Raw genomic sequence first — 70,728 nt, forward strand, 5'->3', positions numbered from 1 at the left:
CTGTCCTGCAGTGAGATGAAGTAGCCTGCTGTATTCAATTGCACTTGTAATATAATAAACAATGTCACTGTTGCACTCATTATCATCATCATTACGGGTTAATTACAGTCAGTCATCAGGGACGTGAAATTTCCATGCTTGAAAATGTAAATTAAGGATTTGTTTAGTGAATCTGACTAAATTAATTAAATCTATCAGATAACAAAAGCTTTCTAAAACCCCTCTGAGGTTTTTAGGAATCCAGCGGAGAGTTGAGGGGTTTTGTTTGTTGATTATTAACAACCATCTTGTACCTGTTTACCAATTTGGCATCAAAGTGCAGTAAAGAATGTAAATTGCATCATTTTGCACCCAGTTATGAGTCACTCTCACCAATTTCACACCATGACTTGAGAATCAGTTTTTCGCACCCAACAACACAACAGGAGCGTTAGAGATCTACAGTAGGCTACGCAATACAATAAACATTTTAAATGAACCTCTTATGTTGCTTTTTTAATCATAATTCAGTGTTACAAATATGGATGCTCATATTAGACAGGCCAAAGTTTCAAGTAGTCCCACTGAACTCAGGCAGCTCTGCTTGTCACCACAGACGCTCCACTCATCTGCCTTCGTGAGGGGCAGCCAATCAAAAGACAGTTTGCTCAAAGGGAAAGGAGCTAAACCTGTTTCAGAGAGTGGGTGATATGCAGGGCTGCTACTGAGACCCAGCAGGAGATAAATTATTTTGAACTGCAAATCCATCCATTCTCTTCCACTTATCCTTATCAGGCTCGCGAAGTGGCTGGAGCCTATCCCAGCTACCATAGAGCGAGAGGCCGGGTACACCCTAGACAGATGGCCAGTCTGTCACAGGCCTAACACAGAGAGACAGAGAATCATTCGCACTCACTTTCACACCTATGGGCAATTTAGAATCCCCAATTAATCTAACTCCATTAATTTCAAATCTTGCAAAGCTAATAAAGTCCAAAAAATAAAGTTAAGGAGCTGGAAATAAGCATAACAGGTTTAATCTGTGTTTTCTGCACATTTAGGATCTTGTCATGTAATTCTTGGCAAGAAATAGAATAAGTTTATCATCCTTATTAACCGGCTCTTACCATCCTCTCTGATAGTGCTGATTAGCCGTTATTTTTTGAAGTTCGTTTATTAATTATTAGTTGAGATGAGGATTGCTAGCAGTCCTGTTTTCAGTGTTTGTCTTATCAGTTTGGTTTTCTAATATTAGTTTAGCCCATTGTGTGGTTGGTTCATGGCCCTCTTTCTCTTTTGTTTGTTTCTGCACAGCCTCTATCTTCTTATTTGAGTTCGATTTTTGTAAGTAATTGTTTTTGCATGATTAAAACAATTTTGAACTGCAGCTGGGTTGTCCCATCTCATATTTTAGGTTCCTCTGACCCATGAAGTTACCGTAATAAAAAATATTGATTTATTTCTTTAACGTATACTCTACAGGGTAATTGCATCGAAATTAAAAATGTGATTGCACTTTTGGTTTTCTTTGTGCAGGTTTTCACATATGTGAGATCTCTGCTGTCACCCCAATGTAATGAAGTCAGTAAAAATGTGGTTATGGTCACAAAATGTGCAGAATACAGTCAAGTGTTTCCATCAGGACTTTTTGTAGAAAAGATTAAACCTTCTCACTGCAAGACCACTGTCATTTCTGTAGTAGTTTCAACCTGAATTTTATTTATATGGTGCCAAATCACAACAGCAGGCTTTATATTATAAGGTAAAGACTTTACAATTATACAGAGACATCATATGAACAACCACTTGGTGACAGTGGGAAGGAAAAACTCCTTTTAAACATTTTAACAGGAAGAAACCTCTGGCAGAACCAGGCTCAGGGAGGGGCAACCATCTGTGGTGGCCAGTTAGGTGCAAGGGGAAAGAGAAAATAACAGAGACAGACAGGACAAAAGTTACACTATGGGAGAGAACCAGAGACGAATAATACCTAATGAATAAATGCAGAGTTGTTTATAAAGCCATAGAGAGGGCAGTGCATCATGGGAAGCATGACAAACAACAACAAACCAAAAGAAAAATGTAGAAAAACTAAGAAGCCCTGTGCATCAGAGGCACATACTACCTTTAGCAGAAAATCATTCTTTTTCTTCTTGTTTTTTGTGTAATTGCCTACCAGTCTCTGATGTTGGCTTACTTAAATTTTGTATTCACTTCTTGCAAAATTCCTCCCAGTGGAGAGGTCTGGGGGATTTGTAGTGTGTGCTGCTTGTTTCAAATCCCCTCTGTAGAAATCTGAGCTTTTACCAGGTTATTTCATAACCATGTCTTCTTTTTAAACCATTCCTTGGTGGATTTGATGTGTGATTAGGATCATGATCCTTGTAAAACGTCTACACTATTTCTGGTTCTGCTTAGCTTTTAGAAAGGTGGCCTCACATTATGTTCAAGCATTTATTGATACGATGTGGAATTTGTAGCTTGGCGATGACAGCAAGCTGAAATCCCTGAGGCAGCAAAGCAACCCTAAACCATTACATTTCCAGGTCCATGCTTCACAGCAGGTTCTTCTCCCAAGGATCTTTCTTTGATCTACACTAAACATGTCTGTTACTGCGGCCAAACAGCTCTATCTCCGATTCATCTGACCAGAAAACAGTTTTCTCAAAGGATCTGCCTTTAACCAAGTGGCAAAGACAATGGTACAGTTTCTTTTTTACACATAAGTCTTATATGTGTGGCTCCATAGTGTGGTTATACATTTGCCTAAAAAATGAACCACAGCCACATGCCCCATGGCCTGGTTTTGAGTCCAGTGTGAATCCCTTAGCTGTGTGTCTTCCCCCCAAAATAATAATAATTAAAAAAAAAATAAGTCCCCCATCTGGCCAAGACCTTTCTGCGTGGAATTTACATGTTCTCCCGTGTCTGCATGGGTTCTTTCTAGGTACCCTGGCTTCTCCCACAGTCCAAAGACATGTAAGTAATGGCGTTAGGTTAATCTGTGGTTCTAAATTGCCCATAAGTATGAATGTGAGTCTAAATGGTTGTCTGTGTTAGTCCTTTGTCAGATTGGCAACCTTTCCAGGATGTACCCTATGATAGCTGGGATAGGCTTCAGTGGAAGAGATAGATGGATGGATATTGCATTGGAAAGGTCATAGTCTCATAGCATGACACTCGTGTAATGAAAAGCAGAATGCATATAAAGCATAAATATTTACTACGTTTCTGTTCACCTCCAAACTGTGATGAACTTTAATGTTCTTTACAGAAAGCAGAGGTTTTTCTTCCACTATAATTCAGGACTTTGCAACAGCTTCCTTCAGTTTCTGTGATGCGTTTTCAGGTCTCGTTTTGAATTATATCATCTTTTACTGTGTTGGAACTGATCAGACTACCAGTCCTGAACAAAGAAATCTATGGGATGTCAGACTCATATGCATTCACCTCTGTTATTTGCTATAATAAAATTGTATTGAAAAGCTAGATAAATATGGCGTACCTACTCTTTTTATGCATCATTTTTTAAAACTTTGGCTCTGTAGACCATCACAGTGAATTTTAAACCAATCAATCAATGTGTGACTGAAGTGCAGACTTTCAGCTCTAATTAAAGGGCTTTAACAGAAGTATTGTGTGACTGTTGCATTGAAATCTGCATTTAATTATGAGTCATTATTAATCTCTGGCTCTCTTCCATATGATATCTTTTATCTTTTCTCCCTTCCCACAACCCAGATGGCTGCCCCTACCTGAGCCTGGTTCTGCTGGAGGTTTCTTTTTGTTAAAAAGGAGTTTTTCTTCCCATTGTCACCAAAGTGCTTGCTCACAAGGGATTGTTTGATTGTTGGGGTTTCTCTGTATTATTGTGTCTTAACTTTACAATATTAAGCACCTTGAGGTGAATTTTGTTGTGATTTGGTGCTATATAAATAAAATTGAATTCAATTAAATAGAATTACAAAATAAATAAATAAATAAATAAAATAGAATTACAACCATTTTTATGCACATTCATCAATATTCAAAGGCTCAAAAGGAACTTAACAAACGAACATAACGTTGATTATTGACTGCTTTATGTCTAAAGCCCCTGAACATCACCAAATGCTGTGGTTCCTCCTTTGCTCTACATGTCACCTGCTACTTCTATCAGAAGTCACATCAGCAATAAACACTAGTGATGCACTTCAAGTGGGAAAAAGGCCTAACCAGACCGTGAAACTGCTTGACAGCCAATTGTCCAACTGCTTTTGAGCTTCTTAAAGTGTATAAAAATGGCTGCAAATCCTAAACAGTTACTCTGATACTTCTGGTAAAATCCTAGAATTAAAGCTGAAAGCCTTCACTTCAATCACATTTTGATTGTTGGTTTAAAATCCAGTGTGGAGTTGCCAGTTAATGCAGAGGCCTGAGCTTGAATCTGCCTGGAGGCCATTTACTACATGTCTTCCCCTTGGTCGCTCTACCAGCTTTCCTATCACAAAATTGGTATCACTGTCTAAATACTTATGGACCCAAATGAATGTACTTAATGCACATAATGTGCTTTTTGTGTTGACAACCATAGTAAACATTATACTGTACATGCTTCACTTAGAGTAGGCCACTATGGAAGCTAAATTCAATTGTAATGGTATGGAGGCACACAATTTCTGGTAATGACACTGACACATTGTAACCCAATGCCACTGGGAAACCAAGTGATGGCACATCAACCACTGCTTGCATGCTTGCCTCTGTCATATTGTCTGACATAATTTAAAGGCAGTACGTTCCCCACGCCTCTTTATTTCCCTGTGCTACTCCCTTGATTGGCATCTGATCTGCTCTAATTACCAGCTGATGTTTAGTAAATCTGTGAGGCTCTTCATTGTTAGTGTAGGGATTAGATTCATCCTGTCCCGACACACTCTTTCAGTGAACACAAATATCATTTCTCCATCTCTGTATGCTTTCTCACATACCTTCTTGCCAAAGCATTCAGTCACAGTGTCCTTTGTTTCCACTCTGCACATCTGAAAATTATAATCTAATTCTCTATAAATTTAGATTCTGCCATGTCACAAAGTAATTTTGTGCTTTCTGCTTGTAACCAACCTGTAATTTCTTGTACGTGTGAGATTTCACCTTCGTATGCAGTCTATAAACCTGCACATAAATTTCCTCTTGCATTGTCTCAGGCAATCTCTATCCCTGCATCTGTTCTCGTCTGATACATTTTTAACTCTTTGCACTCCTTCTGCTTTTTTCTTAGCACAAATTCAATAAAAACTGTACCTTCATAAATTTCTTATGAATAATGCATCACTCAATATAACCCCACGGCTACTGACTACACACACTGAACATGCTGGTGCACGAGTGTGAGAAGAAAAGATTCCCGTGGTGCAGGTATTAAAGATGTTGTGGGGACCTACATCCATTTACTCACTTTCATTACGAGGACACGTCTTCCTTATGAGGACAATTAATAATTGTCCTCATAAGGAAGACGTGTCCTCCCTAAAAATGTTACCCCAAGAATTAATGACTTATATAATTTATATAAGTCATTAATTCTTGGGGTAACATTTTTTCAAAGTTCTGGAGGCGACGGGGTTAAATGGGTGGCACTTATGCTTAAGGTTAGAGTAAGACTGTGAGCGCTTGTGTCCTGGAAGAACAGGACAGACAACCTTGACTCAGCGTTATCTCTGCAAAATGACTCAGAAGCTGAAGTAACAAAGAGGTCAAACAGTCACCATGCCAAAAGTCGCCTGATGGAGGAGAAAAAAAGGAAAAGAAAATTCAAAGGGTTACTTTATGCATGGTGTCATTACTCATGAATTTACATTTTCCTCCAGGTGCAGCCATTTCTTCCTTTTTTCCTAAACCTAATCGTGACTCAAGCTGTTTTCCTATTGTCTGTGCAGTATGCTGGTATAGGCTGGATTCAGTTGTAACTACCCCTATGTATCTTTTCAGATAAAAAAAACAAAACAAAAAAAACAAAACAAAAAAAAGAAAACGAAAACAAAACAACTGGATTGTCTGGATTGCTTTTTTCCAGCTATGTAACTGAGTGATGTCCTTGAATTCAGACCTCAGACCAGACATCTCAAAAGAGACTTTTTATGAATTATACTTACAGCATACATGTATTTTTTTCATATAGAAATGCACACACACACTTAAATATATATATATATAAAACGGACACATTAATATAAAAAAAAATCCCTCCACCGCTAAGAGAAAGCAGTTATTACATTACATAAAAAAATATATTGAGCAACAGAGCACTGTATAGCAGACAAAGGAGTTTACTGCAATCCCTAGGTGTGTCTCACCATTGAATTTCCAAAGCGAATCAATCATGCATTTCAAACCTTTTGCCTGTTTGTTTCATTTGTAAAGGATGAGACATGCTGATAGCTGCTAGGGCTTTTTTATGTCTTGCCAACAGAGAGAAATCACGCATCTTGCACGTGTAATATGCACAAGTTGATCATTTTCTTTTCTTTGTTTCTCAGCACACACTGCCCTCTGGGTACAAATAAAATACACAATGAGTAACTGTGTTTAAGATCATCTGACAGGTACATTTTGAATCTTTTTTTTACAGAAAGAAGGGTTTATTTTTCTTCCTAGATTTTATTTGCATTTCTTTATTTTTCAGTTTAAATATAATTAGTGGCCTTATAGTGTTGTGGTTTACAAATGACAATTAAATTTTATTTACACAATGCTAAATGATTTATATCAAATATGTAAAAATTTTAAATAACATAGTGCTAAATCATAACAACCATAGTCAACAGCGATGGTGGCACAGATGAAGACATTAGGAGCCGGATCAACAAAGCAAGGCCGCATTCAACACCCTGCGACCCATCTGGAACTCCAAAGCCTTATCTCGGCGCAGCAAGATCTGCATCTTCAACAGCAATGTGAAAGCAGTCCTCCTGTATGGGTCCGAGACGTGACGGGTGACCAACACCACTACCAGCAAGATACAGATTTTCATAAACAAGTGCTTGCGACACATCCTCAACATCAGATGGCCTGAGAAGATCTCAAACACAGACCTGTGGAAGAGAACCAGCCAGAACCCAGTCGGTCAAGACATCAAGAAGAGAAAATGGGACTGGATAGGCCACACACTTCGAAAACCACTCGACAACATCACAAGGCAAGCACTGGACTGGAACCCACAAGGGAAAAGGAAAGTGGGGAGACCCAAACAGACGTGGAGAAGATCTGTCGAGAGCGAAGTGAAGGCCGCCGGAATGACGTGGACCCAGATGAAGAGAACGGCCCAGAACAGAGTCCGTTGGCGTGGTGTTGTTGCGGACCTATGCTCCACCAGGGCCCTATTTCAGGAAGCCGGTTTAGAAAACTCAGAGTGAAAAACGATACTCAGGGTTGAGTAACCCCGAACTGTCCAACTCGGAATATTCGGTTTCAGAAAGCCTGATAACAATTAGTTCAATCAACGCGGAGTTGCTTTAACCCCAAGTTAAGCGCGCGCACGAGGATACATAAAGCCCTGATTAGTGGAGCACAGATTAAGCGAGTCACCATGGAGACGGAGGGAAAGAAGGCGCGGTCAATGTATTTTACAGCGCTTGAGGCCGAAATTCTGATGGCAGCATATGCCGATAACATGCAAATTTTGCGGAAAAAAAGTAACACAGCCTCAGCTGCAAAAGAAAGGGAGCATGCATGGCAAAACATAGCCGACAGAGTCAATGCGTGAGTGTTAATTTAAACATTGATCTAGGGATTTCCACCCATTTAACACGTTATTTTATTATATTTTATTTTTTATTTTATACATTTTATTTTGTGATGTGATGTGAGCGCAGGTGCAACTCAACAGGCCCCAAACGTTCCTGGCAGCAAGTAAAAATGAAATATAAAAATATAGTCCAAACAGGTAAGGTGTAATTGTATTATGAGCCATAGTGCTTGGTCTGTTTGTCCTATGTAAATCAATTGCAGTTAGAGGCTACATTAATTTTCTTCCTGTAAGCACTTATTGAAATTATCTGAGCACATTACAAGTACATATTTGCTTACTCTGTATGCTCAAATGTGACCCGTTATAGCCAACAGAAAAAAAGCGGAGGCCCGAAAAACAGGTGGGGGTCCTCCACCACCACCACTCACAGAGTGAGCCTTCCCTCAGTCTTGGTTGTCTTTGAGAGCATAATGACAATGAAGTGTAAGGTGATTGGTATATGTTTGTTAATTGCCATCTGGTCCCTTGTAAGTTATAAGTGACCTGTATAAACCTCATATTCTATCAGTTGATGGTGATGGTGTACTGCATCTGGTGCAGCCTCCTGTTGAGCCAGACCAACATGCAGTTGTGAGTACTCTTAATACTCCACAGATTATATGAGTTTACAGTAGAACAGCAATGTTGTTAATTTCTTTACTACAAGAAAATAATGAAGAAACATTGACAGCTGTTACAGAGGAGGAAGCAACAGAGACACTTTATGAGGTTTACATCTTACAATGGAAAATATAACAATTGAATAAAATGTGGTACTATAATAAAACCATGGACTTTCTATGTCTCTAACAGAGTGATGATGGAAATGAAGAGGAAGAGGGTCCAGCCACTTCTCCAACAAACCTTTCCTCAGTAAGATGTTCAGCACTGATTTACAACCAACCTAAGTAGGCATGTACTATGAATGTCAATGCTATTTTCTGTGTTTCAATAGCTCCCTGTAAAGCAGCTGTACAAGACCTATTTGATCAAGAAAATAAAAAAATGCGACTTGGAAATGGAACACTTCAAGCAGCAGATCCAAAAGACCAAGATTGAGATTTTACTGCTGGAACATCAGTTAAGGGTGGGTGAAGTGGTCAGAGATGGACGAATTATTTCAGTGTTTGAACAACATAATAATATACTTATTAACACTTTGTGTACAGGAAATACAGGCGACCAATAAAGCCAGTTGAACAAAAAATCTGTTTATTCTTCTTTCAACATGTTGAGGTGATGGGTCAAAGGAAATGATTGTGACATATGGTGTCGACTGACTGCTCTTCCATCTTGTATGTCCGTGGGAGGGTCAGGATGTTCATGGTTTGGATCACTGCTGATGTTTGGTTCAGAAGGACAGTGTTCTCCTCTAATTGTGGCAATGTTGTGAAGAATCACACATGCCACAATAATGTCAAATGCCCTTTCTGGGGTGACCCTGAGTCTTTGAAGGCACTGGAACCGGGCCTTAAGCATTCTGATAGTCATTTCAACTCTGGCTCTTGTCCTGCAATGAGCCAGATTATATCGCTGCTGTGGGCCCGGTTCAGGGTCAGGGTAAGGGGTAAGCAAATAGGGTAAACATGGATACCCCCTATCACCAAGCAAGTAGCCAGTGAACTCTCCTAAGACAGAAGGATACACTTCAGTTCAAATGTCCCTGTAGCAATTGGTCTTTATATATTTTAAAGTATTTTCAACTCACCATGTCCAAATTTTGTGCTCAGTGTACATTCACGAAAAATTCGTGAGTCATGAACAGAGCCTGGCCACTTGGCTTCCACATTTGTGATAATGTTGGCAGCATCACATATGATCTTCACAGTGCAGAGAACACAAATTAGCATCCATTACTATAATGAAATAATTTGTTAGTTTGAAATGCTACAGGGAACTATGTACCTGTACATTAATGCTGTGGAAAGACTTCCTGTTCACATAGTCTCCTTCATTTACTGAAGGAGCAATGATTGGAATGTGAGTGCCATCTATACAGCCAATCACGCCTGGGAACCCTGAAAATAAATGTAAAATTTAAGTAGTAGTTCAAGTATCACCACATCATGAATTAAGTTTTGTTCATCCTGATACCTGCAATTTTGTGGAATCCCTCTTTGATAAATCTTGTGGGTCTGTGACCGGGGAACACCACAAACGAGTACAGGAGACGTTTCAGTGCAACTGTAACATTCCTGACTGCCCGACAGACGGTAGCCTTGGAAACGTGCTCACCGTCACCAATATTATACAGAAAGCTCCCGTTTGCAAAAAGTGCAATACAAATAATATGTACAGAACTGAGAGAATGTCCGCGATGTGTCACATGAGCAATATTAGGCCTGAGGATGTTATTCAAATGAATTATAGATTGTGCTGAAAAACGGTAACGTTCACACAGAAAATCATCAGGAAATGATAAAATGTCCAAACGCGCTCTAATCACTCTCTCCCGGCGGAGAGCTCTGCGGAGAATTTGGGCTTCAACATCTACTGGCTCTTCAAGGAAGGGGCACGCCATGTCTGACACTTCCTACAGTCAGGTTTCCGACAAAGAGGCGGGGACAGTCAGGGTTAGTTGCAGTAAACCTGCTAGGGGGCAGGTTAGCTTCACGGAGTGTGTCGTCATGGTGACTCACTCAGGCTTCATCTGAACTCGCTTTGTGAAACCGAAGACCCAGAGTTTTCGTTCACTCAGGGTATACTTACTCAGAGTTTGCACTAAACCGGCTTCCTGAAATAGGGCTCAGGAGTCTACAGGAAAATTGAAATCATAACAACAGTCACTTCAAGGTGTTTTTTGTTACAGAGAAAACCCCAGCAATCAGACAACCCCTTTATACAAGCACTTGGTGACAGCAGGAATGAAAAACTCCCTTTTAACAGGAAGAAACCTCCAACAGAACCAGGTTCAGGGAGGGTCAGCAATCTGCATAAAAAGCTTAAAAATCTGCCAAAGCAAACATACTGAGCTATTTGACTCCTTGTGAATATGGGAGGAGCTAAAAGTAGTTCTTATAGTTATTATTATATTTTATATTATATTATATTATGTTTTTGTTTTTATTTTATTCTTTAATGCTTAATTTCAATATTTGCATTTTATTTTTGCCTCAGTGTCTTGAATGGTACTTGTCAAATGCAAAGTTTAAGAACTTCTAATTATGTATAACAACACAAACACTGTGACACACTGTGTCAAGGCAAACTTCCTACAGTCATGTTGACATTCCTATCTCAGTAAACACATGCACCAGACTAAATTGTTGAAAAAAGGAGAGATGTCCCGTATATTTTTTTTAAATATTACATTTATTGTATTGTTAGACCTGACAAAGGTTCATGTAATTTTTAGCTAAAGTGTAGTTTTCATTTTTATTTCAGTGCACGAGTCACATTTACATAGTCTTCCTTCCATAAGCTTTAAAGTAAGGGGGCTTTTTCAACATTACATTTGACACATAATTAAGCAGTGTTTGAGCTCATATTATTTAATACACCTGGGGTAACTTAAATCCTCATGATCCACTTATGATGGATAGGTTTGGTGCTCAACAGTTGAGCCCCTTGAGCATATCTCAGTCCACTCTGTGCGTGTGAGATATCTTCTTGCAAGTCGTTAGTCCATCGGCCAGCAGAGCAGCATGACTTGCAGACTGTACGTCTCCACTACCTGTGCTGCAGCGGATCATCATCAATCATAATATACCGTGGCCTTTGTGCCTGGTGGGTGTAACCCACAGACTGTAGCGTAGACTCTTGTCTGGTGAAGGGGTGTGCGGCGGTGGGGGGCGTGTGCACGTGTGGGCGGGTACGTACCGACGTCACCACTGGGTCCTTGCTGTCAACGCCAAAATAAAAACGAGTAAAAAAAACAAAAAACTTTTCAAGTAGACTCATGACAGCGGGGAATCGGGGAAAGCCTCTCTTCTCCGGGCTGTAATGGTTGTTCTGCCACGTTGTGGTGTAGCAGCGGAGGTTGTTTTTCTTCTTCCCTGAGCTCGCACGGGGAAAGCCTGCGGGCTGCCTCCGATTAGCAGACTTGCTAGCTAACGTCAAGTTGGAAGAAAGTGGAGAAGACACGGGGCGAACCGGGAGCTCATCCGCCTACACAGACGCATGCGACGGATAGCAGGTACGAGAGCTCACCCATCTCCTTCCACCACATCAGACACAGCGCAGACTAAAAGCCTTGCCGTCTTTATTTTACTCAGTTTAGGCAGTTCTCCCCCACACATACCCTAGGACTGCAACAGCTCCCGTGTCCCTCTCTCCTCCTGCCGTGGCGGCAGAAACAACAGGACACGTAGCAGTCCCCACAGTTTGAGCTTTCTTCTGGAGCAACTTTGCTCTCCTGAAATCAGTCCGCTGCGCTTTGGCGGCTTGTTACAATCCGCTCAAAACCTCCTGTCTTTGTGTTGTTTAATAAGCTGTGTTTCTCTCCCCCATTGTCAATGAGATTCCTATTTTTCGACACATTTTTTGCCATTCTCTTCAGCCGTCTGCAGTGCTTTTACGATGCATTTGCAACTATAACCCCCGCCAAACATAGTGGATTTATTTATGGGGGGTATTGCCGTTACATAGATCCATTTTTACTTTAAGCCGAACCCGCCAGTCGCCGATGAGGTGGTGCGGGCTGCACAATAGTCCAAATCAAAGAAGAGAGGGTTTGCTAAATCTGGGCATTTCTTCCAGCTTCAAACGGCAGTAGCCACCAGTCATGTATCAGTATTCGTGTCATGATCCTGCATGCTTGCTTGCGGGGTTTGGTGTGATGAAGCTGGCCGAGGACTGAGCCTCCAACTCGGAGCGAGCCAGACCCATCCCTCTGCTGTAGCAATGCGGTAGACTGGGGGGGCCGGTTTAGATTTCCAAATGAAAAAGGAAGGGGGTGGGGGAAGAGTTGAAGCTCTATTATTTATATTTGGTCGATATGTCACAGGGTCACGGTTTGCTGACAGCAGCAGGATAGTCCAGCGGACCAAGGTCGGACGAGGATGGCAGAGCACTTCTCCCGTCCGACCTGTCAGCCGCAGTGAGGAGGCTCCGTGAGCTGCTCCTTCCCATGGGGCGCTATGAACCAGCCTGCCAGGTGAAGAATGCCAATTAATTATTCAGGCACATGCTGCATATGATCAGGGTTGCCCGGGAATGTGCGTAGCTGCTTCTGGGGACAATAAGAGCCCACCCCCCCAAAAAAGAAAGAAGAATGGCCTGCCTCAGCTTCCCTGCTGAACATGCCAGATTTGAGAGAATGGGGCTTTGGAAAGCTGGAGTGGAGTTGGAGTTGCACTTCTTGCAGCGGCTTTGATTCTTGGTAAATGTGTTTATTTACTGCAGAGTGAGGTTTGTCCTACGGATGGGAGTTTGTGCAGAAGATTACTCCAGCGCTGTAATCATTGGTAGACACTGAATTGATGCAGTGTTGCTCGTGGCACTTTGGCTTGAGGTGCTTTGGGTTTTTTCAGCAGGTTGTTCTTCCTTGGCTTTCACACAGCAGTGTATATGCACAGCACTGGACATTTTAATGTAGATGAAAAATGTTGGATACACACTTAGTAATATGGGTCAAACTGCTTAGGTTGCTTTGTAAACGGCATGATTTCACAAACTGTACAGCAACTGCTGTGTCTGCCAGTCAAAAGTAGCCCTTTTCTTGCGCAATACTATTTTTCTGGAATCACGTGGCTTGCATAACATTCGTTCATCCATTTATATATTTTTAATTGAGAATGGTAAAAAGCCAGTAAATGCATGCCATGTTTCCCACTGTGTTGCAGCCCCGCTTCTCTTGTTGAGGAGGCCAGTTGCTGTAGTTTGAAAAGTGAAAGGTTTTCGCTTCGCGGTTTGATATAGGATTTTAGCCACTCTATGGGCTTCCTTATTTTTATTTTATTGTTGCAGAATAATCTGAATGAATTGACTGCAGGCAGTTAAGCACCTGTAGGAGTGTGTGCGTATCCTTGCTGAAACAAGCAAGGCTTTCCCTGACACAGACTTAATAGCAGTGTATGATGCTACAAATAAATACATAAATAAGTATTTCCACTAATCCACACTTAGTGGGTTTTAAACTTTGTGCTAATAACAAGCTGCACAGTTCCTCTCCTCTGTAGCCCTGAGGATTCTGTGTCCAGAATTTCCTAATGAATTCAAGAGTTTCCACTTTGCTTCACTCGATCCTCAATGAGGCTTGGCCCAGAGGAGGCAGCAACGCTTCTGGATCTCGTTCGAGTTTTAACTTACGTGTGTGGATGTGGTGCTGAGCTGTGTCCACTGACACAGGTTTTCAGAGTGTTTCTGAGCCCACATAGTGAGCCATTCAGTCCTGCATTACAGCCATTTAGTGCTGCCTTTCAGGCTTGTCCCTTGACTTCACAGGCTTATGTTAATCTTTTAGTAATATTGCGTAGTAAATGATCAAATCCTCCAGTTGGGGTTGGGCTGTGTCCACATGCACATGATATACACCTTTGAATTTACAAGACCAAATCTGTTTGCCTTGTCCAGGTGTATATGGAGAAACTGAGTTTCTTAAAATCCTTACATTGGAAGGATTTTTGTTTTAAAGATCAGTCACATAAAACACTGTTTATGTGTAAAGAAATGGCAAAAATACATAGAAAGGGCTACGTTTACCAAAAGACTTACTTATGTACATGTGGACAGGGCCTTAAATCCTTGAACTGATTAACCGCAAAGGCCTTCACAGAGTAGTGACGCTTTTCCGGTCTTCTGAAAAACTCAGTCCATTTGGGATGCTCTTTTTAAGCTCAGCTATCTTACTAGTTATACTAATTAGCTGTGAGATTTTCCACCAAGTCTTCTTTACATTTTTTTGCTGGCAAATATCCCAATGTTCATGAAAGAACCGCTATCTCATATTTTTATTTTTTTTAAGTACATTTGATCAGTTTTAACATTAGATATTACGTGTTTGTTGCAATTTTAAAGTCAAATATAACATTAAAAAATTCCAAATATAAACAATGTTAACTCTAAGAATTTAAACTTCTCTACTTTTTACTCAGCGTCACAGTTTTTTGGGAAACAGGGTTTTATCAGGACAGAGTCCAGATCAGTGCTGACACAGTATGTGGTGATAACTGATAACAGGTCATTATGTGAATGCACCTCAGTACCCTCTGTTCCCTGTGAACTTTGGGTCTTTTTTGACCTCCTTTTTTAAAATTGTTTGTTTAAACATGGACAATTTGGCTGTAATTGTGGTTGTGATCTGTTGAAGGGGGGAAGCTGAGAAATGCAAGTAATTTTTGCTTGCAGGAAACAAATAACAGGAACGGCAACACTCGCTGGTAAGTGTCGAGACTTGTAGTGCGAAGTCCTCTTAGAGAAGTGGAACTTCTTTAAATGCTATCTGTTTTTTCAACTTAGGGAAGTTCTCAGAAAAATGTCTGAACTTCTTGTTCTTGTTTAACGTAACAACCAATAGGACTACAGTCTGAGCTTGTATGAACTGATGAAAATCTATAAGGACTCATTAAAAAAAAAAGTCTTTTTAATTCAGTGGTTTTAGTGAGCGTGGTGCCGTTCCCTCGCTGATTACCTGCGGTTTGAAAAGACTGGTTTCTGGTGCGATGACGTGAGTCAAAGTAAATAAATCTCATAAGCTACTCAAATATAGTCTGTTCACAGTGTATGTTTACAATCGGTAGTTTGCTTAGCATTCCCTGGAACGGTTTCCTTTTAGTTCAAATTTGCTTTATCATTTTAAGATAAAGTGTCAGCAACATGGAAGTGAGGCAGAATGGCAAAGATTGAGTTAAAAAAAAGAGGTTTAAGCCTAAACAAAGCTGTAACAACAAGCATTGTTTTAAGTAAAATACCGCCTGAAATTCTTTATGCAATCCCATGAGCTGAACTTGTTGCTTCATCTTGAAAATCCTCTTTCGCTCAGGCTTTGTTTTCTTCTCAGGGATTTTTTTGTTGTGTCCTAAACAACTCTCTGTAATCCCCTTGCAAAATGTGCATAATAACACAGAGCCTTTTTTCAGTTCTAAATGCTTAGCATCACGTATTCACACCCAGTAACTTCTTTTCTGTTTCTGCCACTCTGTTATCCTTAAAAGCTTTTTACCCCACCCTTTCCCACCGTGCCCTTCTTGGCTAAAGCGCTCATGTCACTTGCATTAGACGGCTCATGTCTTCAGCTTATATTTCTTCCGTCTGTCTCTTTCCCTTTCCTCCTCTTCTTTGTGCGCCAGCTGAACCACAGTTTCCCCCCGCTCTCACTGCCACCTCAGTTTCTCTTCTGGCACTGCCCAGAATGACTGACAGACATCGATTGAACCTGTCCATGTGTATCACTCTCTGTGCATCCCCACCCCCTCCTCCCCCCTCCTCTGCTCCCCATTGTGTTTAGGTGAGTGATGGAGACGAGAGAGTTGACCGTGGTAGCTGGTAGCTTTGTGGGTTTCCAGCTTCTCTTCTCAGTGGCCAGCCCGCCGCTCTCCTCCGCCATTACCCCAGGTTATGGACGGCTGCCTCCCACCAAGCTCACTGAATGGAACTCCAGGTACGTCACAGGAAAACGCTGCTCGTCAACAGGCCTTTTCTGTACACCTGAGCTACCTTGTTTTTTTACAGCAGCGCTGTGCTGTAGTGCCATTGCTGGTAGTAATGCCGGCACATTTTAAGAGGAAAGGGAACCGATTATGTTGCATTACCAGCAGAATTGGATGTAATGCCTGTGGGAAGAAAATTATGGTGGACGATCATTGGTGAATTTTTTGCAGTGAAGACAGTAATTTCATCATTTGGGACTGTAATTTTCAGTGAATGTGAGTTAATTATTTATTTAGTTTTTTTGGTAGAAATGCATGGAATTGATTCTGGACTGAGCATCAGTACTTGGTTGGTGGAAAATGGGGTATAGCCGGGGATTTCTTTCATTTTTTCCCCCCTTTTAGGAGGTGATAAAACATTAAGAATGACCGATTAGGATAATAAATGTTGAAATATACTGTACAACAGTCCCTCCTCTCCCATTTCTTAATATTTTGAAGAAGCCAGATCTCCTAATTTTTAAAAGTAGTCTTAAGAAATACCTCTTCAGGCTTTCTGAAGGTCTCACAAATGTTTTTTAGGACATTTGTTGCTTTTTCACCATTTTCAGAGGAATGGTTTTGGTTTTTTGAGCTGCTTAACACAGACCTGTGAATCATTCAAGCATCAAAAAAGGTCATGTTGTTCCATGGCGAATCGACCCGAGTAGGTACTAATGGAAAAGGGGCTTAAGAGTCCACAGCTATCTGTAAAACACGGTGGAGGCTCTGTCATGGTTGTGGCTGCAATCAGCCAGTGAAAACTGATTTATAACTGAAGAAACACAGTATCAGATTTTGATCCACCATGCAGTATCATCTGAAAAGCTTCTGATTGGGAACAGCTTCATTTTTCAACATGAAAATGATCCCAAACACAGTGCCAATACAGGAAAAGCATATCGGGCCCGAAAAAACACACATCAGTCAGGCATGGATTGGCCCCCCAGAACCCGGATTTTAACATTATTGAAGCATGGTGGGATCATCTTGAAAGAAAACTGAAGAAAAGGCAGCCAACATCCAAAGAAGAGCTTTGAATGTCTTTTAAGAAGCCTGGAGAACCATTCCTGAAGACTATTTAAATAAATTACATGACTGCTTTCCAAGAGACTTCAGGCTGTGCTGAAAAATAAAGGTGGTCAAACCAAATATTGACGTTTAAGCTTGTTAGTCTTTTTCTACCATTTTTTTTAGCTTGTATATTGTATTTCCATGCATGTTTGTGCATATTTCAATAAATTGTAACACACACTTCCCTTATTCATAGCAAAATATAAAGTAATGATATTATTTTTATTTTTTTGTCATAAAATTGTACAAGTGAGACGCACTTCCTCAAAAAAAAAAAAATCTGTAGCTGCAAAATGTTATAAAGCCTTGACCAAGCTAACCTCTGTGCGGTTCTGTTGAGATGAACCTCGATGTGCCTCAGGCCAGCTCATTGTTCTGCACAACTACAGCTGTGATGTGAACGGCTGGTGGAGCACAGAGTGGTTTAAAGTTTCAAACTTAAACCTCAGGGGTGAGGTTCAGGGGGCAATGTTTTGTAGTTGCGTAACATCTTTCACTGTTTTTATTTTCTTCCTCCATCTGTTTTCTGTAATGTACTTCTCAGAGATTACACTTTCTTCATGCAGCTGTGGTTTACATTAGCCTGCTTCTACCTAATTGAAAGAATGGAGTGCACTGACCAAGGAATCCAAGACAAGTCAAAGGCAAAGCGCTGATGGCCCACTCTAGAGTGGTCTGCTGTTGTGTAACAGCCAGCTCTCAGTGTGTCAGTGTGCTGTTTATGTAACCACAACTTAAGTGCAGGGAGAGAAGGGAGAAAGCACTTCTAAGGAAAAGCAGTATGGTTGTGAGTAAAAAAGTGTGTCCTGTACTTTTATTTCATGTCTTTTCTGTTTTTCCTCATCTTCTTATTTATTATTGCACATCCTCAAATAGAGTGACTGCATCCAGAACTTTCTGTAACAGAAAATAACTCAGTGGCTAGTCATACTTTTAAGACTGGGCTTGTACAGCAGCCTGCCTTCGAGCCAGTTTTGGCCAAGGCTCAGGCTGGCAGCTGCAGTCTGTGGATAGAGGCTGCATGGTGACACTGGAGGAATTGTGATTGTGGTAGAGAAGAGATAAGACCCACTGGACCTCTGGAGTATCTCTTCAGTGGCCCACATAACTACTCCAAAGGTCAAAGAAAGTAACTTACTTGAACACAGTGCATAAAATAAATGCAGCTATCATAGACTAAACGTAAAACTTGGGCATAGTCATCATGAACTCACCCAGTAGGTTCTAGTCTCTGCATTTTGAAGCCAAGTGTTAAATTTGGGAAACTACCATGCTGTTTTGTTTTTTGTTTTATTTTTCAAAAATGATCATATTGGGACCAGATATTGGAAATCCAAGAGTCCGTAAACTATATGCAAACTACCCACAGATATCTCCTGATTGGTCCTAAGTAACAGACCAATGAAACAGCAGAATTTTACTTTTATTTGTTTTATTTGTTTTTTTGAGCTGTATGCACAGCAGACGATAATCAAACAATGTCAATGTTAAATATATATATATATTACGTGTTATATATAATATAAGCACCTTGAGGCAACTGTTGTTGTGTAATGTAATAAAACTGAATTGAATTAGGTGACTCTGCTCAACTGGCTGCCAGCTGGTTGTATTCCTATAAAACAGGAAGGTTGCCGAGTGCAAATGTAATGGTGAAATATGAATTTCTGTCTATGTAGACAGAAACAGATACGTGAATTTGATGATTAGCTGTATTATCAGAAACAGATTGCACGTAATTGCCAACTTGACCCCATTCACTATCAGACTGATGGCTGATTTTAGTGATAGTGTTGATATGTTTGATAATCTCATCTTTCAGCAAAAAATAACTGAAGTGAGAGAACTTTATCTTATTAATGTAACAGATACTGACAAAGTTAAACTTTGAGAACATAATTTGCAGTTTAAAAAAAGGGGATAAATCACAATATAAGTTATTGAAATTCTCAACAGAGTTCAAAATGTCATGCGTTTATACCATATCATGGAGTGTCTGGTGATTGCCACCTGTAATCGGGATTGACTCACTTTTGGAGCTAGCTCCACTTTTTTAGCTCTTTCAGCCTCATAGCTTGGTAAACCTGTACACTATGCATGTATTAACAGATGTGTAAAAAAGACTGATGATTGTTCCTGATTGTAAACCTATTAATCTGTTGTCACGTTCACTAATTTGCTCTTGTAATGTGTGTGTGTGTGTGTGTGTGTGTGTGTGTGTGTCTCCCAGGTTAGTGTCCACAGTGCACGCGTTGATTGTGGGCTTGTTCTGTTTGTACATCCTGTGGTACGATGACGCAGTCAACGCCAACCCTGTCTGGTAAGAGGAACAGAAAGGAAACACTCATGCATAAAAAAAAAAAAAAAAAAAACATCCATGAATATCATGTCACGTGCACGAAGTAAGACAAGATTTGGAGTATGCAGCCATATGCTGTCCACATACTGTGCAACCATATAAACAAAAAATACTGAAGTACTGTTAAAGCCGTGGGTGCTTTTGGGAGAAACCTGTGTTCCCATATCTGCCTTTTCAGACTGGCAGCCGGAACTTTCTCACACGGGGAAGGGTGGAAACTGATGAAGGGATGAAGAGGGAGGTGGGGGTGGGGGTGGGGGTGGTGGTGAAAAATCGTCGGGATTGGTAGTTAATACCTTTTGGCGTGACAGAGATGGCATTGCCTTCATGAGAACGAAAGAGGGAAGGCGAGAGGATGGATCTAACGTGTCAGTGGAGTCTCCAGAGAGTTGTTGATTTGGAGGATTTAGACTTTGATTTTTGTCTTCGCTGTCTTCTCTGCCTTCACTCTCCCCACCAGTGCTGACTCTGTTATTTGGATCAGTGAGTCCTGAAAAAGAGAAATGGCAATCTCTCGCTCACTCTCCCGCTCTCTCTCTCCCCCCATTTCTTTCTCCTTTCTAATATCTCAATCAGTCTTTTGAACACATCTCTCCTCAGCTTTCGCTCTCATTTTTCTCACTTACAACACCACTTCCTTCCCCTCTCTCCTCTTTTTCCTTACCTTCTGTTTCACTTCCTCTCTGTCTGTCTAGCAGACTAGAAATCCCACCAACAAGATGCCTTTTCATAGCAAACAGCAGCAGCTAATCCCCCCCCCCCAAAGAAAAAACAAAAAAAACAACAAAACAAAACCCACTCTCCCTTTCCCTCGCACCACCAGCCCTCACGATCCTCCCCCTGCCTTGGGTTGCCGATTACACATGTCTAGCTGCCATATCAATGCAATGCTCTTTTATTCTGTTTCTCTGGCTAGCATCGCTGATGGAGCAAAGAAAAAGGGGAGAAAACAGCGGTGAGTAGGGGCACGGGCAGGAGGGATGAGCTCTCCCTCCCTCCTCCTGCTGCTAGTCTTCATCTGCTCAGTGTTCAAGTGCTTAATACCTTACCAGCATTTTTGGGGGGTTGCAGGCAGGATTTTTCTTCTATCACTTCTCTGAGACACCCCCCTTGAGGAAAAGGTGACAGTCATTTCTCTGCTGAAATGGTTTCTTTGTTCCAACTTTATTTCTTCACTGCTATTGTTGAATTTCTTAAGCTTATTCCCGTCACCCACCGGCACCTAGCCGATTCCCAGAAGTATCCTAATGCCTTTTTAAAGCTCATCTCATTTCAACACCGGAGTGGAGCAAGCCTTAATTCTCCAGTCAATCTGATTGCGCTACAGCATCATTAAGGCCTGTCACACAGCAGCATTGTTCTCTCGGCGCTGTGCTAAATGGTGGCACAGCGGTCAGAGCCAAACTGTTAGAAGCCTGCTTTGTTTGCAGCTGCTGCTCAGGCTCTTTCAGGTTGTCACTCCGACTGTCAGCACAGCTTCGGCTGTTATCATAATCCTTTCGGTTAACAAGCGCCGTGTCTGCCGGCCTCGCCCCTGCTGCATTTCTTGATTGGCTTATCTGGACTTGAACTTAACATGTGCACGACAGTCTGAGGAGAATGGAGGACCGCATTTCAGTTTGTTTGAAATTTAGGACAACCTGAGATATATTTTTGACACTAAAGGAAAATAAGCAACAAAAAAAACAAGATAAGGTGAAAGTGCACTTAGTCAAATCTCATCTAATAAATAAAAAATGATATCTAGTCCTTTATAAGTCTTCAGATTAGGAGAGTATAAAGTCAGACAGACAGATTGTCTCATTGTTTGTTTAACAAAACTAAGCTAAAATGCAGATGCAGTGTGTAAGAAAATAAGTACTCCCTATGAGTCACCAACTTGTAGAACCACCCTTAGCACCAGTAACTTAAAGCAGTTGTTTTCTATAGGATTGTATCAGTCTCTCACATTGTGGTTGAAGGGTGTGCTTTCTTTTTACCATGACTCTTTGTTCTCGTGTTGCTTTTCCAGGATGTTTAGTTCAGCAAGTCTTTCTGGTGAGATTTAGAAAACTCGGGCACTAACAGTTATCAGCTTGATAAGTCAAACCAGTTTATTCACAGCGCTGTAAAAGAGGTGGTGTTGGCAGCATATGGGCAGGTCTACTGGCAGGCAGCAGACTGGCATATTGTACAAACAACAACCAAGCTATAATATTAGAAAACTGCAAAGAGGTTAATCACATAATACATGCTCCGCAGCAACACAGTTTTTGTAGCCAAAGCATCAGAGTGTGAGTGTGTATCTTCTGCTATAAAAAACTGCTATATTCATTCATTCTTTCATACATACAGTTTAAAGCACTTTAGGCCATCGGGAAGCCTGGAAAGGCATTAGTGGCTGTAAATGTAATCTTATTTGTATCACTGCTCCATTATTAAGATACAGGATTAGAAAAGGGTGTTCCATTAAACTAATGTTTTGCTTCAATGTATTCTCATGGTATCTAAATAGGTTTTAGCCTTCTTTCAGATGCTGTCCCAATGTTGTTTACACAAGTAAACACCCTTAAATAAATAAAACAAAAAAACAAACAGAATTTAGACTGTTAAACAGGCTGACTTGCGTATTTTGGAAGCAGCAAAGAAAGGTCCCTGTATTGAGAAGACAGAGGGTTTAGGTGCTGGCTAATAACTCAAATCCCTCATGTGATCTTGCAGGAATGATTATGTCATTTAACGGTGAACTGATTGGTCAGTAGGTAATTGTTATGTGCATGTTGATGTCTTATCTCATGCACAACCTGCCTGGGAACAGGTTAGGTCTGCCACAGAAGTTACAGAAGCCACAGCGATTTAAGCAGATAAGACGAGAACTGCATTTGTAACACTGAAAATCCAGAGGTAAACCTCAATTCACCGTACCTAGCAAGGCCCCAAAACCTAATTTATAACACCAGTGTCTTTCCTGAGGAGGGTCAGCATGTCATCATCAGCATCCAGCCCCATTTGTTTGCAAGTTTTATTCAAAGAAATGCAACCCTGCAGCTAAAGGATGCTGTTGCTGTTAAGAATCAATAGAGGTGATGAAAAGAGAGGTCCATCAACTGTTTTTGTCATCCACCTGTATCCCAGCAGTCCTTTCTTTTCTATGGTTTTGGTAAATTTGTGCATTTTTCTTTCTCCAAACTTCATTCAAATGTGTTTTATTGTTGCAGTTAAAATGCTTTATTCCTTAGATTTCCCTTAAGGTTTTGCATGCACAACACTAAATGCAAATATCTGAATGAAGAGTCAAACTATCGATAGAGCAAGCAAGTAGAAAGCTAATCAGATTCATATAAGATGTCAGTGTTACCAACATTATCCTCCTCATCTTCATTATAAGAGACCTGGAGTTGAGTTTGTTTGCCTCCTGGTTATCACAGGTTGAATAAAAGTCCTTGAGAATCATCAACCAATAAATTATATTTCTTTCTTTTGATCTTACTGGAATTAATATTTAAATCAAAAATTGACATTGAATGGGACTTCCAGTATCAATCTCATCAGGTGGAAATGAAAAGCGCTTTCATACATCATAGTTTCACCAATGTGCTGCTATCCGTTTCCCATTCTTGAACGTCAAAACTTTTAAAACCTGTTTCCCTGAATCTAAACCGTAACCTGTTGAAACACAGCCAGCTAGTTTGTGATTTATCTGTAGATCTAAGTTGTTGATAACTCTGGAATGACTTAATGAAGGGTTGCAGACTAAGACTAACAAAAAGTCTAAGATGCACTGAAAGTCAGACCCTTCTATTCCCATGCTGTCATTTGTCACCACAGCTCCAGATCAGCTGCTGGTGAATATAACTCATAGCCCAAGCATTTCACCACACTTCTCCCACTTAAGTCTGTGTGATTTTTGGCCATCTGAGACGAAAGTTGTCAGAGTTAAAAAGCGGAACAGTCAATGATTTAGAAGAGAGGCAGTCAAGGGTATGCAGCTGTCAGAGATAAATGATACAGAGTACAGTACAGACGCTACAGGTAATTCTATACTTTGATGTGCCAGTGAGGATGTTCTGCTGAGCAAAGACAAACTCTGAGAGAGAGTTAGGTTTTTTTCTTCAAGTTGCGTTCAGTAAGAATATAGAGAGTTTATTTAAGTTTCCTTTGCGCTTTTCTTTGAACCACATATAAGTTCAAGGTTCATTCTGATTACTACGTATCTGTAGCCCCATGGAAAAAGCCTAGCAAACTGCTAAGTGCATCTGGTGCTCTTAAATGACTTCTACTTGCCACTTAACAGCATGTCATTTGGCTTTGAGTGTCTTTTGTATAATGCCTGTTGAGTCGGCGCTATTGTAGTACTTCCTGTTTAAAATTCTACGTATCTTTCTGGGCCAAATTCCAGTCAGTTAACCATTCATGAAGAGAGAACGTGAATATACTGTAGATCTGATTAATCAAAGTTGAGTCACACGGATGAGATTACCAAGAAGTATGTGGATTTTCAGGCTCCCTGACAATCACATTATCAGGCATGTTGGGCATTAGCCAACCTGATGTTTGCACGTTGCATTTCTGTCAGAGTGTGATGAACACTTTCCAACAAAACAGGCCGAGGCCATGTTTGTTACATTCATACACGTATACTCATGGAAACAATAATGTTGGGGAAATGTTAGATTAGTAAAACGACAATGGGCTTTTTTTTTTTTTGTCTTTTCAAATAAATACAAATGTTTGAGCAGTTAAGTCTTAAACTCAAACAAATCCTCTTCTTTGACCTGACTGTTCATTTTGGACTGACATCAATGTGTCTGTGTGTTTCTATCACATACATTTCATTAGATATTAAAATGGTATGGTAAAAAGAAAATCTTATATGTAACTTGGTTATATCTCCAGATGTTCAATGCACTTAGTTAAAGTACTTATTTTAAAGTGAGGCAGTCGAAGCTTGGAGATAAAGAATACATTTTGAAAGCAGTGAGCCCAGGGTCATGTTGTTGGTGTGGGTACAGTGTATAGTAGAGCATGTGCGCTGTGCTGCGAGCTCCTGTTACACAAGCAGTCAGCCAGTCATTTGCTATGCGATACTTGTGGCTGATACAAGGATCGGATCTCTATTGAAGCAGACATACCTCCATTGTTATTTTAAACCGATGTTATTTGCAAGGACACTTTAATGGTAAGAGCAGCAGGTCACAGGTTTATGGCCCGAACTACTGATTGCTGATTGAACAGAAATGCTGTCAAACGAGAGGACAGGAACACAGAGTGCCAGCATTGTGGATATCTTTTCTGCAGAGCTATCTGTCATGTTATGGATTCACCACAAGCATTGCTCTTGTCAAGACAGTCGTCTTTATACCGCACACAACAGTATCACAGCAAATTCATCAAGGTTAGACAGTCGAACTTAAATGACCTTTCAGTTTTAATCTGCTAAGAAATGCAAGAGGTGCAGTATTGCAGAATGTCGATCAGGGAAGCAAGACAACTTAACATATTTAACTCATAAACTGAAGCTTCTTCTTCCCGTTTTTTTTTTTTTTCTTACTTTCTTTTTTTTAAATCAGGATCAGAAACTTTATTAATCCCTAAGGAAATTATGTGGTTACTGTTTCTCCAAGACACTGTAACAGACTGAGCTACATTTTAATAATACAATATATTACAAAGTTACAAAATATTAAAATGTCTCTAATATACAAGTAGTTTAATTATAAGTTATTTTGACTATACAGGATGTGCAACTATCGCACTGTGTGCTGTGCATGAGGTGGAGGAGTTGTACAGGCAGATATCCACAGCCAGCAATGATTTCGTGTGTTGTTCAGTGGTGCATTTGGGTAATCTCAGTAATCTCAGTCTCTCACTGATTGAGATTGAGCATTATGGCTTTGTGCCTTTACACTGTATCCTTTGCTTTTCCACAGGGGTGACCCCAGTCTCGTCAAACTAAATGTAGCCATAACCTGTGGTTACCTCCTATATGGTGAGGTTTTATTTTTTCTTCTGTCTTTGTTTCGTTTTTTTGCATATGTGGCTGCCATTACCCTTCATGTGTGTGTGCAAGTAGAGCTTTGTATTGTAATCAAGTTACTGTAGAGTTGGATAGTTTTAATTAAATGTATATTACATGCTATGAAGGGTACCTGTGATACATGAATGCATAGGAGCATCGAAAAAGGACAAAATATTTGACATGTCAGACTTGGAAGAAAGTCATTATTTTGTCTTATCATGTGTCCTTGAATTGGAATTTAAAACACTTCCAATGTTTCCTTCAGAATTCAAACCAGAGGGAGACACACCTACACTTTCTTTTAATAAAAAAGAAAAACCCTGTACATTAAATGAAAGAATAGTCAGGAGTCCTTCATTCCCTGGTTGGTGCACTCCAGGTCATTTGTGAACTTGCAACGTTAGTTTTTGTTCTCCTCTGCAGCCTTGGAGAGCTCAGCATTGACATTTTGTAGGTTCTTTACTTTACAATATAAAGTGCCTCGAGGCGATTGTTGTGATTTAGCGCTATATAAATAAAAATTCTAACTTGCATAGAATCTGCAGAACAGGACAAAAACTATTATGAAGTTAATAATAATAATGGTAACTTTATTTTTATAGCACTTTTTAAAATGCTTCAGTTTGAATAAAATAACACAAAAGATAAGCGCATGTCTAAAACATACAAGCGCATACTTCTATACATTCAAAGAACAAAGAACATGGGCTGAAGAAGAAGAAAAACTTCTCCTAAAGAAGGTTTAGGAGTTTTTGCCTCTGGTTTTAAAATAGATGTGGAAGTGTGAAACAGTTAGGAGACATTGATCAGTGATTGCAGGCTGAGTGCTCAAATAAGGTCTTAGCAGGTCTGCTAGAAAGGCAGAACCTGGCCATGTAGGGCTTTATGTCATTAATAAAAAATGAAGAATGAATTTGAGAATATCAGATTACAAATTCAAATATTGGTAAAATACAGTTCTTAACAGGTGACTTGATATTGCTGGATAGCTGGACAATGTAATGACTGATCTTAGAGAAGCTGTAAGAGCCAAACACAAGAACCTCAGTTTTGCCAGTATTGAGATGGCAGAAATTTAAAGACATCCAACAAATAACAGCAGTGAAGCATTCCCCGAGATAGGAGAGGCTCTTCAGGTTGTTTGACTTAACAGAAAAATGTATCATCAGCATAGCAGCGGTCGAAAATCCCTGTTAGAAGCTATTTAATAGATAACCCAGGGGTAACATATATACAGAAAACAGAACTGGACCCAGGATTGAGCTCTGTGGAACCCCTCATATGAGGGACTCTGATAAGGACATACAGTTAATATGAATTCTGGAGTATCTGTCAGATAAGTATGATGAGAGCATTTAGGAACTAGGCCTGAGATACCAACCCAGTTCTGTAATAAGAATGGGATTATCAGTGGTGTCAAAGGCTGCTATTACATACAATTCCACATTTTAGGAAACGTAACGAAGATCTGTCGTGGAAAAAACTTAGATAACAGAACTCCATGACACAACTGAGCAGGTTGATAGGAACTAGGGTTTAATTGTGACCTGATATAATTGATCTTAACAGACAACAGAAGAGGAAAAAAATGTTTTTCACATTCAGCCGAGGGCTGGGCAGGAAAACCAGACTGAGCGGGATTAAGGAGTCTGTTCGTGGTGTTAAACAAGAACCTTGGGCTGTTTTTCATGCTAATTAAGCCAAAGAAGTAGACTGGTTAGTAACTGCTTCCTTCATGAAAAGGCAGTGATTTGTATTTTTCTATCTCAGCTTTTCTGCTTCTCTGTTTATTACAAATATAATTGACACTTCGTAAGAGAGTTAAAAATGTAGCCACTGTGTTCTCATTAAAGATCCTAGGCTTGATGATTCTGATCTTTGAAAACAATACTGGCTGCAAAACTGTGGCAAAAATATTACACTTATGGTGAAACAGTAAATATGACATACAGAGAGAGTCTAAAGATGAGCCAAGAGTAAAACAACCAACCAGGATGTGCCCACCATTGTGTGCGACCATTAACATGTTACACTAAATGAAATGCCTTGTGTAAAATTCAGTTAGAGGAAGATTATGAATATGTACTTGTCAGGATCCCCTTCACACCATATGGCAGACATATCTTGTTCCCTGACATTTCCTAATGGCTCTTTCTCCTCCAGGTGGTTCTTCGAGGCATTAAAGTACCCACGCTCACACCGGTTGGTGGTATTAAATGGGGTTGCTATGGCTGTGGTGTTCTTCCTGGTGCGCATTGTTAAAGTCGCAAGTTAAAGTCGCATACCAAAATGAGCTTGTCAAATTTAACAATAGATGAAGGTTGATTGGGGAACTCATTTAGGGAAGTTGGTAGCAGATTTAGGAGGTCAGTAGATAATAATATAGCAAACTAGATTTTCACAGTCAATTTTGAACAATAGTAATTTGAATGAATGAAAAGAAGTGGGAGGAAATGGAACACAATTCAAATTACCCTTGTAAACCGCAGCGATTACCCCACCACAGCCTGAGCGCCTCAGGGCATTCAAAAATTTGTAGTTTAGTCAGCAAAATTTCCACAAGGGGGCAGTAGTCCTCTAATTTGAGCCAAGTCTCAGTGGTACAGAAGATTGTAATAAACCATTAATAATAAATGATTCATTAGTAAAAGTTCAGTCGTTTCAAAAGAGTAATAACTGCTGACTTGGGAGGCTGGGCTTTGTCAGGCACGGTAATTAGACTGTTAGGCCTGGTTGCAGAAATTTGTGATGACTAATAAATGGTTTCCATCTGCGCCTTTATAATTACAGGGATTGATAAAACTGTGGCATCAGTCGAATATGAGATTGGGTAATTAGCAGGGGAATCTGTGGAATGATGCAGCCAAATAATGGCCACATGAGTGGGTTGGTCATCGTGATGGTAGGGAAATGTCCAGAGCAAGCTCATTATCAGCGACTGAACTTTTGAAAATACTAGGAAAGGAAATTGTCCACTAGTATACCAATTTGATTGTTCTCTCAAAAGAATGAGAAATAAAAACATATTTCATGGACTAAATGCTTAAGTCTATGAAAATGCTGCATGATTGCTGTTGAAAATGGATGACCATAAATGTCTCCTTCAGTTTCTTCTGCAAATTTGTGTTCGTTGTTCTTTTGTTCTTGCTCTCCTTATCTGCAGTTGCGGTTTTATAACTTGATTATAGTTATGAATGTATTGTCAGCTCCATTGTCAGTTTTAATTCATCTGTTGATGAATTGATCACAAAGTGATTATGTCAAAGTCATTTTTAGAGTCAAAGTCCTGAGTATTCTGTGTTCGTGTTAGACTCAGTTCAGCCTGGGCTTTGTTCTTTTCTTCTAAAGTCAGCTGTGTAATGTTTTGCTAGCTTAATGACCAATGTCTCCACCTGCTCTCCAGACCTGGTGCTGCTAGCGTGTAATTGGAGCACTATGGGGGACAGCTTTTTCGTTTGCCACCACTTGGCGGCGCTCTATGCTTACGGATATGTTTTGGTGAGTGGCTCATTTTTCTGAAACCGGATTCTTGTTGTTTTTGTGTCCTTCTGCTTCCTAAATTCCTCATCATCTGTGTTGTTTGCTCTTCGCAGACCCGTGGTGTCCTTCCCTACTTTGCCAATTTCCGTCTCATTTCTGAGCTATCCACACCATTTGTGAACCAAAGGTGAGTCATCCTCACTTATGAATATGTACTTGTCAGGATCCCCTTCACACCATATGGCAGACATATCTTGTTCCCTGACATTTCCTAATGGCTCTTTCTCCTCCAGGTGGTTCTTCGAGGCATTAAAGTACCCACGCTCACACCGGCTGGTGGTATTAAATGGGGTTGCTATGGCTGTGGTGTTCTTCCTGGTGCGCATTGCAGTCATGCCATCCTACTGGGCCAGTGTATTCGCCACTTTTGGCACTCCGGAGTTTGAGCGGCTGGGCTTGGGTGCCCAGGTGGCATGGATCACCTCCTGCATTGCCCTGGATGTCTTGAACATTATTTGGATGTACAAAATCACTCGGGGCTGCTACAAGGTCCTGACTGGGAGAGGAGGGCGAAAGGTCAAGGTAGAAGCAGAGGCGTCATCTTCCTTAGATAAGAAGCACACAAACAACCATACAGACTGAGGTGGTGTAGAGCACAGGATTTGTAGACACAGACAATAAGCATGGAGGGAAGCTGGACAACCAGGAACCTCGCTCTTTTAATAAAGCCTCAGCTTCCCTCTCACCCTCAATCTCAGCCCCTGATCTTCTTGAAGTCAGCTAGTGGCCTGGGCTAAGAGTCCTCAGGTTCTCACCCTGGCACAGGACAAGCACCAGCGTTTGCAACTTTTTTCACTGACAGATTAGTATCTTGCTGGGTGATAGCTTTCAGACGACAAGGTAGAGCTCAAAAGCACACTTTTAACTCTGTCTGTTACTCCTGTCACTACCACCAATCCTCTGTCATCTCCCCCACAGCCTGCTCTCACACTCAACTTCAGCCAAAGCCCAATCCTCTGAAGTGCCTGTGGGAGGGGGCGTGAGGGGAAGGGAAAAAAACAGGAAAGCAATAACAGTAGAGGAGTATATCGCCCATTACATTACTGCTTAGCCCCCTTCAAAAACAACAAAAAAAACAATTGCACTCACTTTTGCTCCTGAACAACTCGAGGCTTCTTCATCATTCTCCGTCCACACTCGTGGCCTGCAGAGTGACTAATTCATCCGTCAGACCCGTACAGTGTTTGTGAATCTATAGGGCTCTTGTCTTAAACTCATCAAACCTCACAAAAAAAGAGACAGGAAAAAAAACACCATGAATGCCTCTTCTACAGTATCACCTGCTGTGGCCTCCTCGTAACAAGTGGCACCTACCTGTATCACCAGCCATGCCCCTCCAGCGTCGTTATCATTTGGAGTTTCTATGTAAAACACAGAATATGCATGCAGGAGAGACAGAGACTCACTCCCTTACACCTTTCGCTCCTAACAGGACAGTTTTGCCTTTTCGGTATTCTTCATGATGGCTCTTTTTTTTTTTTAATTTAACACTTTAATTTAACACTTGTCATTAGCAATCAAAGGAATATCATTTCCATTGCAACCCTCTGCCTCACTGGGTAGGGCTCCATGATTGAGCTCCAGCATTTTCGTTCTACCTCTCCCCCTGCCTTACAAAAGAGTCTGTCGATCCCGTCCTCATGAATTAATCAGCTGTTTATTTTTTTTCCCTGTTAAAAAAGGAAAAAAATGTTTTTATTTTTCAAGACTTCATCTGTGTCAACATTACTGGCTCAGAGCGACTTCTCCCTCTGTCTTCAGAGCTTATCCCAGCCAGTGCAGTGCAGCAGAGCAGCTTCACTAAACTGCTTCTAATTGTGTTGTTTATTGTCTGTTTGTTTGTTTGTTTTTGTAGTTAGACCCCCCCCCCGCTTATCCACCCTGTTTTCAGTGACTCTAATAGTGGAAAGCAGTCAGAAGACTCACCCACATTTACTTGTTCCACTTGTTTGCACATGCACTGCATAGCGTGCAATCTTGATCTGTAATCTGTATTCAGTGCCCTTTTTTTAAACACCATGGTGGTGCTTGTCCTTTTTGCAGAATCTGAGCAATAGGAATGGTAGCAATATGCCATTTTATTATTTACATTAGTTTTTTCAAAAATTGTCAGGCAGATAAGAACATGAATTTCGATGGACCGGTCTGCGACAACAGAAAGCAACGTGGCAATCTGCATGATTTACTTTACTGTATAAAATGTATCGTCACGATAGAGCATGGTACGATTGACATATTTCTGTGACGCCTTAGTGAATAGGGTAAATAGATGACTAACATCTAAATATTAAATGCATTAATCTAATGCTAAAGGGGTTGGGTGGGGCTGGGCTGGGTATCTTCCAAAATGTGTTGTCCTCTCAGAGCATACTCAAAGCATGTACTACTTGTATTTTTTGATTGTTTCCCCTCAACCTGCATGTCTGTACAGTGTATACGCATACAGTAGGTAAGTTGTGCGTACTGTATGGCTAAGATGTTACCACACTTTCCGTAGGCCAGTTGGCATTACTCAGATTTACAGACTTCAGTTCTTACAGATTCATCAGTTCTTCTGTCAGCAAATTCTTAACAGCTGATTTCATGACAGACAGAAACACAGCAGATGTTTCAGGTTTGGGATTTTTTTTTTTTTTTTTGCTATCAAATCTTGAAATAACAGGTTGCAGGTTTGTACTTTCTTCACTTGAAAGGGTTTTATTTAAACTTGAGCTGCATTCACATCCAAAAATGAATGACAGTAACTACATATCCCTAAAAATCTGCAAGAAAATCTAATTTAATAAATTTTTCCATCCTTGCACAACTTAAACTAAACATTAATTATATAGCGTTTAAATAAAACCCTTTCTCTTTTAGCCTCAGCCCCCCCCCCCTCCTCCCAACAAACGCTACCTGCACAGACACACACACACACTATGAAGTGTTAAACTGGTGGATTTCTCCTTCGAGTCTTTGTCTCGTTGGATCAATGTTTAAAATAGTCTGAGAATCTCTGCTGCTGTTTTCACTGTGGAAATATAAAGCACATTCCCCGTGGGGCTGTGACTCTCCTGTATTTCTGTCTGTCACCGCTAAGGAGGGGCTACAGTATCTTGTGCCTTTTTAGACAAACGGTGGATGTGATGCAGTCAGATTTGAATTAGCATGAACTTTCTAATGTAATATCCAGTGATTATTTCCTCTATATTCCTTATGTATACTCTGTGTATATATATTTTTATAACCTGCCTGCACAGTGATTAATCCGGCCAAGTATTATAATCCCAAAGCTGATCCCAGCAGGGGAGCCCGTTTTTTGGGCAGGGTATATATCTGAATGTTGCGAGAGGTTATTTAGTGGCATTGAAATGATCTTGCAGATGTCGAAAATGAAGTTCTTTTTGTTTTGTTTTGTTTTTTTTAAACACAAGTTCTTTAAGCTGTACACGTAGTAGACGGGAAGGCTAGTGTCTCATTTCTCCAGCCTCCTGAAATCAAAGCTGTGAATATTCAGTCTGAACTACAGAGCACAGGAGACTTTACTGAGACTCGGCCGAGCAGTGATGCTGATACGCTTCTTGTTGTAGCGTATTGCTCTTTTTGGATGAGTTTAGACTGAGACTGCTCTCTGGCACATGTCTCATGCACAATGTAAAAAGGACACAGTTGGGATGTTTGTTGTGTAGCTCTTTTGCGAACTGGACAAATAGAGTTTTTGTACCTGTCAGGGTTTTTCTACAGAATATATTTCAAGATCTCTGTCGCACACTTTGGGGCTTTTTGGAAAGAGACAGTGAGTGGAATGATATAAGGCTGTGATCTGTATTCTGTACTAATTATTTTATTTGTTTACAACAGCCAGATTGCCACTATTTGTTATGGCATTTCATAAAGAGAAATTGCTTAGCTGTATGTATATATATCAAAAAGTTAGCAAAAATCATCCTGTGATCAAACTCTGATATATTTGGAACAAAATTGCAAGTTTGGATTTGAACCTCCACCAGTTTGCTTGGAATGCGGTTAGGTTGTTCTTCCACATGCTCAACAAGCATATGTTGAAATGAAATACGCTTTGGCCTTACAGCTGAGCTTTTCTATTGGGGTCTCAAAATAGACAGAAATTTAGACAAAAAGAATGCTGATATTAAATGGGTTGCTTCTGAGCTGGTGGAAGTTGTATGCTAAACTTCAGTTTCTCTCAAGGGTATTCACGGTACAAGACGAAACATTCTTTCCTTTAGTTTTGTCGTTCTTTGTTTTCTGGTTGTACAATGAAATGTAATCGGCTGAATCTGGAAGATTTCTATAATGATAAAGTTCAGTGATGATCACGTCTTTTCTTTTTTTCCCCTTTTTCTCCTGTGAATGATTTGCCAGTGTGGCTTCTCCTTTTACATCCTCTGTCTGTTTTTGTGTTTTAATGCAATGATCTTGTTATATTTTCTGGAGATTTTAATGTGAAACAGCCTACACTACACACACACGGAGACGCACGCAGCCTTCGGGGTCCTCGTCCGAGCATTACCTTGTGACTCAGGCTGTTGTTGTCTACAATGACCACTACTAATCATCACATAATTGTAGTGCTGAAAGCTGAGACTTACTTGAAGTGGGTTTTTTTTTTCTTCAATAAAGTTGAAAACATAGAAAACCAGTATGTTGGAGTTTTATTTTGACTCTAAATTTCTATTTTCATTATGCAAACTTTTATAATATGGCGGGTGCCTACAGGTACAACTCCCCTCTAATTCAATGGCGCTTCAGTGTAATTTAATTACAATGTAATTATACTGTATATACTTAAACCTGTGTACACTAGAATAAAGTAGTAACAATCAGTTTTTTTAATTATACTTTACTTAAATTTACTTTAGTTTGTGTTTGAACAGGAAACAGAAGTAAGTTGGACTTACATTTGTATTAGTAAAATAAAAGGACAATTGAATAATAGAACACCCATCATGCACATCAGTATAATGAAGATTATTCCACTCCATAATATGACCCGCACCCAACAAATACGGTGCATTTAACATGTAAGATGGAGAAATACTGTTTGTTTTTCTGCAAAATTACCATGAAATTGCACAGTAAAACATACTTATACATTTGTTACCCCATTATTCTAGTCCACCGACTTTTCAGTATTTATAGGTAAATATAATTAGATTGTAATTTCAAATACAATACACTGAAATTCCATTTAGTTACACTTTTAGTGACAGGATGTATTATAAAGTGTTATCAAAAACACTGACGTCAGCATGACCTGTTGTTTGTGGTGTAACCTGTCCAGTCATTTGTCAGCAGTCAGTAGTATGACAGTTCTACTTAGGCAAGCCAAAACTAACTACTGGTAGCTGGCACCACTGCTCTGTGTTTTCTTTTAAAAAGTGTTTGTGAGGAAAATGATGGAGATATTCAACAAAAAAGGAAAGGTGAAGCACGGACTGAGACATTCGCTATGAGATAAAAGGGAGGAGAGCATTGCTCGAAATGGGGATGAAAGAGACCCGTGAAGGAGCACGGAAAGTGAAAAATTTGGAGGAGGGGTCTGAGCCACTGTAGAGGTCTGTGATTGAAACCATCTCCTGTGTGTGTGTGTACCAATCGGTCAAGGGGTTTGGTCAGAGTCCGTGCTTGAGAAGCTTTACCAAAAAAGGTCACATAACAGACTCAATGAACATTTCCTCTTGCTACTACAATGCACATTCACTGTTTAACTTCAGTCATGTATGGGCTGAATCTCATCACCTGTGTGTTTTGTACACAGAGAAACACACCTGCCTGTTACAAAAACACATCATCCGTCAGCGCTTTTCTTTTTTTAAACGTAGCATACATTTTGTATGGGCTCTCTGGTTTTCACAGCACAGCCGATTTCCCCGAGAAAATACCGTCTCCTATGGGTGTTTACCTTACGTCAACTGTGTGTTTGTAAGACATTTTAACTTAATGAATTCATGTCTGTAAATGCCAAGTCTCCTCTCTCCCTGTCTTTACAAGGTCCAATATCTGAGCTTGCTCCTAGTATGCAGCACAAGCCAGACACAACATTGAGCAAGTAATAGTTATGTAAAAATAAATAGATTATAGGGATATGTCTATTTCAAGAGGAATTTATTCTGAAGACCTTTCCCAGACATGGAGAAACAAAAACAGACATTTAAAAAGAAAAAAGAAAAAAGAAAAACTCAAATAAACATTCCAGACTTTGGAGGAGCTATAAACGGAGTCCACTTTTACAAGGTGCTTAAAAACCCCTGGCCTGGGCATCGTTTTATAACAAACACGCTAACAAGCAGCACCTCACTGACACCAGCAATTTTAGCCAAAGGTGTCACTGGCCTGTTCTAGCATGTGAGTGAGAGCCAAGATCTGGACATAGAGGAAAACAAGCGAAAATAAAGACAGGCTGCAAATGTTCACAACTGGAACTAAGGAGAAACCCAGATATTAGAGTGCTAGTGCAAGTGTATAGATGGAAAGGTGTCAGCTGATGTGAAAAGAATAAGTACTGACAGCAGGTGATCTGGTGCAGGTGACGCTTGGAGATCTGAAAGTGCCATTCGGAGTGTAAACACTGAAAAGAGAGATGAAAGCAGTGGACATGTAAGTGTAAGAGTAAAAGCTGAATAAAGGTGAGGGTTATAACTGAAAGCTGTTAAGAAGTAAAAGAAATTAAAGGCCAGTTGATGTAAAAAGTCAATAATGTCAGCGTTAAATCTCTATGAAGAGGGAAAGTTAAACGTACAGTCAGTTAAATGTGCTCACAAAACATACATTGATTAGTGTGTAAAATTACATGTTCCAAAGAATTAAGCATTCTCATAAAATTAGAAATAATCCATTAAATATTGATAGGAGTGGGCGCTGGTTTGTGGAAGATGTCAAGTTCATTTGTGTATAAATTCACTTGACTGCAATCTGCAATCTACTGACATCTAGTGCTTAGGGGTGAGATTTTATACTCTGCATCTTTAAAGGCCTTGGAAGAGTTGAAGGAGTTTTTTTAATCTTTTGTTGAAATGTAAAGTCCTAGAGGCTGAAAAAGCTTGAGGCAACATTGAAAGGTATTCTTACAGTCATTGTAAGAATAAGGTACATCCTCTTTCAAGGTTCTATATATATATATGTATTTAAAAAAAAAAAAAGAAAGAAAATTCCCCTCTCGCCCCTGCGGGCGGTCTATCCTTCAAATTTGGGTTCTCTACCAGAGGATTGGGAGCTTGAGATTCCTGCGCAGTAACTTAGCTGTTCCTAGGACTGCACTCTTGTGGACTGTTGTTCCTGGGATCTGCTGGAGCCACCACCTAGCTTGGGAGTCACGGTACCTAGTGCTTCGATTACCACTGGGACCACTATTACCTTCACCCTCCACATCATCTCCAGTTTTCTGTAAGCCCTTGGTGGTACTTCTCAAGCTTCTCGTGTTCCTTCTTCCTGATGTTGCTGTCATTCCGTATTGCTACATCTATCACTACGGCCATCTTCTTCTGCTTGTCTGTATACATATATATATATATATATATATATGTATATATGTATACATATGTGTGTGTGTGTATATGTATGTATATCTATACATATATATGTACACAATATTAATGTAGTACATACCAAGTCTTAAAGTATTTATTAAGTATTTATATACAACTTCAGATGAACAAATATTAGGCTGACTCATTATTTATTTAACAAAATCCAAAGTACACCTTATGAGTCAATAGAAGAACCAGTTTTAGCAGCAATAACTGAAAGTGTTGGATTTCTAGATGACTTTATAAGAGGAATCTTCGCTCGCTCTTCTTTACAACGTTGCTTCAGTTCATTGAAGTCTGTGGGCATTTGTTAATGCACAGCTCTCTTAAGGTGTAACCACTAAAAGCAGCAGCAGTAGAACTGAGCACAGTCCAGGTTCTGCACCGTAAGTGTCAGGTACACCAGCATGGAAAAAGTAAAACCAGTGGAGGTGAATTGTGTATGAAATATGGAGATTGAAGACAGCTCCATTGAAAAACTGTTCATCTTTTTAGGTGTCAGTCAGAGCCTAAGTAATGAAAGGAGCAAAAGAATCGAGTACTGTGATGATCACTGCAATACTGGCTCGTAAAAAGTGAAAGCTGTTGAAGTGGCAATAACTTTCACTGTCCAGTGCAAACATAAACAGAGTGCTGAAAGTCCCTGAGTCAGGTAAAACATTTTGTTCAACATTTTATTTTTAAAAGTACCAGAGACACGTATGCAAGAATATGACAGGACTGATTGAATAGGTCTGAGCTGACGCCTGAGGGCTTGTTGACCAAATCCAGGTATGTTTAGAGCTTCCTCTCCTACTCTAGCGACAGGTTGGAATTATGATGCCATGAACTCAGCCTTCAGAAGTCCTCAGACTTACGTAGGATCTTGAGGGCTTCTACCATAAATAGCCAGACCCAAGAGGAGTTGGGAGAGGGGTCGGTGGGTGGAGGGACAAACAGCTTCCAGCGGAAATGCCCTTCTGAGTTTCAGAAACTTCACTAATCTCCTCTTTCCCTCCCATTCTGTATTTTTGCATCTTTCTTCCTTAATAGTTTTAAGCCCCTTTAAACTCTCTGTCTGCACCTCGTCAAGTTTTGTGACTCGGGACTTTTTCTCAACCTCGCGCCTTCAGAGCATATCTCTATAATCCACCCAGATCTCTTCAACCATCCAAGACACCCCACCCCCAGCCCAAAGAAGTTTGTCCGATGATGTATCCACTGACTTTGAAATAGTTTCTCTGAACTGGGCCATGCGTGTACAGTATGTTTCAGTCACCTTGGAAATTGTAAACTAACTCACCGGGCACTTAAAATTGCTCCTTTGTCAAGAGGACTGATTGCTCAAAGTGAAAAAATGTCCAGTCACAAAATATGACTGACTAAAATACTGTAAATACAAAAGCACATTACTGCAATACTTCTCCGCTGAGTTTATGAAATTGTGACACCATTATCCCTAAACCAAGACTCTTTAGTCATCCATCCACATGACACACAATAAATGTGCCCAGAAGTAGCCTATTAGCCTAGGTGTCAGATGAACTGGAGCCAGCATAAACAGTAAAGCCCACCGTACAGTAAATATCTGACTGTATTCTGTTATTTTTAGTGTGAGGGATTCCTCTTTCACGAGGCATTACATTTCTATCCCTCTCCCAGTTAGCTCAGGCCCTTCCCTTCTCCCATCATGCCCAAATAAAGCGTCCAAATTCCATGTGTGTGCTTCTTCTTCTCCCTGTGAAATGTTTATAAGACCCTCGCTTAGTTTGTGTGTGCGTGTGCACATGAGGGAATGTGATTGTGCATAAATGAGCACATCTCCTGGCACGCAGAATTAATCCAGATTTCTATATTCTAACAGGCTGTTTATGGTAATCTACTGTGCTTTGATAATGTTTGATTTGCTTTCAGGTTAGGAGTGTCAGCTTTTACTATGTTGTGAGATTTTAAGGTTGTGCTTTAACCAGTTCATGAGGTCCATTATGATGTTTCTCTACTCTTTTAATTGGACTTTCAGTAATCTCAGCATTAAGCCTGTTACTGATGCGCTGAACTCAACAGGTAGCATTTTCATAAACTACGATATTATTGTTATATGTTCTTCTCATTGTCCCTGTACTTTATTACATTTAGCATTTTACATTTTTACACTTCTACAGCATAATTCTGGTGGATAACAACTTGCATTAAAAGTGTAGAGCTAAAGACATTAATCTAATATTTAATCTAAAGTGTTTCTTTAATCACAGCTTTGGAGCTGATGCTTCACTTCCCATCACTGTTACCCTACCAACTACATCAGCTGATTGCAATTCACACATTCATTCAAGGTTTCACCTCGATTCATCTTATAATTCAAGTGCTTTTATCTCTTACTCATAAGTGCTGTAAGCAACCAAACTGTCAGGTTAGGACACTCTGAGAGAGCAAGCAGCATCCGCAGTGCCCCGTGGCTGCATTTATGTAGTGCTTTTACCCAAAGTGCTTTACAATTTGCCTATTTTTCACCTGTTCTCTCCATCTCTCACACACACACATACACTTAAAACAGATGGCAGCGAGCTACAACACTGAGTGCTACTTGTGACCTCTGGGACAAAATTGGGGGTTTAGTGCTTTGCAGAGGAATTCTTCCAGAGGAGGCTGAATAGCCATCCCTGCAACTGGATGCTATATTTTGCCTTTTGGCAGCATCTAATTGCTTTAGCTGGCATTTTAGCAAATTAGCTGACACCTTAACAAACTTTTTAACAAATAATTTAAAGCCTTCTCCAAGTTTGTATTTCTTCCACAAATGAGTCTGCTCCAAAAAAGACATGCATTCTAAGAAACAAACAAACAAACAAAAGTCTTTCTTAAATTACAACGTGGACATTGAGTCTTTAACTCACCTACAGGTACTGAAATGTTTGCAGCCTCACTGCGAGCTACAGCCTTATTAAATTTCCCTTTACTCTCTCAGTTTGCATTGATTTTGCCACAAAATTCCAAACTTTCTTTTTCAATAGAACAAGGCCAAAATGCAACTGTTACACGATTCATTACAGAATATGCTTTATATAGTAAGTATGGGCAGCAGCAGTACTGGGTGACACACCTCTATCGCTGAATTCAGTAATGGTATTCGGTTGTTTTTCCAGAGTTGGTTTGAGCCCCTAGTTCCAGTGAAGGGAAATCTTAATGCTTTAGATATTGTGTGAGTTTTTAAGGAAGGCACTTTTCTGTTAATGGCAATGTATTGTTGGATAAGTTTTATTTGTAAGAACTTTATAGGACTACACTGATCTCTGACATCAACCCTATAAAGTACCTTTGGGACAAACTAGAATGAAGACTGTGAGTCAGGCTCTCTCGTCTAACATCAAAGTCTGACCTTCAGGATGAATGGGCAGAAGATTCCCACAGGAACACTCCAAAATCCAGTAGGAAAACTTCCCAAAAGAGTGGAAGCTGTTATAGCCACAAAGAGGAACCAATTCACAATGAATGTCATAAAAGTTCCTGTAGGTGTACTGTGTAGGTTCTCCTTCCGTCCTTATAGTGTATAAAACAAGTGCTATTTGAATTCAATTTCAGTCAACATACTGTTAAGATTCCTCCATCAGCTGACCCAGAGGTCATCCAAATGAGCATGGCTAACCATGGTCATTGTCCATGGTTAATGCTATGGACAATGACCACCTTCTGCACATGAAGCTAAATGCTTTCAAGCTACTGAGATGTCATTGGAGCAACTTTGAGTTCATGGAACTCAAAACATAATGTCCCAGAGGTGTTCTGTTGGATTTAAGTCAGGCAAGTGTGGGGACTAGTCCATGGTATCAATTCCTTCATCTTACAGTGAAATGCCTCTATGCTCTTCCCACAGGAAGCTGAGGATTGTCATGCACTAGTAGGAACCCAGGAACCACTGCACCTGTGTAGTGTTTGACACTGGATCCAAAGAATTTCATCTTGACACAGTTAGGGTGCCATAGCCTAACCTGTAGAGGTCAGGCTACGGCACCCTATGTGTGTCCCTCCATGGATATGCCTGCCTAGACCATTGCTGACCCATCACCAAACTGGTCACACGAACCGATGTTACAGGTAGTACAAGGTTCTCCTCAACTTCTCGAGACCTTTTCACATCTGTCACATGTGCTCAGGGTGAACCTGCTCACATCTGTGAAAAGCAAAGGGCATCAGAGGTTGACCTGCCAATTCTGGTATTCTACAGCAAGCCAATCAGGCTCCACTGAGCACCGACTGTTTGGACTCCTCCATCAGCTGAATTATGAAAAACAACCACATGGCTCCTTTACCACATTCTTAATGATTCCTTTAAGCTAATGGAATTCAAACCTTGTCCAAGAATAACAGAAACAGTTATGCCTTCCTGTATATAATCATCATTATATGGAGGGAAAATTTTGCCATTAGACCCACTATTTTCCCTTGATCAATACTGGTCCGTCTGGGTGGATATCAATTGGGTTCTAAACTCCTGAAACTGAGAAGGAACTTTTAGGTCCTGTGATGTGTATTTTCAGTCTTTGGATTACCATGACAGATTGTAGCTATGGCATGCTAGACTGTGAACATCCCAATCCCATTGTGGTCTCCAAAAGTCTCTCATGCAGACCAGTGCTCTGCACTAATTAATTTCAGCTGGGTCTGTATAAATCTGCCACTGTCTGACTTGAAGCCCTTGCATTGCTACAGTGTAACAGTGTATATCCAATAGTTATTTGCACTCTTTTATTGGGTATCCCAACCACCACAGCCACACATCCTGCTCTCTGTTCCTCTCTTTTTCATCCATCTCTGGCTTTTCCAGAACGTTCCTCTCTGAGTCTGGCATGCCAGCAATAATCTTAACGTTCAAATGCACTCAAAAGAGAGAAGAGGGAATGAATCATTCTACTTGGGAGTCGCTTTCCCTGTCCTCCCTGGCTCCCTGTTACAGGGACCCCCCTGAATCTGCTGCATTCCTTTCCTTGTCGTCTGCCCGCCTATGGGGGAAAGAAGAGTTAACGCTCTGGAGTAAAACAGGAAAACCACCTCATTGTTCCCAGGGTGACGTCAGGCACACTACAGTAGCTTTTACGCACAGTCAAACACATGTCAAGCACGCGGAAAAAAAAGTCCCACAGCAGTGTACGGGCATGAGCACTCTATTCTCTGACATAACAAAGTATTTTGATAACTTCTCATCCATGTTTGGGGTTTGGGGCGACCGTGATTCAGGGGGTTGGGAAGCTCATCTTGTAACCCGAAGGTTGCCGGTTCAATCCCCAGCTCTGTCTGTCCTGGTCATTAGATCCTTGGGCAAGACACTACCGCCTACTGGTGTTGGCCAGAGGGGCCGATCGCACGATATGGCAGCCTCGCTTCTGTCAGTCTGCCCCAGGGCAGCTGTGGCTACAACTGTAGCTTGCCTCCACCAGTGTGTGAATGTGAGAGTGAATGAATAGAGGAATTGTAAAGCGCTTTGAGTGTCTAGAAAAACGCTATATAAATGCAATCCATTATTATTATGTTGGCTTGAAAACTAACATGGAAACACTCATTGGATCCTGTCAAACATTCCAGATCTGTTCTGGAATGTTGTCTTCAAAATCAATAGCAAAACTTTAAATTTCAGCCAGAACCAGTCCTTTAAGTGTTCTGATTACTTCAGTCAGCTGAGGATGATTGTGTCGATTAAGAAACTACAAACCTCATGGTTAGGTCGCTTTGCCACATTTAAATTCACACAACTTGGCGGGATTGTAAACTACATTGAACAAAATACTTAATTCTACAGATGGTAGATTGACTGGTGCTGTTCTACTCTACCTGAACACTCATTAGTACTTTCTGCCATAAGCCTCATTCACCGGTTCACACTTTTATTCAAGCAGTGCTTTGATTCTGTGACTTGTCTAACATCCACACTCTTCAACCCTGGAGAACACATGGGGTCAGAGCCGACCCCATTGGTTTTCTAGGGAAACCATGGGGTCAAATTTGACCCCATGGGTTCTCCAGGGTTAAGGACACTTAAACATGCAGACTGGAGGAGTCAGGAATCAAACCACCAGCCATCAGATTGGTAGATATCCCGCTCTGTCGCCTGAGCCAAGGCCAATGTCATCTACAGCCTACTAAGTTACTGGCTTTTTTTAAAAAAAAAATTATTTTCTTGGCATTTCTTGGATAGCAACAGTGATGATAGACAGGAAAGCTGAGAGAGAGAGAGGGTAAGACACGCATCAAGGACTTCTATAAACTCTTTACGCTAATGGAGCTAATTCAATCAAACCTATGATAGCACTAGGTTTATACTGATTTTGGTCTATGTTTCGCCATGTAAAAGAGAAAATACACCTTTTAAACTGTAATAAATATAATAAACATTATCTGATCTTTAACAGGTTCTAAAGTGATTTAAAAACAACCTGACACGAACAACATCACCATGCATTACACACGGTTACAAAAACTGAGACAAAATGCATAAGCCATGTGTGAAAACTACACACAACCCTCGATTCATCACCTTGTAGAGACACCTGATTCTTTTCTTTTTTTCAGTTATTCTGTTGTACATTTGCTCTTGTGCTTGGGATCATTGTCCTGTTGCATGACCTAATTTCATCCAAGCTTTAGCTGTCAGACAAATGGCCTTACATTTGACTGTGAAATACTTCGGTATACAGAGGAGCTGATGGCCAACTCAACAACAAACAGTTGGTATGAGAGGTTTGTATTAATATGCTATGTTTAGTTTTCTTCAAACATAGAGCTCCACATTTTGGCCAAACATCTCCACTTAGGTGTTTTTGTCCAAAGGACGTTGTTCCACAAGATTTGTTCAGATGAAACTTTGCAAACCAAAAACGTGCTGCCATTTTCTTTTTAGACTGAATAGGCTTTCTCTTGCCAACTCTTCGAAACAAGCCGTTTTTGTTCAGTCTTTTTCTAACTGAACTTTCACATTTAACATGCTAACAGAAGCCAGTAGAGTCTGAGACGTAGCTCTTTTATTTTCTGTATTGCACAATCTGACTTCGGGCTGAATTTGCTGGGATTTCCACTCCTAGAAAGATTGGCGATGGTGTTGCATGTTTTGAATAATCTTCTTCAGAGTAGATGGACTTCAAATTGTTTGGATTTGGCCTTAAAACCCTTCCTAGACTGACAGATATCAACAGTTGCTTTTCTAAGATAATTGCCGATGTCTTTCCTCCTAGACATCGTGTAAACACACACCTGAACACTCCAGACCAGTAAGCAAACTGACACAACTGATGATGCTCACACATGTTGATGATAAATTGATTAAGTCCTTGATCAGTGCCTGACTGCTGTAGGGGAAGCTACTTGGGAGCACTTTTTCACATACTGTGTCTGCATTTTAGCTTAGCATTTGTTGAATAAAAAAATCAGTGTAATATATAATGTTTTACTGTTCATCTGAGGATCTGATGGGGTCACTGGAGGGTAGTGGTAAAATCCTTTCCCTCTCACACTCACCAACCTCCATTTTGCATTGTGTTGGGTACTAATTAGCAAATGCTAACATGCTAATTTAAGATACAGAACAGAGCAAACAGTACCTGCAAAACATGTTAGTATTTTCATTGTGAGTATGTTAGTGTGCTGATTGTTAGCATTAATCTCAAAGGTTTGCTTAGCTGTAGGCTCGTACAGCTCTTTTTCACCAACTATGGCAGCTGTGACTACTTTTTGACACTAGCACTGGTCATTTCATGACTGAGATGCAGTAAAGAAATGATTAGGGACCTGAACCTTTTCAGTAGAAAACCGCTACTAGCATTGTCGCTTATCATTGCTTGGTATATTACATACACAATATGGCCAAAAGTAGTCGTAGTCGTCGTTTCTTCAAGAACCACTTTTTTGAAGTCAGACACTAACTGATATTGGACAAGAAGGCCTGGCTCACCACCTCCACTCTAATTCATCCCAAAGGTGTTCTGTCAGGTTGGGGTCAGGACTCTTTGCAGGCCAAATAAGTTCTTCTACACCAAATTCACTCATCCATGTCTTTATGGGTCTTGCTTTGTGCACTGGTGCATACTTATATTAGAATGTGCACACTTATATTAGGGCCCATCCCCAAACTGTTCCTACTAAGTTGGGGGTATGAAATTGGCCAAAATGTTTTGGTATGCTGACGCATTAAGAGTTCCTTTTGTTGGAACAAAGGGGCCGAGCCGGAATCCTGAAAAACAGCCCCGCACCACAATCCCCCTCCACCAAACTTTACACTTGGCACAATGACGATGTTAGACAAGTGCTGTTCTCCTGACAACTGCCAAACCCAAACTCATCTATCGGAATACCAGACTGAGAAGCACAATTCATCACTCATGCTTTACACCACTGCAAACAACACTTAGTGTTGTGCTTTGCAATATGCAGCTTGGATGCAGCTGCTCGGCCATGGAAACCAATTCCATGAAGCTCTCTATGCACTGTTCTTGAGCTAAACTGATGGCCACATGAAATTTGGAGGTCCATGGAATATTTAATACAGAAGAAATTTCACAACTGGATATATAACACAGGTGGTATCCTATCACAGTTCCACACTGGAATTCAGTTAGCTCCTGAGAGCGATCCATGTTTGAAAAAGCACTCTGCATGCCTAGGTGCTTGATTTATTACATCTGTGGCCATGAAAGTGATTGGAACACCTGAATTCAATGATGGGTGATTAATCAATTTTGGTAATAATGTGTTTTAGTAGTTCTATTAACATAGTAGACCAGTTTTAGACATATATTAGTATTTTTATATATCTAAGCGTGTATTTTTAAGATGTTTTAAGACTTCCTTTTCTAATATGTTACTGTAAGATTTTATTGCAGTTATCTAGGCTATAGATCTCCTTAATATTTAATTATTCATATTACTGAATTAAATGTTACTGCTACGTGAATTTCCTTTTAAGACCTTGAGTGAAAACAGAAATTGATCTGAACATGGCAATGACATAACTCCTTCAAACTGCATATTAACACACGTGTAAATTATCCCGGACCGGTATGAAGGTGGAAAAAGTGACACTGATTAAATCCAATACCCGAGCGGTGACATCACTCCCCTCCGTGATGGGGCTGCGTCCGGATTGGACGGAGTTCGCGGCCAATCAGAGAGCACACACATGGGAAGAGTTTTAAAAAGATTCGGAAAAGTGTTGGAAAGTTGTCCAAAAGCCTCCACCAGCAGGTCCGAGCACGACTGGTTCGAATAATAATATTATTAATAAAAAGAAAAGAGAAGGGGGGGAAAGATACCCGCGGATTTGTTGGGGACTTTCTCTGCGTGCTTTCCCTGCCTTGTTTGGACAGAGAGCTCTAACCTGCTTCTCCATTTTTAAAGCTCTCCCGTAGCTCCACTGTAAATAGCCAAAAAAAAAGAAAAGAAAAGAAAAAAGAAAACCCAACAGAATGACAACACATTTCAGGAGCGGCCCAGCCTTCGGACTCTCCGCCGAGGTCAAGAGTAAGGTATGTTTTCTTTCTTTTTTTTAATATTAGTTATCCAGAGTGTGTTTGGACGCTGTAGGTGAAGCATGGGCTCCTCTGGTGGGGGTCAGAGGTCCACAAAGGGTCAGTAACAGGTTGATCTACCCAGTATAATAGCAAAGTAAACAACAAGCTCTCTATGCTTGCTGTAAATAGGCAGTTTTTCCAACGAAACTAGAAGAGAGGGTTTGTGGTGGCTGCTTTTATAGTCCAGCATGTTGAAACAACTCGCAGCAAAAGACGTAGAGATAAATACACCTGCTGTTGGCCTGGGGCTCTGCATCAAACAGTTGGAAAGGAACTCCTATATGTATCTTAACGTTACACCGAGAGGGTGGGGAAAAAAAGATATCATCGGTGATGTGATCTCATTCCAGTTTAATTTCAGGTTGTGTGCTTGGGAAAACCGCTGCGGTGACACACTTCTGTCTTTTGGTAAGAGATCACACAGTGAAGGAGGTGATTGTTTTGGAGCAGAAAACAGGCTTTAGTGGCCAAATGATTCGTGCGATTATGCAGGGTCGGGGCTTTATAGTGTGCAGGAGTGAAGCACATGATGGAGGACGTGCTCTGTTATTGTTGTTTGGCTGATCTCCCCTCAGAGAAATCAAAAAGTGACTGAAACATGGAAGAAGGTGTGATCTTACAAAGGCTGAGCTTGAAGCTGCACTGTGCAGTGAGAAAGGGGATTGAACAGAGAAATTAGATGCAAACTACACACATGCCAACATTAAAAACTTAGTGTATCATTAGTGAGTGTGCACCCCTCACTAATTATACTACATTAAAATTCACATCCTCCACATTTTATGAACCTTTTCCTAGACTTAAATGGATGTGCATGTGAGAGAGCAAACTGGAAAGCAGTTCCATATACATAATTACATATGACACAAGTTTAACAGGAAGTATTACATTCAGTAAGCTTTGAAAGATTGTAATGATTAGGTCAGTGAGCGTATTTATTTTGGGATGTGGAATATTGTTGCTAATATACCAAATACAATATAATATATATATCACTTTGAAAAATTAATTTCTCACTATTTTGGCAGGGTGGAACTTATCTGTGTTGTGCCATTGCACATTATATTACTGGATTTTTTTTTTTTTTTTTAAAAACTGGCCGGATCACCTGACAAGTGTTGACTCACATTCCACCTTTAAATCAGTTTGTACCTGGGTAAGGATAAACATGCACAATCCTGTTTTTCAAGCTTTTTTTTGTGTTGTCACTGTTGTGGGGAAGCTAGGCCGTGTTCACTTTGTGAGTGTGAATAAAATTACTGGGATTTTCTGCCTGTGCGGTGACAGCAGTGACTCTGTATGTTTGGATGAGTCACAGCTGCTAACAGCCAGAATGACAAAGGTCAGCCTGTGACTGTTCCAATACCCAGATCATCATCATTATAATCATCATTGCCCTGGCCTCTTCCCTGAATGGTGCCATCTCTCAGCTGTGCTTTAGTCTCATGCAGAGGTGCAGCACACTCTATGAAGCCTGCATTCCTTTCAGCAGTCAGGCTGCTATTTTACCGACACCACTGTGCCATTTCCAAGCCGATCACGTACACACGGTGAGTGGAAATTGAGAAGTAGGGTCGTGTGTATGTGTGTGTGTTGGGGGGGGAGGGGGGGATATAAAATTTTTATTTAAGCCTAAGGGCTTAAATGAGCGTAATGGCAGGATGCTGCGTTCCAGCAGCATGACATCAGAGAAGGGCAGAGATGCAGCAGAAAGACTGACAGGTACATGATCATCATCTAATGGCCTTTTATGGAGTGACTGGGCTCTGACTTGGAACCTGAGAAAGTGTGCTCACTCTAAACAGTTTACATCCAAGTCAAGAATGACAAAACACTGTCCTGATAGAACACAGGTGGACAGGAGACAGATAGGCGATAGATAGCAAAGACAAGGCCATGCCAGTAGTTCACACAGTGAATCCAAGGAGACTCGATGCAAACAAATAAATGAGGTAGGGGCGGAAATCCACATATCAGGCACTAACAGCTCAACTCGCGTATTTACACCAGCGGTTACGGCAAATAGTCTGTGATAGTGTAGCAAAGCTTTGGAGCCATTCTTGTGAGCCTGTTTAATTTTCTCTGTCACAGTCCACTGCTCGGGTCAGTACACCCAGAGTTTAGCTGCAGCAGCCCTACTTGGTTCGAACTGACCGTTAGCTTATGGTGACAAACGCTGGCAGTTTTTCCTCCTGCAAACTGCTGTGTAGGTGACGTGTGTGGCATGGCTGCTTCAGCTTACTGGCACTTCGTAGCTCTTTCCTATTGTTACACTTGTTTTTGAACTCATCACTATACAGTGCAGGGCAGTCCACTTTTTTTTTTTTTTTTTTTTTTTTTTGGGACAAGTTGTGCTTTAAGGCAGGCTATCAGTTTGATCTTTGAGTGTAAGGTTAATATTTCAAAATCCCATTAAATGTGTTTTCTTAATAAATCCATGCTGTAGCCGCACAGTATGACTCCTTAAATAAAATTGGCTGTAAGCTCTAAGATTATTGAATATATATTTATTTGAAGTACAAAACATCTGAAGAAAACACCAAATTAGCAGAAAATTCACTCATAAAATAAAGTGATAAATCTCAAACATGCAATACATCAATGGAGATGAAGCCAGCAATTGCTGAACCTCTTGGTCTTATTGATCCCTGTGAAAATGTTGGGGTTACTGGGGGCTTCTTATTTTCCCTTTTAAGTTTATTGTTCAAAAATCTAAATTATTATAACTATAAAAGAATTAGAGCGCTATTGCTTTATTTCTTCTCATTTATTAATCATCCTACAATGTCTTGTTAATCCTTTATTTCAAATCTTCAGGAAAGGGCCAACCCATGGTTTTAGAATCAATATACTGTAGTATTTGCCTAACTGTATATAAAGCAGACAAACATGGGCTCCACCTCAGTTATCTGCAAAACTGACTTTATATATTGATACTGGGTGTCCCCTCAGGGATGATGATTTATTATTAAGAGTTTTTTTTCAGAGTAATTCACACACTTGACACACTTTGCTGACAATCTTGTACTGGTTGTACTGGTTTTTTAGCTTCACGTGCCACTATTTAACCCTTTAAAAAGAGCCGACCACCATTAATCAAATAAAAAGTTCTATTCATAAGAAATGAAATGCACCAAACTGGAGTTCAGTGCAGTCAGAAGATTTACTGCCACAGCCTTACTTGGTCTGGTATGATCAGCCACACGTGGGGCTACTTTTAGCTAATGCTGGCTAAGCTAAGACAGCTAGCATAATGTTCTGATAGCTTTTGCTACGATCTTACTGTTACTGATTTTATTTATTTATTTATTTATTTATTGTAATTACCACTCATGGTGGAATTACAAGTGTTACATGCTCTCGATAACATCCGTCAGTATACAGTTAGATCATTTTTTGTTCTGTTTGCCTTTTCTCTCTGTGTGTTTCATGCCTAAAATAGTTTTTATTGTGGCAGTGGTGTTCGGCAATCAAAAGACACAGCACAATTAAATCAAACTCCCCCCGACTGGAAGGGGGACCTGTTGACTTGGTGTGCCTTTATTGGACATTGGGTGCCTGAATAGTCAACTCGCTGTAAAAGGGCAGATTCTGGAAAACCCAAAGGGAGAGAAGAAGAAGGAGAGAGATTGTGAGGGAGAAATATGAGCGCAGCCAATCGAATACACAGAGCGAGACAGGCAGAGGGAGGAGTGTTTAGGAAAAGCTGTTTCTCCCAAGTTTGGTGTGATGGACTGGAGTCCATCCCCTGCTGCTTTGAAATACTTGTTTGTGTTGGCTGCTGATCCCAGACTGTGAAGACTTATCTGCAGAACATTCAGGAATAGAGGCTGAGTGTGTGTGTGTGTGTGTGTGTGTGTGTGTGTGTGTGTGTGTGTGTGTGTGCAGTGAAGGGGTGGGGGGGGGGGCAGCCTTAAACCCCCATGCCAGAATTCAAAGTATTAGGGCAGTGTGTTTGTGCCAATAAGGAAATGCATGGAGAGAGAGAGGGAGAGGCCTGTGTGTTTCTGCATGCAGAAATGTCCACATTTCATTTTCCTTCCTGTTCTCTTTACACCTCAGCTTAGAGTATTTTTCAGTATATAGTAAGACTTTCAGATATGGAGCGTCATCCTCTGTGAGACACTGAGGCATGAAAGAAGCTGCTATTCACGTATTTAAGGATTTGAATGTTGTATTTTAGATTACAGAGTCTACTATTCTCTTACCAATTTCTCACATACAGTATCCTTATACTTTCAACTATCAGTAAGAATGATAACACTTTATTGTACATATGTGTAAATTATACATAGTTTCCTGATAAATCTTTAGGAAGGCACTCCACCTTGAGATAAAACGGAGAGGCCAGTTTTCAATTAGTGCACTTAAATAATCCATCTCATACAGTAATGCGCAAAACTCTTTAGCCACTCATCATTTCTTTATATTTTACCTCCCAGGACGCTGACTTTGTTGCCATTTTTTTTAAAAAGAGGTCCTGAGGAATAATTTTTAAGTTCTTCAGAGTTTTTCTTTGTTTTGTTTTTTATACTTATTTTCAGTCCCATTCTTGTACCTGACTATTTTCAGAGGAATGTTTTTGTTTGTTAAGTCACTTAACGCTGACCTCTGAATCATCAAGCATTAAAAAAAAGTCTTGTGTCAACACATAACAGACAACTTCCAAAAGAACCAATTTTAAATTGTATCTTTTGGCGTTTTGTTACTAGCAGCCTGTCATAGAAACATATAATTTGTTCATGTTTCTTTTGATAAATAATAAAATAAAATTTGCCAAATACAAGAGTTTGAGGGGAATAAAATTGTATTTTTGCACCAAAAAGCTATTAGCTGAAAATGTAGCAAGCTCAGCCTGTGTGTCCTTAAAAGGAGGGACAAGTAAACAAAGAAAGTGCCGGGTCTTAAAAAGAAAAAAAAAAATAATAATAATAATATCTTCAGCAGATAAACTTTATCTAAAAGTCATTAGGAACATCAAGAAACTGGGGAAGAGATCCAGCAAAGATCTAACTCAGAACCTGAGAGATGTATCTGGTCCTTTTGCTCCATCTCATCAGAAAAGGTGTCAGTGGAAGGATTGGAGCCATTCTTAAAGAACCGAAACAGGAAGAAAAGGCTGGGCTATGTCACATTATACAAGAAAATCAGTGGAAGCCAGTCTGATGAAGCGATAAATCTGCATTTGAAACTTTTGGTTCAGATCATCTCAATATGTATGGAGAAGGTCAGGAGAGGGGTATAACAGTGGACGGGTTAAGCCATCTGCAAAACATGGTGGAGGTTAGGGCCACATTTCAGCTAGTGGTGTGATCTTGTCAAAAATGATGGAATTATGAATACTGAAAAAATACTGTCAAGTTTGATCCTTTCAGTACCATAGGGCAAGTATCTGATTGGCAACAGCTTCATTTTTCAGCATGACAATGCTCCCAAAGACACTGTGAATGCAGCAAAAGCATACACACACACTAGAGAACTTTATCACTTATGCACTCGCCTCCCAAGAGCCGGGATGTCAACATTATTGAAGCAATGTGGGATCAATTTGACAGAGAATGGAACAAAAGGCAGCTAACATCAAAAAAGAGCTTTAAATGTCCTTCAAGAAGCCTAGAGAACTATTCCTGAAGCCTACTTAAAGAAATTATAGAAAGCTGCCTAAGAGAGATCAGGCTATATTGAAGAATGGTGGTCATACCAAAAGTTGACTTTCAAGCTTGTTAGAATTGTACAAACGTTACCATATATACAGCATTTTTCTTTATGTTTGCATGCTTCAATAAATTGCAGCAGCCATTTTTCCCAGAAAAATATAAAGACATGAGAGGTGACTTGAGATTTTTACACATATTTCTGTCTCTCCACACGTCTACATGGAGACACAAATATATGAATAGTTGAGTGGCACATGCAGTCTGCTGAAGATTTCTCAAATTTAAAGACTAGAAAATATCAAATAAAATGTATTAGAAGAACATCTAGAGTTGAGTGTACATAAAAGACAAACTTGTGCCGCTGTGACGTCAGCACTGGTTGAAGTCTCATCTTAAAGTCTGAGTATTTTGGTTCTGATTGTGCAGTAACTTTTAGCTTCTCAAACACACAACACACATCACAGCAACTTGTCAGTCACAAAGCAGGTCTGCCTTTAAGTGTGGCCTGTTTTATCACTCTTTCTGACAATATTTGGACTTCACTATATGTTCCATAAGACTTGGAAACAAGCAATTGGAACCATATTCTCATTGAAAAAGTGTTTATGGAGGTCACAAGTCAAGGAAACCCAGCCACCGTTTTCCCATAGATTTGTACACATCAAGGCTTCTTTGTGTTAATGGAGGACTCGACCAGTGTCAGTTTTGATTTAGTTTTAGTCAGTCTTTTGACTAAACTGTTAAATTCTTTGAGTCATAATTTAGGCTTTTAAATTCTTTTAGTTTTGGTTGACTAAATATCATTAGATTTAGTCTACAATAATCTTAAGTTGAATCAGTTTACAAAAAGTAAAAATTTGTTGTGAGTTGTATAACATTTTTCTGAACACTATGCATCAGTTGGCAGTCTCTTGAGGAGAGAAGTTGCCCAGCAGATGAAGTAGAAACCTGATGGGGGGGGGGAATAAAACGATGCTGCAAAGCAGACCCTATGCAGTAACCCCCAACGTGACCCCCTGAATGAGGAAATATAATTAAGCCCTTCTAGCACTGCATAATTTGAAATGGTATCACTTGCAAAGTGGCCTTTCTTTATTTTGCTCTGCTTTTTTTTTTGTATTTTGTTTGGATGTTTTACAGTTTTGCTCCTGGGTGAGATTGAAACTGGACCTTGTTTTAACTAGGTCCCAAGACTAAACGGAGGCTTCTAATACCCATGTCCTTGCACTATCTCAGCGTGCCTGGAGAACATTGTCTTAGATGAATATTTACAGCTTGTACACAGTTACATTGTTCTGGTCAGAGCAGGCACAGTCTAATACGCACTAAATACAATATAAATGTTTAATGTATATATGATCCACTGGATATTATTTCACTGTAGACACACATTAATGCCTCTTTGTTCTTCTACAGGGCCCATAAAAGGGGAAGCTGTCTTATTTTTATTTATTTAATTTTTTAATGTCTTACTGTTTTGAATCAACAAAACCAGAAAAAAATCAAAATTCATATCATGTTTGAGCGATCATCTCTGCTCTGTTCTGCTTCTCAGCTTGCAGGAAAATATGACCCACATAAGGAAGAGGAGCTGAGACTGTGGATTGAAGATGTGACTGGCAAAAGGACCGGGGACAGCTTCATGGATAGCCTGAAAGATGGAGTACTATTGTGCGAGTGAGTGGATGGATGCCACCTTGTTTTTGGGTTTTTTTGGGGGTTTTTTTTAAAGAAGGAACTTTCTTCAAATCTCTCTCTCGCTCTGTCTTTTTGTAGGCTCATAAATGCTCTCCAGCCAGGCTCTGTGAAAAAGATCAACCACTCCGGTCAAAACTGGCACCAGGTAATGCTCCAGCTCTCAAAACTCAGGCCTGTTTTCCACACCGAGTGGAACTTGGTTTGTCTCCCGCACTGGCACTGACAACAAAGACTTTTATTTACCTTCCATAAAGTAGCTTCCATATCAAATGAGGCTCATCTTAGCACAGCTTTTATTAGCTTAGTATTGGACCAGGAAAAAGCAAACAGAGCTCTTAAGTGTTGATTAAAACGCCTTTCAGAAAGTTCTCGCTGTGATATTGACACTGCCGCACATGCACACAGACCGTCACACAGTCGCACTCTCCAAGGGCATGGGCGCAAATCGAGAGAGTCAATATTTAGCAAAAGTTATTGAGCTTGAATCTTAATACTTGGCCCTGGTGCCAAGGTAAGCTGACTGCCCACGAGCTGTAGCCTCAGTTCTGACATGAGATCACAAAAAAAGGCAAATAAGATCATTTCTGAAACTGCAGAGCTTCTTGTGTTACAAGATGGCAACTGTCACAGATTTTTTTCTGTTGCTATGCAAGGTTTTATTCTAGGAAGAAAAACACAGCATCTACTCAGACAGTTTGTAAAAGGCATGCATTGCTTATGAAATTCTGGGCCGGTAACATAAGAGTTTAAAATAATAATAATTTGGTTGATATGCTGATAGATATTTTCATTGTTTATTTTGTTTGTTTGTATTGATCCCATCATTTGTACCAGGGAAACAAAGAAATCTAGTTTAAAAAAAATTTAAAGGACCTTTCAGATCTTTTATTACATTATTTTTGGACATTCTGCCTTTTGCTGAATGTCACTATTTGCCGATAGCAAATAGGCTGACAGCTGTCAGCAGGGCCAGACTAGCCAGTATCATTGTTCTGCCAATATATCCAGGCATGTATAAATGCCCAAAAGATCTTATTCCAGCCTGTATTCTTGCTCTTTCTCTCAGCTGGAAAACATAGGGAATTTCGTCCGTGCCATCACGGAGTACGGCCTGAAGCCACACGACATCTTTGAGGCCAACGATCTGTTTGAGAATGTCAACCACACTCAGGTCCAGTGCACACTCATCGCTCTGGCTGGAATGGTGAGGGCGGCGGTGCACACACATTCACATACGTCGGCATCTCGCTGAAATCACCACTGGCTGCACATTATTATTTGATCTTGATACTTTTTTTTTTTTTTTTGCTTAGATTTCCATGGCAACAGCATGGATCTAATAAAAGCAATGTGGGTATGAAGAGTGCGTTCTTATTACCACCATTTTTCCTTTCTGTCACCACCACTTCTGTCTCTCAGGCCAAGTCCAAAGGTTTCCACTCGAAGTACGATATAGGCGTGAAGTACGCAGAGAAACAGCAGCGGCGCTTCGCTCCCGAGAAGCTCAGGGAGGGACGTAACATCATAGGCCTGCAGGTCAGAGTGGCAAAAGGGCTAAACGTGTAATGTACTGTGTTATGGCCAAGCTGTCATGGTGCAGCGTTGCTCTGCTGGCCAAGCCTGTTCTCAGTGTGTTGTTATTGTGCCCCCTGCTGGATTCTTGCTGAATGAATATTCCCCAAACAGTCTTCTCAACTTTTTAACAACAAACAAGGAACAATGCATGAATGAATGGACAGTTCGATAACCACACCTCATATGTGATCCTAAAGTGTGATGTTTTTGGAGACTCTCCAAAGAATAACAGTGGCAACTACATTGCATGTCATGTAAATCCTGTCGTTTTCCTCTGTATTTAGATGGGCACTAACCAGTTTGCCAGTCAAAAGGGCATGACCTCTTACGGGACACGACGCCATTTGTATGATGCCAAAATAGGCATGGACACCCCTGACCAATCTACTATCAGCCTACAGATGGGCACAAACAAGGGAGCCAGCCAGGTGAGAAGAGATGTATAATTTTAGACTAAAGTAACACTTGTTCACTACACAGTTTCTTGGCGATATAGCTCTAGCATGGTTAGTATGTATTATCGTTTTTAAAATGTATCTTGAAATGAACAAAATCCCTTTTATTGTTGCATCAAAGAGATAAAATGTTATTACACAAAATATATACACTTATTAAAAAGACACATTAGGAACATGTTAGGTGGAACTGCAACTTGAGTTGATCTGACAGGGTTTAGTCTAACCATACTTGCTGCACTTCTGCAAGCCACTTTGCAACCCACCTCCATCCTCAGCTCCTACATTTCCTACTGTTTCCGATCTAAGTGATTGCACATCTGTTGCCAGTACTGCCCTCCCTCATTTGCCTTTTTGTGCATATACATGGAGCTCCAAACAGTCATATCACAGATTTGATGACTGTTCTTTCTTTGACTAATGTGGTTCTGACTGGACTATCTTATTATAAGGACACTTAGTGAGTCACATCCTCGTGCTTGTTGACTGTTTTTTTTTTAATAGCATTTGGAGGACTAAGACACGTCAGGCTGAGATATAGAGAAATTGGTTGCTCAGATCACTTCATTAGTTTTGGTGGATTCTTTGGATTTGTTAACACATCTGTCGTGAATGCAACGGTATAGTGTATTTACACCGCTGCACCCTCCATCTCGCTTTTCTCTGCTACAGTCCGGCATGACGGCTCCAGGAACCAGGAGGCATATTTTTGACAAGAACCTGAAGCTGGAGGACTGTGACACCACCACAATCTCTCTGCAGATGGGCACCAACAAAGGGGCCTCTCAACAGGGCATGACCACTTATGGCCTGCCCCGCCAAGTCTACGACAACAAGTACTGCATCAACCCCACTGAGGCCAACTGCAACAACGGGAGCGAGGTGGAGTTTGATGGCTACAACCAGTACTCTGACTAAGGGGAAAAACCATGGACAGCAGCATCCTCCCTCCCACCTCCCTCACCCCAACCCCCACCCACCTTTCTTTTTTTTGCTTTTACTTTAGACAGCCAGCTGCGACTGTCCTTGCGATGATCAGATCTTTCAGATCGATTGACGTCATTGTCTGCTTCATTTCCCATCTTTTATAAACAAGTTTTTGACTCTTCAGCTTATTGTTTGCCTTTCCGTGAGTAAAAGAGAAAAAATGTGTTTACACTGACCTTCCGTCACAAAAAAAAAAAAAAAATGTGGTGGCCAAGTTCAGTCGCTCTAGTTTATGATGTTATTGTTACAGCTAAAAATAACCACGCTCTGAAGCGGAGACTTTTTGATCTTTTGCTAGTTATAGTTTTTTTTTTTTTTTTTTTCCTAAATCTTTTTATACTTGCATCGTAATTTAGAAAATTTCTTTTTTTTTTTTTTTTTACCCCCGTGTAACCAGTCCAGTTTGAACATAATGAAGCAAAATATGCAAAGTTCCTGGAGGGGAAACAAGTTGGTGCTATTGAACTTCGACCCAGTTGGAACACGTCCACATTAAGAGCTCTGCAGGCTCCAGGATACCACTCCTTTGGATGACACACAAGCTCCGGGTCCACAGACTGATCGCGATGCGCAGCTTTTGTGCGGACATTGCTTTTTTTTTTTTTCACCGCGAGCACCTGCGCTACCAAATAGTCATATTAAGTCTGCTAAATTACCCATTGTGCCATTTTTGCAGGGCTCATTTACATGGCTTGTTGTGGAGCATTTCAGAGTTTGTTTACTGAGAAAGTCTTTTTTTTTTTTTTTTTTTTTTCTTTTTTTTTAAAGGTTCTGAGAGACACGGTGCTCTGGTTTTTATAAAGGAGTACGTGCAGGTGTGGTGGTATCCAGATTGAAGTTTGGTACGTGGTCACCAGTTGTTTTTGCACTGCAAAAAATACTCCTGTAATATTTCGACTTTTGGGAACTTTGGCTTTACTGTTGCACTTCTACCTGGCCACACGCCACCAGTGTTGGAATGATGCCCGAACAATTAGTTACACATTCGAGCACCTAAACTTAAATATTTTCCATTTGATGACACTCCTGCTGTACAGTCCAGATAGTGTTTTCCTTTTTACTTCATATATTTATTAGCTATACTTAAAGAATAAAACACAGATACAGTTTACCACACACAGGGGGATATTTTTCATAAGCAGGACCTATAATGAAGTATTATTTATTTTTTGTTCACCACTGGCTGTGAAAAGCAACAGCAAAGCAGACCCATGCGCTTGCAGATATATCCTTATGTGAGTCATGACAAATATGCAGAATTTTTAAAGATTCTGCAACATACTGTTTAACCCACCGAATGTCTTGAATGTAACGTTATTTGTAAAGCTAGAGGTCCCACTGCCTATCACAGGGTTCATGATATGTGCACAGGGTGTCTGCTTGTATAAGCAAGTTAAATTTCTTGCTTACATTTTAAACTTTTAAAGATTTTTTTTTTTAATCCCAGTTTAAATAAAATCATACATGTGATGGAAAAGTGAGAATATGCTTTCTAGATAACCTCACTGACGTCAGTTTGGACAGAACTGTTGGCTAGGCCTGCTACCCTACTATTTTTATGTCAAAACGACTGCTGCAAACTAGGACTGCTGTCCAAAACGAAACAGTCTACACACACACAGCACAGTTTGTATAAGCACCAAGACTGTTATTTTAATAAATAAATAGTTTAGCAGGTGGATAACACAGCCATCACCTCTTCATCACACAAAGAACCTAACCATCAAAGATGGGCGTGCCTTTAATAAGTTAGCTATTGTATGTACTCTTCCCATTAACCATTAATGTACTCAAAAACAGCATGAAAGAGGAAGTGACCTTCAGGTTCAGTCGAATTGTTCGATCTGAGGGGCAAATATGGCAGCATTGCGTGCTGGAGATTGTTGGGGCGAAATAACCCGAGAACATTTAAATCCCATTTGAGCTCAATTTCAAACTGTTTGCTACTTTCAGCTGTCTGGCTTTCAGACTGGCTTTGGATTACAGAAAGTGGTGCATGCTTTTTTTCTCCTCTCAGCTCCCCATCATTCAAAAGCTTTCATGATTTATAAGTTGTAGAGGTGTGCCATCTAGTGTTGTACAAGCTTTACAATCTAGCTAAGAATGTAGTGTTTTTTGTTTTGTTTTATTTTTTTTAAACAGCATATTAATTTTTCATCATCACTAACCTGCTGATACTGGCACTGACAAGTACAGATTCATTAACATTTCACCCTGACATGCTGGCTCTTGGTTTCTTTATCAATATGCTTTTCACTAAACATGAAACATTCATAAACCTTTGTGCAATAAAAACACACAAAGCATTTTCATGACTTTATTTTCTTACTACTGTCAGCAACTTGAAGTACACAAATACATCAAAGTAGTGTACGAGAGATACATGAAGTGTTTTTGTTTGTTTGTTTGTTTTTTAAGGAAAATCTAGCAGTAAAAATATAAATTGGTCCAAAAGGAAAAAAATGTTTTCAGTGCAATAGTGACACAGTTGGAAAAAATAAAGAAAATCTACATGTGACAAACGTTATTTTATGATTGTGTCACCAGAATCTAAATATGTCAGCATCTAGATGCTAAATAAATCTTTGAAACGATCTAAGAGAATATATATATATATATATATATATATATATATATATATAAGAAATATTTCATAGGTTACATTTTAAACTATTATATAACAATTTGGTCCAAAAAGAAGGGAAGGTTAAGTCCTACAATAGTTCACTAACATAAGATATGAAAACATTTACATTGATCTTTTTATAGCTACATGTTACTGTCAGAAGAACATGGCCACACTCTGGCCCAGCCAGAGTAACGTGTCATAATCAGCAAGAAAAAAACAAACCTAAAAGAAACTAAGAACACCAGGTGACTCAAGAGAAAAACAAAATGTTTGCTACATTGTGCTAGCTCAACAGGAATTACTTCAAGAAGCAGAAATTGAGGTTAGAAGGTCAGTTAGGAATGCTACTGGTTGGCTGCTTCACAGGCATCGATCCAGTCACTGTAGACGTCCACCGGCTCGGACAGATCTATTGAAAAAAGGTTAAGGACCAAACCAAGTGCTCAAAAATTCAACACACACATGCAGCATCAAAGTTGATCAATCCTTAAATGTATTACTTTAAATTAAAGTGCTTTATGTGCATGTGCATCCAGAACTGTATTCAAGTGCAGAGTGGATTTAACCTTCTGAGGTCTAAGTCATCATCACAGACAAACCCAACCCTAACTCTATGCAATCACATGTCTGTGTCACAAGTCATGGCAGCCAGAGAACAAAGAAAGTAATCGTTCAAGTGATTAGTTTAAAAAAAAAAAAAAAAAAAAAAAAGTATGTTTTCCCTTTTCCCAAAATATAAAGTTGGGGTCGAGTAACCACCTCTGATAACTTAGACCTCGGAGAGTTAATACTTTTTGAAATATACTTCTAAATAAAAAGCAAAATCAAACATCCCTGGCAGCAGGCAGCATCTTTTGTTGATTAAAAGGATACATGTTATGGGAGTCTGAAACTCCTCCAAGCAAACGCTGCAGGATATAATTCCAGTGTTGCGGGTTCGTTCCCTAGGAGACAGTTACTTTAGGCAGGATGTCCCCGATGCATGAATGTTTCAAGAATTTGGAGCGATACTTACATTTTGACATCGCAGGATTTCTCGTGATTGCAAAAAGGGCAAGTGAACTGGGTGTCCAAGTTACCTGTCATTTTCTTCTTGGGAGGTGGCTTTCTTTTTGACTTTCTGCGGCCCATTATATCTCTGTAGACAAAAATAAAAAACACAGGTGTTTCCATTACGCTTTCACATTCCATTTCGTTTAGAAGATTTTCTTAGACATGTTATCTGACTAGTCACTGCAGTGGTGTCTTGCACTCACGTGGACTTTGAAGTTGTGTTTATGCGCCTTTACATTGATCTCATACGATTTTATTGCTTGGTGTGTTTTTATATTCAACATAATCACACAGTATATAAACACTTTATCTGCATTGTTGCAAGTATGGCTGTTATAAAACAACTTTTCTGACTAGTATAAGTAGACAGCAACTATTAGTTACTATCCTATATGAGCAGCTAAGATTAGCAAAAACCATAATACAAAACACGAACTTGAAATGATGATTAAAATTGCAATCAATTATTTACTTTCATCTGCTATAGATTCTTTTTTAGAGAAAGTCTTGGACTAAAATTTCTCCGAATTTCCAAGTTGTTTGCTAGGCCTGAGTGTACATTCGTTTAAAATGTCCCCACAGGAAACTCGTTTTTCCGATTATTTCAACACCACATGAATCTTTCACATATTGTACTAAACAGAGACGGCTCTAACCCATCACTTACATAGCTTACTGTTAACATAGCAGACAGTGCAATCCCAGCACGCAGCTGCTTATCAGTAAAAGTTTATTTTCCAAAACAATGACTGCCGCGAGATGTGGGTTACTTAAAATATCTTAGAAACGATAACCAACGCTGTTGCCAATGTGTAAACAAAACCTGAAATGTGTTTTATTATAGTCATAGCTTCGAGGTGTGGACACTCCTCCAAAGAGCTAAAATAATAACAGACGGGATGCGGAGATGCTCGCTCTATAAACGCCAAAAAGCTACCGCTATATGTTAGCAGCTAACGCGCTAACATGCTGCTATCATGTATGAGGATTCTCACTGACGCAAAAAGTTGCTTTCCGAAACAACCTAGAAGGTAACCGGTAAAACAAAGTGCGCTTCTCTGCACTACAGCTTTTGACATTTGAGCGACGACGAGACGGTTGTCTTACCAACGAGATGTCTTTCGGCAGAGGATGCTCCGCTCTTCAACTTGGTACAGATGCAGCGTCTCACCGAAGACGCTTCTGATTGGTTAGGTGGGAGTTTGGTCAGGCTTTTGATTGGCTGTCTTCTGGGGGTCCAATAGTGGATCTGCCTCCAGATTGATAAACAAGCTGATACTGTAGATTAGGGACATCAAACCGCCCCGGACTCAACAACCGGGCCAACAAAGGACTCTGGACTGCTTTGTAAAATGTGAAGGAGGGCTGAAATTTTGGACTTGTACCTGTATTTTCGTAAATTTTACAGCTTTCCTTCCTGATAAAGACACCCCACCGTGACCATTAAAACCACACCACCGTAATTAAATAATAGATAAATACTTAAATGGCAGAAAGGTTTTTTTGTTTTTTTGTTTTTTAAATATACTCTAGAAATGTTGGGTCCACAGTATAAAAATGACATTTTACATGAATTAGAACTACTTTCAGTTTTACAAAGGACCACCTAGGTTATAAGAAATCAGCAGATTTTCTGTAGTTTTACATATTTATTTGTTGCAGTTTAATCCCAACTGCAATCATGCTCGCAATTTCTTTCAATCACTTTCAATCACTGCTGTTTATAGAGTTGAGGGAAACCTTCAGTCAGCTGAGGCTGAAGAAGTCACTTGGATGAGTTACGAAACGTTTTTCCCACTTAAAACGCTACGTACAGATGAGCAGAATCAACTACAGCAATTTCTCCGTCATGTAGAAAAATGTCTAAATTGCACTTCTTTTTCTGATATTAGGATATCCCCGTGATTAAAGCTTTTGTAATAGAAAGAGGAATTTCATTGGTCGAGATGATGGTAAAATCATGCGGTAAAATGACTTTGACATCACATATGTAGACTACTGTAGATCATATAGTTCTGTATATGAATCAGTAAAGTAACTTTTCACTTACCTAGAACATGATATTAACTGTGTGGCGCTGCTGGGAATTGCACCCAGCATCTCCTCTTTGCATTTTAACACCCTATGCCACAGAACCTTCTACAGATTACTTTGCAGTGCTCTCCTGGTGCTGAAAAGTGTCCTTAAATAAAAGTAGGTTTATTTAATTTAAAATATACTCTACACTCAAAAAAATGAAATTGGGTGATTGTTACATGTACAAGATTCAAACTTGTAATTTGAACTAAATAATTTCATGTTTCTATGGTGAACATAATAAAATCATGTAGCATCTGCATGAAATTCAGCAGCTTAATTTGTTCTTGTTGAGATGACATGATACAATCTAGTAAGAGTGGTTTGTTGCCTGGACTCACGAAATTCACAAGATCACATTAGATGTCAAACTGCAGGAAAATCGCTGGAGTTTTAAGAGGCAGACAGCTACACCCACACCACGTGTATGCTATTGCTATTTATTGTGGTTTAACCTGTCAAGGACAAAAATGTACAGAAAAGTCTGCATCAAGCCTTGTAATCATAGCTTTCCTAGTTTTTTTAATCCTGGATTGACAGCTTGGTGGTGTGATGGTTAGTGCTGTTGCCTCACAGCAAGAAGGGCCTGGGTTCAAATCCACAATCTGGCTGGTTTGCGGTGTGTAATTAGAGTTAGGTTAATTGGTGATTCTAAATTACCCATGAATGTAAGTGCAAATGGTTGTTTGTCTCCATGAAATCATCAACCTGCATATTGGTTCATTAAGCAAGACTAGCAGTAATTCCTTTGATTAACAAAGCAGTTGTTCAAACAATAAGATTTCATAGTGTTTTCCTGAAGGTTTTTAACTTGTGTAGAATGAATTAAAACAAATTTCACTCTACATACTTAAATCAATCACTTCAAGTCAATACTACGTTGATCCAATTTAATGTGATTACATCAAACCACCAAATGCCAAATGTGTTGGTTTGACATGGTCAAAAATGGGTTATTGTACTTTGTTAAATCACATGGAAAAAGGTGCCATGATTAAATTGTGTTCATCCAACAACAGATTTTTTTGAGTGTAGTAAAAAGCACTCCAGTACTCATGAAAGCACTCCAATCAAAATGTACTCTGAGAAAACATTACACATTACATCCTCCAAAGGGTGTTGAACACTACTGCAAAGAAAATGTGAAAGTATGTAAGAAGGTTTAATAACACCTGACCATATGACTAATAAATTAGAGGTAAGTGGTTACTAAAGAGTGCATAATCATCAAATTCTGTATGAGCCACAGCAAGGCTTGTGTCCAAACTGACAGTAAATAATTTCCCTGTTTGAAATCACTTGTCTTCTGTGGAAATAACTGATTATCATTATTAAATATTTGACTTCCTGTCTCAAATTCGTTTAAAAATTATTTAAGGTGCAACATTTTCAAAAGGCTTAGGATTGGGTCGCAAGGACAAACTCTCAGATCAAACTGCTTCACAAATCGTCCAACATAATATCCTTAATAGTGTTACACAGAAAACTGGGGAACACCCACTCAATCAAGCTGCATAAATTGCAATTCAATTTTACAGAAAGAACAAAACGGAAAGTCAACATCTTCTCTGTTATCATAAGCTACGTATAATACTGATCCATACACCAGTGCCTAAAGTATATTACGTCCACTATAATTTTGATATGTGAACTGTAAAAGGAAGATTCTGTTATTTATTGCTTCCAAAGTTGCAAAAGAATGATTATACACGCAGTGTACACAGATTAGATAGTAAATCTTCAATCCACTATGGCCTTTAATAATTATTCTATGAATAAATAAATAAATCAGTTGATTAAAAAATATATAAAACACAACTGATACATCTATATTGTAGTGCAAGTTCAGTAACTGCTAAATTTATTTTTAAACTGACGTTTTTTGAGCTAACCAAAAACCTGCAGATTACGCTGGTCCAATCATCCTCCCAACATCTGCAGGGCACACTTGTGTAGCGGGTAAGTACAGGGGAGGGGCCCTGAATGTAAACATCACAGGACCCAATGATTAACACGCATATCATAAAATGTTCATTTTCATAGACTACCATTGGCTCGTCTTCGGTGGAGGGGCGGGACCTGCAGGCAAGATAAGTAGACAGAGGAAGTGCTTGATGACCCGCTGAAACTTGGAGTCCATTGACATTATTAGTTGGTCCTTTTCATTCAAAATAACGCAGAGGAAAGGAAAACAGCTAAGTGCAGGTTTGTGTAACAAGTAGTAAGCGCTTGTACCTGTCACAATGAGGTCCAAAACGAAGCCAGCACCGCCGCTGATATAAAACTTAAGCAACTGTTTGTTAGCTCTTAGGCTAAACCTGGCTAGCTTGACATAACGTTAGACTTTTGCCTGCTGTTATCAGAGGACATGCTGCCTGCTTCTCTGCCGTGTTGTGTTCTTTATCGATGTCTTTTAAGGAACTTTTGCATTCGGGCTGCTCATTTGTCAGTATACTCTGATATGTATTTTTCCTGCTCTGCCTCTCCTGCCATATCTTAATCTGTGGACTTTATCAGGTCTGCTGCGTATGTGGAGAACCACCCTCAAATGACACATTTATCTCTCTGGCGCCATTTTATTATCACGGATGAATATTTGGACTCCTCCAGAGCCTTGGACTTTATAGCTCAAAAAAGAAAACCTAACAATATATTATAAAATGAATGCGATGCCCAGTTGTATGTTTATACATTTGCTTTCAGTGAGTCATACTTTCTTAGAATATTTATTTATGTATTTATTTATTTATTTTTTAAGTGGTCTTGAGCATTAGTTCTCCAGAAACTGTTGCTCAGCATTATTGAAGCAGTAAGGGATCATCTTGACAAAGAACAGTACAAAAGACAGCCAATATCCACAGCGGAGCTGTGAATGTCCTTGGAGAAGTCTGGAGAACTATTTCGGAAGACTACTTAAAGAAATGACAAGAGAATTCAGACTGTTTTGAAGAATAAAATATTGACTTTCAAGCTTGTTAGAATTGTACAGATCTGTTTTTGCGTTATTTTTATAATGATTTCCATGTTTCAATAAAGCACTGCACCCATTTTCCAAGCAACATTGTAAAGAAAGGAGGGGTGATGCAACATTTTTGCACAGTACTGCAAGAGATTTGCCTGTAAAACACTCTGGCTGTCGAACACTGTATATTGATTTCCAGAAGCTGTATCTACATTTGTGATCATATATGGGACATGTATGATCATATGAGCATGCGTCTGAGACTGCTTTTATACAGCAGAAATCCTAAATAAGACTGTTTAGATTTTTGTTATTGGAATTGTTGGCTTTTCTGTTTTATTATCTCAGTCAAATGCAAACTTGGTTTGTAGCACAGCGAAAGGCTCTAATACATTTTTTTTTAATATAAATTTGAATAAAATCAGAAGGGAAAAAAAATTAAGTCTTTGCAATTTGCCCAACACTCTATTAGTTTTTTTTGTAGCCAGGACCTCATTTGAACAAGGGTGGAGTGTTATGTTATCTTTAAATACTAGAATTTCACTCATAAAACCTGAAAAACAAACACCTTGGCTGGACTGTCCCACACAGCATGTCTTGTCTCTTTTGAAAGGTGACACCATGGTGACGGAGGGGGAGCCAACAGATTTTGTTAAAGTGTTGCACCTCCTGGTTCTCTCTTTCACCTGGGGCATGCAGCTTTGGGTTTCCTTCATTGCAGGTAAGTGGGCCACAGAGCAACAAGGCATGGCTTCAACAAAATGCATGCGTTCCTGTTTTGACACCGTGTTTAACGTCTGTGCCTGCAGGCTTTGTGTTGATTCGGCAGGTAACTCGGCACACCTTCGGCCTGGTGCAGAGTAAGCTTTTCCCGGTGTACTTCTACTGCGTGCTGGGAAGTAACTTTGTCAGCCTGGCTGTGTATGCTGTGTACCATCCCAGAGAGTTGCTGGACTGGCATGAAAGTGTACAGGTGAAATATCACACGCTGCTAGGAATGAAAAAACTGAGCACTTTTGATTGGAAAAAAGAAAAAATTAAACATTTTGTGAGTGAATCATCATCGAGTTGCAAGCTTTCCCTTTTCATCTTCCAGATGCTTCTGTTCTTCGTGGCGCTGATCACTGCAGGTCTGAACGCCCAGTGGTTTGGCCCAGAGACCACTGAGCTGATGTTCCTGATGAGGGAGGTAGAGAAGGAGCACAACCTCGGCGAAGAGATCGGCCTGGGCAGCCAGAAAGAGGCTTACGCCAAGCTCAAAGAGCAGGATCCCAAGTACAAAGCCTACAGGAGCAAGTTTGGCAGTTACCATGGGTTGTCCAGCCTCTGCAACCTGATAGGATTCCTCTGCACCACAACTAATTTGGTCTACACAGCTTTGAATTTAGCCACCATTTAAAGACAATGTTTTAGTTATTAAAGAACCGAAATGCCGTGCACACTTTTGTACTTTGTTATCTAACAGTGTTTCTGGTTCAGAACACTGATAAATGTGCAGGATTTGTTGGTTCTTTTATCACTTTATGATACAGTAGGGTTAGGACACACACTCTTGTTAGGACACACACTCAGCTACTTGGATTAGAAGTACTTTAGTTTACAAAAATCATTTCGCCAACTGTTTCTCTATCATATCAGTGTTGAATATGAAGTGTGAATCATAAATAGCAGTATATGTGACATTTTGCAAATGTAATTACAGAGAATTCTGCATCACTTTATCTGCCCCAAGTGTCCTTATGTGCAAGAACTATCTCCAGTGAGCATGCAGAACTCATCATGTGCTGTTCACTGCTGTCAGTTAAGCACTCTTAACCTTTTTGATTACAAAATATCTTTTTTTTTATCTTGTATAATTTTATTTTATTTTTTGTATTTTTTGTGTTTTTTTGTTTTTTTTAATGTAGTTGGTTTTATTTCTCAGAAAGCAAAGAAAAGTACCAAGCGACATAGAAGCAATGCACGTCCCTCCCCAGTAGGGGGCGATATTTGGACAAAGCTTTCAGATCCATCGTAGCACACAACATAATGCTATTTCATGTGCACCATGACTTTCTTGATCTTGTAGTGCATTTTAAACTTGTCACCACTGTTTAATGAAAACTATGACTGGATGATTAAAGTGTTGTTTTGATTCTTCCATTTGGATAAACCGAGTGATGTCAAAGTCTTTCTGGTGTTTGGCCTAGTGACACGAGCTTTAAAAGCAAACACTTATTTCAAAGAATTGGTTTAGGAAGAAGTGGTCCTGTGATCCTTGTGGATGAATAAAGCCAGGCCAAACAGACAGCGCCTGCTTTTGGAATAAGCAGGTTTTAATTAAATTCTCGGTGATGCACGTCAGGTTTTGAGGAGAGCAGCCTTGGATGCGGGGAACAGAGCTTTGCCGGCCAACTACAGGATAAGCGAGGCACAATTGCTATTAGAATATGAGCACTAATGGACTGTAGTGAAATCATTTCAATATAAAAAGCATAGGCTAGAGGCTGAAAGTAAATGAATTACCTTGTCCCCAATGCAATTAATGTTGGTCCTTTTAAGGCTGTGATCAGGTTTTTAATGTTTTCTTCCAACCCAATGAAAACAGCATTGTATAAACTGGCAGAATTGCTGTTGAGCATACAGTTTTATCTTACTAAAACACTGATGTGCCATGCAGTCACGTCACAAAATAAACAAGGAAGTTAGTCAAAGAGTCTTGAGGAAACAGCACAGCTACACATGCCAACCTTTTGAGGAGTGTAAGAGCTTTACCTGCCTATCAGGTTATCTGCTGCAGTGGAATCAGGAAATAAACCTTTTTCAACCAGGGAAAAGGTTTATTCACTGATCTCTTCAATATTTCTCATGCAGTTACAGAGCTGTTAGTGATTATCTCAAAAAGTGAATAATGGTACAAGAATTCTTTGTATGAGGAAAAAAGGTGGACACAGAGAATATGGATGAACACACGATGTTAAAAACAGCTAAAATTCCTCAACTCTGGGTGTGCAAAATAAAACAAAAGAAAGCTAAGAACAAAAGGAATTGTTGGGGCATCCTAGCAGACAGGTCCAACCATTCCTCCCTCATTCCTGAGTCACACAAGGAAATGAGTCTGTATTTGTTTCCGAGAACGTAAGAGTCTCTACTGCAGTCGGTATTCTGAAAACGGCTGCTAGTTTGTGGGGGACTATCATTTGGAGTCGTGATGGTACTGCAGTGCAGCCCTGCAGTAATATAGTGTGTTAAATTAATTATGAGTCTAGAAGTCTCAAGCTGCTTTATTCCATCATGTCTTGTGGAGAAATTGGTCCAATTTGCAATTGTCTGATTTCAGTGATGGATAATGCACCTATGCATCATAAAACACTGAGCTCCTAATAGAACCATCTGTCAAAGGATTCTGCTGCTCACTTTGATACAAGCATTAAGGGCCAGGTCTCACACAGCTTCACCTTAGACATGATCAAGTTTTCTGCAGTGTGCACCAGAGAAAAAAAATGAGCAAAGCTCCACGTCTTAACTGAGATTTTGTGATAATAGCTGCTGGACATTTTTCCTGATGCCAGTGTTTGCACCATTTAGGCTCTCTTCTAATGTTGAGTATCTATTCTTATCTATCCTTATACTTAACAGGTTCATTTGTATCTCTCATGTTATCGCTTATCTTATCTTATATATAAGCTTAAAGGGTCAATCACAGGACAAAAAAGGGGATGGGGGGGGCTGTAACAAAAATGTCTGCAAGCACAGGTTAGATCCCTTTATATTTAATGTGTATATCTGTCTGTCTTTTCCCCCCCAGATGTAGTTCCTTCTGAAAGCAGAGAGCTGGTCACTTCTCTTACACTCAGCTGTACTTCACGCCACCAAGCTTGCAATCCAAATGCACTTAGCTGTGGAGCCCATTACTGGTAGTTTAGTTTAAAATGACACAGACAGGCTGTGATTGTTTGGAAGGATGAATCTTGGTTACAGTGAATACTACATGGTGAACGTTTGGCTCCCCCACCCCACTATACCTTGACAAGTCAGTCTGGCACTCAGCATAGAACCACAAAGTATCATTTTACTGGCACCAATTGAACAAAATACAACAGTAAGCTTTAAGCCTGACCACAAATAAAGCAAATAAAGATTTTCTTGTTATCCATTCATAGTAGGCTCTTGCTGTACTCCTTTAAATGTGCTTGTACAGGGATTTATTATTCATTAAACAAAGAGGAGTTAGCTGTTTCCACCCCCAGTTCTAATCTCCATACGTGCAACAGCTGCTGGGGCAGAGTGATGTTATCATCAAACTCTCTGGGGGAAAGAAAAATAACCTAAGTATCACCTCTTTCACAAAAAAGGAAACAATTAATGTAAACATCACAGGGTTACACAGCGAACTGGGGGGTGTTGCCATGCTAATGCAGCCCTGCCTATAGTGAAAACATAGGAGTAAATATAATATAATATAATATAATATAATATAATATAATATAATATAATATAATATAATATAATATAATATAATATTCTGAACTAACTACTGAGTCGTTCACGTCTGCGTAAGGATATTAGAAATTGTTTGTGTTGTTTATTCAGGGTGTGTGGCTCTCGCGCGTGCACTTGCGCACGCACGCTGGACAGCCCTCTCTCCTCATCGCGCTGGTGGCAGACCTACACAGTGTCGTGGCGTTTAGGGTGCTTGAGTGTCCGCACCAACTCTGTCACAGCGAGAGCCGCGGCTTCAGCCCCAGCTGTCCACAAACCGAGAGCAGGTTGTAGTCCGCGAACAGCGAAGCGAAGGAAAAGAAAAGTAGTTGTTGAGGAAGGGAAACAGGTCGGCTACTGCGGGTGCCGCTGCCGCTGGGGAGGGATATTTCAGGTGCACTTTATTAGCAGACTTTGATAGGTCGTTTGCTCCACGTATTACCGGACGGAAGATACCAGAAGTAGAAAGGGAACCGAGTTGGACGTTTCCTTTCTTCCGCAAAAAAAGAGGTACGTTTCTCCCTTTCCCAGCTGTTTTCCTGCGCAGTGCTTCCTTCATGTCCGACTACTAACTGGGAACCTTTACTAAAACTTCAATGTTTCCTGCTTTATCCCTAGGCTTTATCCTTTATCTGTGTAGGCTTATCCCTACAGAGTAATAATACACACTCTCGTTTTGCAGGAAATATGTTGACATAAACTAAGCTGTTATTTGTTTTGTTTTGTTTTGTTTTGTTTTCACCCAGTATCGAGATAGTACTGAAGCCTAAGCCTGAATTTTCCATCTGTGTTTGTGTCTCGGTCCTGCTCCTAATGAGAGAACAGATGTGCTGC

The 70,728-nt window shown here is 40.0% G+C and overlaps 5 protein-coding genes and 1 long non-coding RNA gene across 9 annotated transcripts in view; 4 read left to right on the forward strand and 2 right to left on the reverse strand.

Annotated features, from left to right (window-relative positions):
• Nucleotides 1-8,937: 8,937 nt before the first annotated feature.
• On the reverse strand, nt 8,938-10,684 carry LOC146389121 (uncharacterized). The gene is made up of 2 exons (XR_014800119.1): nt 9,653-10,684; nt 8,938-9,567 (listed from the first exon to the last, which is right to left on the reverse strand). It is a non-coding gene; the product is annotated as an uncharacterized LOC146389121 (long non-coding RNA).
• Nucleotides 10,685-11,566: 882 nt separating this feature from the next.
• Nucleotides 11,567-33,925, forward strand: tlcd4b (TLC domain containing 4b). Of its 3 annotated transcripts, XM_084926816.1 has the most exons (8): nt 11,567-11,882; nt 12,693-12,842; nt 16,134-16,286; nt 19,619-19,708; nt 25,657-25,715; nt 29,149-29,243; nt 29,339-29,412; nt 29,519-33,925. In XM_084926816.1, exons 3-8 carry the CDS (start codon nt 16,141-16,143, stop codon nt 29,865-29,867), a joined length of 813 nt encoding a protein of 270 aa, XP_084782942.1. In that variant the 5' UTR covers nt 11,567-11,882; nt 12,693-12,842; nt 16,134-16,140; the 3' UTR covers nt 29,868-33,925. The 3 variants fall into 3 exon arrangements, with proteins under 3 accessions (XP_084782942.1, XP_084782941.1, XP_084782943.1); XM_084926815.1 differs by lacking the exon at nt 12,693-12,842 and having other exon boundaries at nt 11,568-11,882; XM_084926817.1 differs by lacking the exons at nt 11,567-11,882; nt 12,693-12,842 and having other exon boundaries at nt 16,138-16,286; nt 19,624-19,708.
• Nucleotides 33,926-45,978: 12,053 nt separating this feature from the next.
• Nucleotides 45,979-58,922, forward strand: cnn1b (calponin 1, basic, smooth muscle, b). The gene is made up of 7 exons (XM_084926819.1): nt 45,979-46,296; nt 53,554-53,675; nt 53,775-53,841; nt 54,763-54,900; nt 55,116-55,232; nt 55,556-55,699; nt 56,399-58,922. Exons 1-7 carry the CDS (start codon nt 46,237-46,239, stop codon nt 56,642-56,644), a joined length of 894 nt encoding a protein of 297 aa, XP_084782945.1. The 5' UTR covers nt 45,979-46,236; the 3' UTR covers nt 56,645-58,922.
• Nucleotides 58,923-59,016: 94 nt separating this feature from the next.
• Nucleotides 59,017-61,603, reverse strand: elof1 (elongation factor 1). Its single transcript, XM_084926820.1, has 4 exons — nt 61,503-61,603; nt 60,358-60,480; nt 60,216-60,286; nt 59,017-59,751 (listed from the first exon to the last, which is right to left on the reverse strand). The coding sequence occupies exons 2-4, from the start codon at nt 60,471-60,473 to the stop codon at nt 59,687-59,689; spliced, it is 252 nt and encodes an 83-aa protein (XP_084782946.1). The 5' UTR covers nt 60,474-60,480; nt 61,503-61,603; the 3' UTR covers nt 59,017-59,686.
• Nucleotides 61,604-64,549: 2,946 nt separating this feature from the next.
• On the forward strand, nt 64,550-67,585 carry tmem205 (transmembrane protein 205). The gene is made up of 4 exons (XM_084926821.1): nt 64,550-64,676; nt 66,047-66,154; nt 66,243-66,406; nt 66,530-67,585. Exons 2-4 carry the CDS (start codon nt 66,055-66,057, stop codon nt 66,830-66,832), a joined length of 567 nt encoding a protein of 188 aa, XP_084782947.1. The 5' UTR covers nt 64,550-64,676; nt 66,047-66,054; the 3' UTR covers nt 66,833-67,585.
• Nucleotides 67,586-70,042: 2,457 nt separating this feature from the next.
• The window catches only part of rab3db (RAB3D, member RAS oncogene family, b), a 12,091-nt gene continuing 11,405 nt past the window's right edge, over nt 70,043-70,728 (forward strand). For both annotated transcript variants that reach the window (XM_084926825.1, XM_084926827.1), the window contains exon 1: nt 70,043-70,404. The gene's annotated coding sequence lies outside the window, so the exon portion shown is untranslated. The remainder of the gene's footprint in view (nt 70,405-70,728) is intronic.

This window comes from Perissodus microlepis, chromosome 4 (genome assembly GCF_051167445.1).
Source record: "Perissodus microlepis isolate ML-2025 ecotype Zambia chromosome 4, ASM5116744v1, whole genome shotgun sequence".
Classification (NCBI taxonomy): domain Eukaryota; kingdom Metazoa; phylum Chordata; class Actinopteri; order Cichliformes; family Cichlidae; genus Perissodus; species Perissodus microlepis.

Bases quoted from the DNA above. Each gene is read 5' to 3' on its own strand.
- tmem205 (XM_084926821.1), top strand. From the start codon at position 66,055: ATGGTGACGGAGGGGGAGCCAACAGATTTTGTTAAAGTGTTGCACCTC. The intron at 66,155-66,242 runs GTAAGTGGGCCA...CTGTGCCTGCAG, and splicing joins TTGGGTTTCCTTCATTGCAG to GCTTTGTGTTGATTCGGCAG. The intron at 66,407-66,529 runs GTGAAATATCAC...TTCATCTTCCAG, and splicing joins ACTGGCATGAAAGTGTACAG to ATGCTTCTGTTCTTCGTGGC.
- elof1 (XM_084926820.1), bottom strand. From the start codon at position 60,473: ATGGGCCGCAGAAAGTCAAAAAGAAAGCCACCTCCCAAGAAGAAAATG. The intron at 60,287-60,357 runs GTAAGTATCGCT...ACTGTCTCCTAG, and splicing joins AAATCCTGCGATGTCAAAAT to GGAACGAACCCGCAACACTG. The intron at 59,752-60,215 runs GTATCCTTTTAA...TTTTTTCAATAG, and splicing joins GTTTCAGACTCCCATAACAT to ATCTGTCCGAGCCGGTGGAC.
- tlcd4b (XM_084926816.1), top strand. From the start codon at position 16,141: ATGGAGACGAGAGAGTTGACCGTGGTAGCTGGTAGCTTTGTGGGTTTC. The intron at 16,287-19,618 runs GTACGTCACAGG...TGTGTCTCCCAG, and splicing joins CTCACTGAATGGAACTCCAG to GTTAGTGTCCACAGTGCACG. The intron at 29,413-29,518 runs GTGAGTCATCCT...TTTCTCCTCCAG, and splicing joins ACACCATTTGTGAACCAAAG to GTGGTTCTTCGAGGCATTAA.
- cnn1b (XM_084926819.1), top strand. From the start codon at position 46,237: ATGACAACACATTTCAGGAGCGGCCCAGCCTTCGGACTCTCCGCCGAG. The intron at 54,901-55,115 runs GTGAGGGCGGCG...TCTGTCTCTCAG, and splicing joins TCATCGCTCTGGCTGGAATG to GCCAAGTCCAAAGGTTTCCA. The intron at 55,700-56,398 runs GTGAGAAGAGAT...TCTCTGCTACAG, and splicing joins CAAACAAGGGAGCCAGCCAG to TCCGGCATGACGGCTCCAGG.